The sequence below is a fragment of the Colossoma macropomum genome, unplaced genomic scaffold (genome assembly GCF_904425465.1).
Source record: "Colossoma macropomum unplaced genomic scaffold, Colossoma_macropomum, whole genome shotgun sequence".
NCBI classification, from domain to species: Eukaryota; Metazoa; Chordata; class Actinopteri; order Characiformes; family Serrasalmidae; genus Colossoma; species Colossoma macropomum.
Window position 1 is genome coordinate 3171 of NW_023494829.1, and position 62319 is coordinate 65489.

The 62319-nt window shown below is 38.9% G+C and overlaps 3 protein-coding genes and 1 long non-coding RNA gene across 4 annotated transcripts; all 4 read left to right on the forward strand.

The window, feature by feature from the left end:
• Positions 1 to 2661: 2661 nt before the first annotated feature.
• Positions 2662 to 7123, forward strand: LOC118800259. Its single transcript, XM_036560469.1, has 6 exons — positions 2662 to 2868; positions 3310 to 3627; positions 5134 to 5235; positions 5333 to 5400; positions 6445 to 6510; positions 6976 to 7123. Exons 1-6 carry the CDS (start codon positions 2823 to 2825, stop codon positions 7081 to 7083), a joined length of 708 nt encoding a protein of 235 aa, XP_036416362.1. The 5' UTR covers positions 2662 to 2822; the 3' UTR covers positions 7084 to 7123.
• A 10655-nt stretch (positions 7124 to 17778) lies between these two features.
• LOC118800263 lies at positions 17779 to 19803 on the forward strand. Its single transcript, XR_005006215.1, has 3 exons — positions 17779 to 18094; positions 18459 to 18776; positions 19301 to 19803. It is a non-coding gene; the product is annotated as an uncharacterized LOC118800263 (long non-coding RNA).
• A 3344-nt stretch (positions 19804 to 23147) lies between these two features.
• On the forward strand, positions 23148 to 27053 carry LOC118800261. The gene is made up of 6 exons (XM_036560470.1): positions 23148 to 23416; positions 23591 to 23908; positions 24421 to 24738; positions 25975 to 26067; positions 26493 to 26627; positions 26735 to 27053. Exons 1-6 carry the CDS (start codon positions 23314 to 23316, stop codon positions 26866 to 26868), a joined length of 1101 nt encoding a protein of 366 aa, XP_036416363.1. The 5' UTR covers positions 23148 to 23313; the 3' UTR covers positions 26869 to 27053.
• A 2250-nt stretch (positions 27054 to 29303) lies between these two features.
• On the forward strand, positions 29304 to 56945 carry LOC118800262 (cell surface A33 antigen-like). Its single transcript, XM_036560471.1, has 9 exons — positions 29304 to 29731; positions 38814 to 39131; positions 39645 to 39962; positions 43828 to 43962; positions 50640 to 50747; positions 50827 to 50894; positions 55174 to 55236; positions 55858 to 55923; positions 56838 to 56945. Exons 1-9 carry the CDS (start codon positions 29686 to 29688, stop codon positions 56943 to 56945), a joined length of 1230 nt encoding a protein of 409 aa, XP_036416364.1. The 5' UTR covers positions 29304 to 29685.
• The last annotated feature ends 5374 nt before the right edge of the window (positions 56946 to 62319 follow it).

Genomic DNA, 62319 nt, shown 5'->3' on the forward strand with positions numbered 1-62319 from the left:
AGTGTTGGAGTTTTTATGTTACTTGGCTGACCTTCAGAACATGTGGTGAAACTGTACTGTTCTCTCCTGTAGACACTAAACCCCAAAAGACTAACAAGTCACACAGATTGGTGTGTGCTGGGTAGGACTGTATGAGAAAGAAATTCTATGTGTTTGTAGTTGATTTCTTACTCTTGTGTTTTTGTTTTGTTTTGTTTGTTTTCTGTTTGTTGCTTTAATCTCACCTTATATGAAGTATATAAACATGCATTAGACATGAAACAACTGTGTACCTACTACTGATGTATTTAAGGTAACATATGGATTACTGTAGTTCTGCTTATGTAAATGTATGTGTGTCATCTTCAGTTTCTACTCATGTAATTACACAAATAGATACAGTAACAGTAACTATACTATTGTGTAAAGCCAAAACATCAGATTGGTTTGCATGCTGCAAAACAAGACCATTAATACTGCTAGCTTAATATTAACAAAGTTGGCCTTTCGATTGCAGATGCAGTGTAAGTACCCTCTTAATGTAGGTAATTACACACATTTTATTACAAAAGAAAAACCTTACTGGAAAAACAGCAGTTCATGTGAATGTATTTACCATCATCCTATTAAACGTGTAATTATGTTAGTAATAACTGAAGCTGATACATGTGTATTTAAATAACTGTGCACTGTAATTTGTAACAGCGAGTACATGACCAGGAGTTACACAGTTGTTGGATGTATTGTCAATGTGTAATGACTTAGTTATAAGAGAGATGTAATATATTGTGGGCTTTTTTACAGAAAGTGCTTAAAACATTTTTTTTTTATATTTAATAATTGTATTTTTATATACAGTGAAAAATACAGTTATTAAATATAAAAAGATTATATATATACACACACACACACACCCCCCAATCAGTCATAACATTATGACCACCTCCTTGTTTCTACGCTCATTGTCCATTTTATCAGCTCCACTTACTATATAGGTGCACTTTACAGACTGTAGTCCATCTGTTTCTCTGCATACTTTGTTAGCCCCCTTTCACCTTGTTCATCAGTGGTCAGGACCCCCATGGACCCTTACAGAGCAGGTTCTATTTGGGTGGTGGCTCATTCTCAGCACTGCAGTACCGCTGATGTGGTGGTGGTGTGTTAGTGTGTGTTGCGCTGGTACAAGTGAATCAGATATAGCAGTGCTACCCTTGTTCTGTGAGCGTTTAACATTTCAAGATCAGTGTCATATGTGTGATCAGTGTCAGTGTCACAGCTCAGTGGCCGCCCACAGGTGCTTTCTGATCTTCACCAGTGGCATCTGGTTAGAATTTTCTGTGTGAACAGACAAGCGACTCTGGCAGAAATCACATCCACATTCAATGCAGGAGGCCCCACATGCATATCCCACAGGTCTGTGCAGAGTTCTTTAGCTTCCATGGGATATGGGAGCAGGAAACCCACCAGAGTGCCTCTGTTAACACCACGACACCAGGCAACAGACAGTGCCTCACCTGGGCTTGTGAGGTTGCTAAGTGGACCCTAGAGGACTGGCAACATGTGGCGTGGCCCGATGAGTCATGGTACCAATTGTTTCAGGCTGATGGTGAAGTCATGGACCCCAATTATCAACAAGGCACTGTGCAGGCTGGTGGTGGTTCCATATTGGTGTGGGGTGTGGACTGGTCCGTGCGTTTCACTACTTGATGACCAATTGCACCCCTTCATGGACTTCATGTACCTCCACTATGATGGGATATTCCAGCAGGCCACTCTGCCATCGTACCCAAGTTGTCCGGAATCGGTTTAAGGAACATTCTGGGGATTTCTGATGAATGGTATGGCCTGCACGTTTGCCCCAGTCAAGCATTTATGGGATGTGGTGGGCAGGTCCATTTACACCAGAGATCCTGCCCCTACAAACAACACAGAGCTGTGGGTGGCAATCCAGATGGCATGGCTCCACATCCCTTCAGACATCTTCTGTTTACTTGTGTAATCAATGCCACATCAAGTTTCTGCCCTTTGCCGGTATTACCTAACATTTTGGACTTAAGTTTAAACAAAAAATAATACAATGGTCTTCATAAACAAATACATACATATATACATCATCTAAACCGCTTATCCTTCTGGGTCACGGTGGGGTGCTGGAGCCTATCCCAGCTGTCATTGGGCAGAAGGCAGGATACACCCTGGACAGTCATAAACAAATATGATCTTTTAAAAATGTAAAAAATAATAATAATAATAAAAACATTTCTAAGATTACATTTTCTATTGATTATGTTTTGTTTTCTTAGTCAGTGAAAATAAATATATTCTTTTTAATTTCTACATATCCCTATGCACTGTAAAAAAAGGTTTGTTAGTTGCACCATTGGTCAAAATGATGGCTAACACAAATTGTGCATTTAAAGGTGGGCTAACGTCTCCCAGCAAGGCAGCAGCTTCTAATAAAGAGGATAGTAAGTGTAAAAGTATAGACAGAAGAAGAAAGAGTGGTGTGACTTTCGCAACAAACAACTGCATGTGATGTTTAGGCACAGAGAAGAAAGAGGAAAAGCTCACAGGATGTTGCTACATCACTACATTTGGCGTGGGTGGGTGACAAACAGTGCAAGACAATGTAGTCTGAACACAGTTCCTCTTTGATGTGTTTGAGTGTGGTCCAATGTCCAGTGAAGTCCTGCTTGAGAGAGTCAGAGGAGTTTGTTGTGTGCTGTTTGAATTGTGTAAACTGTAGATTTCTGAAGAAGTACTGAGGTAGTGTAGTACATGTGTAGCTGACACATCAGTAGCTGTCTCTGTATGTGGTGAGGAGGTTCTGTAACTCAGGAAGAATGCAGGTTTGTTTGTATCTGCTGCTTGTGCTCCATGTTGCTGAAGGTAGGTGCACCGTTCTCTCTAGAAACTCCGGCCTATATAACACAGTGCCATTTAAAGCTTATTTCAAACTCATGCTGTAATCTTACTGATGATCTGACAGCAACTGAACTTGAGTCGATTGATTTCCTTCAAACTTTCTTCAAAAGCTACTTCATTCAAGTAATCACTCTGGTGGCTGATTTCTCCACTCAAGCTGACATCAGACAGTAATTACGTGTGTCCTTTTCAATAAGAAACTTCAGAATGCTTTTTAGAAACTGAGCTTAAGGTGCTGAAGCGAGGATTATTCTAATGATGCATTGAAGGTAAAATGTTATTTCTGCTTGAGTAAGTTTTATGCAGGTGAAAACAGAATGATATGAGGAAATCTGAATTGTAAAGCACTTCCACATATTTTGGGGGTTTTGAGAGTGAAGGTCATTATCTAGTCTGTTTCTGCAGGCTGCACACTGAAAGACAATCAGCAGACAAAATTCATTACTGCATACACAGGAGGGTCAGTACTGCTGCCCTGCTACTGCACTGACCCACGCACCAAACCTGGGATTTTCAAATGGAGAAAAGAAAACACAGACAGAAACACATGGGAAGAGATTTCCAATGAGAGTGGTCAGTACGGAAACGGAGTTCAGCTGGTTAATGGTCACTCTCCAGGAAATCTCTCCCTACTCATATCACACCTGACTGAAGAGGATGGGGGAACGTACCTGTGTTATAGTGGATCCAATGGATACATCTACATACTGCTCACTGTTAAAAGTAAGTCTTTAAAGCTTTGTTAGCTGTTGTCCAGAAAAAAGTACATCTACTTTTTATAGGGTTTTATTTTTCATTTGAGCACAGCAACTCTCCTTTACACTGTGTAAAAATTCATGAAAAACAGACCAATAAAAATGCTCCAAAATAAGTTGGAATAAAATATTTTTACATTATCTTGCATTTAAAGTTAAGAATGTATTTGCCTTCTTCTATGAAGTTATTTTGGAGATTGTCTTGTGCCGGAATCAAGTCTAATGATACTAGATTACTTTGTAATGATGAGAAATTGTTGAAATAGTTGTGTTTTGTTGCTTAGTTATGTAAAATGAAAGTCCATGCTTGAAGTCTGAAGCAATTTACTGCTGTAAATTGTAGACTTGCTAAGCTTTTGGTAGTGCCCCTTCAATCATAAGGTAAATGCTTAATAGTTATTTGCTGCCAGTAGCAGTATCTCCTCTATCTCATTTAAACGGCTAATTTCTAATGAGTAATCACCAAAAATGCACCTAAACACAGCAAATTCAAATAAATATGAAAGCCAGTTTCTCAGCTGCATGGTATTCAGGGTGAAGTGTTTACACCTATATGTGTTTCTGCAGGCTGTTCTGTAGTGGTTCTGTAGTGAGGGTGTGTGTATATGGTAGTTTTGTGTATATTACTAGAGTGTATGTGCAGGAACGCTTTAACCTTCTTGTGGGCCCTGGGGCTACAGGTGGTCTTGGGCCCTATGGGTGTAGTTGCACAGCCTCATTAGACTCAAAACATGTGAGTACAGCAATGTGGAAAGTAAGTTGGAATATATAAATGTAAACATATCCTGAACTTGAGCTCATGTGTGTTATACATTAAAACTGCATTAAAACTAAAATTTCTAGTACTGGAAAGGACTAAACGACTCAAATGCCAAGTAGCTTGAAGGACAAGGACAAATGCCACGTAGTTTGCATTTAAATGCAGCGCCATGAGAGAGAAGTCTGACATGACAAACCAATTCCATCCAGTCTGGATGGTGTTTTCAACAAACAGCTCAACACTGGCGTGCTAGCTAGCGTTGTTAGCTAATTATTTAAGGCAAAAACATACATGTGGCAGGCATATAAATGTTTAATGTTTATTCAGGTTTTACAACCACTTATATTAAATGGTCTCTTTTTCAGCTTTGAATAAGTACAAAATGACAAACTCTACTGGACCAACAAAGATCTCAGTTTTAAACATCCAGTTACATCTTTTAACCACAACTACAGCTTCAAAGTCAAACTGAAAGCTTGAGGCAATGGTGGATACCAAGAGTTGCTGTGCAGCGATTGAAGGGCTGAGAAAAGAAAGCAGAGTTTAGCTGAGAGTGTTATAATTTGATTTGCTATAATACATTCACAGTGCTCACAGAAAACAAATCAAATCCTATTATTACTGTTGTAGAGTCCCCACCTTATAATCAAGTGTACAAACCAGTTCCCCACACGGTTACATAAATATTTACCCTCTTTCCTCCTTCAAATACAGCCGGTCCATCAACCATGGATTCTAAATTTTTCATTTATGCCGCTGTGGGGGGCTTACTGCTCTTGCTGGTCCTCTGTGGGGTCATCTACTGGAGATGCAGAGGTATACACACATCCACAAACACTCCATTTATCTTTTCCATACACTCAGTGTTTGGAGCTCTGTGCTGTGTGTAAGTGTCTGTGGTTTGATTGTGCAGCTCAGAGACAAGGACAGATGGAGGGCTGTGAAAGGAAAACAGAATTGAGAAGAGATCAGGAGACACAGGTGAGATCAAGGGTTTGACCTCTCTTGTAGTGCTGATCATCTCTGCTGTAAGAAAGCCTTGATGCATAAAAACTATAGAAGTTATAGGAGCTGGGGAAAAACATTCTTAAAGTAGTGTAATGGTGTGATAAAATAATATATATATATATATATATATATATATATATATATATATATATATATATATATATATAATGTAATTATTTTTTTTTCAGTGATAAATTTTGTATCCAGTGGTTTAGTGTGCAGGGTACGCACTTGCAAACAAGCCCTGTATTAGTGGGCTGTGAATTGCTTCTACTTCTTTTATTCTCATTACATAATTTACTGATTCCAGGCCTCTTAATCCAGTCACTGCTCCCCGACTTTTATTGCCCCAATTAAATCCATCAAGCTTTAAGTTCCAGGGTTTGCTGTGGATATTATTTGTATCGGAAGCTTTATATATGGCCAAAAGACTGGCAAGATTTGGTACTCAATTTTAACTGATAAACCTGGCATGTTGCTGCACAATTCATCAGTACTTCTCTACATCCTCCACCAGTGAACATAGACCAACTTTGGACCACCACTGTGTCATGTGTGAAGCTGGTACAAGTGTACCAGGCACAGAGGTTTTACACACGTCATTGTATGCTAGATACAGGGCTACAGTGAATCTAAACCTTTGGTATACTCTTAAAAAATGGCTATATATAGAACAGTACATTTGAATGTGTGCATCGTTCTTTGTACGGTTAAATGGCTTTTCTTATGATGGAAAAGATGTTTGATATGGTTCTTTATCAAAGCCATAGCGCTTATTTTGTAGAACATTTTTTTGCTAAGAGGTGACCAATGTGTATAGGTCAGGGGTTCCCCTGGGAGACCCCACACTATGCACATTTTTGTTCAGTTAATTAGCTCATGTGCTGAATCAAACAAGTTAAAGTTAGTGCAAAGCCTGGTTACTTTGGGAACCCCCAGTGCAGTTACAAGGTAGGTGTTCCTGTATGTTTTGCTTGTTCATAAACTGTCTAACTTGCCAAATGTGTGATTTTACAGAATGATTGTGAGGTGCTGTACGCTACTGTAAATAAAGAGGACAAATGCAAAAAGGTTCAAGAAACAGTGAGTATCATTGCATTTGTGTGTTTACTTAAGCTACGTTTACACTACATGACTTTACCCCGATTTAAGCCCCCAGTTCTCAGTCTACAGGCAGGGAAATCAGAGTCAACAAGTGTTTTTTGCCTCCCATTCACCTTTCAGGGCAGATGGAGTATATCAAACACATTTGATTCATTTTTATTTATTTATTTTTTTTTACCTGACCTGAGCATAGACTGAGAACCAAGACAAGACTGAGACCTTTACCTTGTGGTAGTTTAACCTGAGTTGAATCTCAAGTACTAAAACAGTATAAATACATGAAAATATATAAAACATTTCTGAAATGCTCATTTAACCCTAAATATTGTTTGCTGTAAATGTAGTAATAAGCAGCTTAATGATTGCTTATAATTATTGATTTATTAATTAATAAGCTTAATAAAGGGTCTTGTAATGTCTCTGCTTAATGTGTTATTTCTGCAGGATGATGTGACGTACTGTACTGTAGTCCACAGCAACACATCAGCACCAGCAAACAAACTAATGGACACTGAAGAAACTGCGGAATATGCCAGCATCAAACTGAACTAACACCCACATACACACACACACACACACCACACAAGCATACTTCCACACACACAAACACACACACACACACACACACACACCACAAGCATACTCCTACACACAAACACACACCACGCACACTCTCTTACATACCACACAAGCATACACAAGCACACACACATGCACACACACACACTCACTACACAAGCATACCCCCGCACACACACACACACACCACACACACTCTCTTACATACCACACAAGCACACACAGATGCACACACACACACACACACTTACACACACACACACACACACACATGCACACACACACAAACTCTCTTACACACTTACGACACAAGCATACACCCACTCACGCATACACACACATCTACCCACACAAGCATACCCCCCCCACCACACACACACACTCACACCTACCCCCCATGGATACAAGGTAGATGTACATAGTAAAGTGTATTTGCCAGTCCTGAAGGCCCACAGTCCTGCTTAGGTCAGTGTTGGCACCACCAAAAGTAGTCCATAGGAGAGCATCTTTCGGTTAATTTGCCACTGACCACTCTCTGCACTACTGATGGGAACCTGAGCTAAGCTAACTTTAGCTAAGTCCCAGTCTAGGCCCTGGGTAGCCCTCAGTGGTCATATGACATTCTCACATGTTTTATTTTTCTAAGGGCTATTCTGACATTTCAGCCATTGGATAGTTGACTGTTGCTTGCAAGTGCATATGCATTCATATTTCCTGTGTGGCCACCTGGGCACTTTGTTTTGCCACTTGTTTCCTCTTACTGGTCTCAGTGTCTTAGCCACATTGTGGGGGGTGGGTGGTGTGGTATTACAGTTTACTACTGTTTATTTTCACATGAAGCAAATAACTTCATCTGCCTCTGTCTGATGAGTAAAATACAATTTATTACCTTTTATTGAGCTATTTATGCACAATAACTACTTTATATGGATTTCTTTATATAGATTTCTATAGATCTGTGTGTGTAGTTTTGCATCTGTGCACTCTGTTCATTGGCTCTTTGGCTTGTTATCTGATTGTAGTAAGAGTTACTGCTTGCATACAGAAAATAAACCTTAAAGGCTTAAAAGATATACTACATAGACCCAATTGTACCATTTTGAGTACCATGTGTGGGCCATACAACAATGACCCCCTGATTTCTTCTGTTTTCATATATTTATCACAGTTAAGTAAACACAAAATGTAGTTTTTAAATGATCATTTCATTTAGTGAAGAAAAAAAAAGTTATTTTATGTAACACCAAGTGGTCCTATGTGAAAATGATATTGCCCCCTTAGTTACACAACCAAAAAGTTAACCAAATTCAGTTGATAATTGGGATAAGTTGAGTTAGACACACCCAGGCTTGATTCCTGCCATCCTGTTGAATCTAAACGAAACTTTCTAGCAAAGTAACTTCAGACTCAACAAACTACACACTATGCCATGATCAAAATAAGTTATTTAAATTTATTAATCTGGAAGAGGTTATCAGGCCATTTCTATGCATCTGGGATTCCAAGAACCACAGTGAGACCCCCAAATGTAGAAAATGTGAAACAGTGATGCATCTTCCCAGAGGTGGCTGGCAAAATTCCTCCCAAAGCATATTGTGAACTCATTCAGGAAATCACAAAAGCACCCAGACAAACACTGGATCTGTAGGCCCCACTCACCTCAGATAAGATCATTCCTCTTTCCACCATTAGAAAGAGACTGGGCATAATGGTAGGCATGAGAGGGCTGTAAGATGAAATCCACTGCTAACCAAAAACATACAAGCTTGTCTCAAGCTTTCCAAAACAACTTGATGACCCACATGGATCCTGTTACATCAGGAATAAAGCAACCACTGTATTCCACAATTATAATGTCATACCAACACTCAAACATGGTGGTGGTAGTGTTATGGTGTGGGGATTTATTGTTGTTTCAGAGCCTGACTTGCCAAGTGTAAAGTTTGGTGGAGGGGGGATTATGGTGTGGGCTTGTGTTTCAGGAGTTGGGCTCGGCCCCTTAGTTCCAGTGAAAGGAACTCTTAACGCTTCAGCAGACCAAGACATTTTGGACAACTTTGTGGAAACAGATTGGGGATGGCCCCTTCCTGTTCCAACATGACTACGCACCAGTGCACAAAGCAAGGTCCATAAAGACATGGATGAGCGAGTTTGGTGTGGAAGAACTTGACTGGCCTGCACAGAGTCCTGACCTCAACCCAATAGAACACGTATAGGATGAATTTAGAGCGGAGACTCTGAGCCAGGCTTTCTCATCCAACATCAGTGTCTGACCTCACAAATGCGCTTCTGGAAGAATGGTCAATAATTCCTATAAACACTCCTAAACCTTGTGGAAAGCCTTCCCAGAAGAGTTGAAGCTGTTATAGCTGCAAAGGGTGGGCCAACATCATATTAAACCCTATGGATTAAGAATGGGATGTCACTCAAGTTCATATGCGTGTGAAGGCAGACGAGCGAATACTTTTGCCAATATAGTGTATATCACACTGAACAGACAAGATACGCAAACAGATTGTTAACAAGTATTTAACTAATGGAAAATTAAAATAAAGATACAATAAATAGAATAAAGAATAAGAATAATAAGGGCATTAGTGAGGGAGGGTTGCACCTGAAGTCCACCACCATCTCTATAGTTGAGTGTTGAGCAGCAGGTGGTTGCTGCTTCACCATGAGACCAGCTTCCTGACTTTCTTTCTGTAGGCACATTGCTGTTGGCTAAGAGGCTCACCACAGTGATGTCATTTCCAACCTTAGGATCTTCACAGCTGATTCCATAGAGACACAATCATTGGTGTAGAGACTACATGTGATGATGTGCATTGTGTGTTGTAAAAGAAAGGCGAACAGCTGACAGGATGCTGCCATATCACTAAATTTAGTGTGGGTGAGTGACAGAGAGAGAGAAATTAGCTCATCTAAACACATTTCCTGTTTGAGGTGCCAGTGTTTAAATGCAGATGTGTTCAGGACTGCTGAACGACTTGCAAGGTTTGCTTGTGTGCTGACTGTTTCAGGTAGACTGTGGATTTGTTCTGTACTGCAGAGTTCTGTACTGTGGTAGTGTAGTACATGTGTAGCTAGGAGATCGATCAGTAAAGTGAGTGTAGGAGTGGTCGAACCTGCAGTTGTGCTGCTGTTGTATGTAGTGAGGAGGTTCTGTAACCCAGGAAGAATGCAGATTTGTTTGTATCTGATGCTTCTGCTCCATGTTGCTGAAGGTGAGTGTACTGTTATCTCTATTGCAGTAGAAACTCTAACATGTAGTACCATTTAAGGTTTATTTTAAAAGCATGCTGTAATGTTATTGATGATGTACAAATGTAAGTGTATACATTGGGCAGCTACTGAAAATCAACATAAACAAGTATTATGTATAATAATTGACATAAACAAGTATTCTGGCAAGAAATGTAGTTCCTTTAGAGTATGGTATCGCTGCCTTGCAACCCTGGACCCCTGAATGAGGAAAATCGCTGTATACTTATGTCATTTCATTATATTTTTTTTTGGAAGTTTTTGCTGTATAAGAATGAACATATGATAACACAGCACTGTTTAATGCAAAAGCTTTCGCTTTATAAGTACTTCTTGGTCACCATATTACCACCATGAGTCTTATTTAGCACCAATCCTGAGTACCTGTATTCTGACCCATGCAAGAGTAATAGATTGTGTTTTCTAGGAAAGCTCAAATAAACATGCTCTCATTTTCTTAAATTATGCTCCTCATTTAAAAGCACATGAGGTTGGCTGAACACTGTATATGACAATTCACAAAGATGCATACCAGGACATTCTACAGAATGTGCTTATTTGATACATTAGCAAGAAATTTCCATTTTTTTCAGAAATAAAGGTATGAAACTTTCACTGTGGTGGTACCCTCAGAGGTATATCGCAGTACCTTTAGTCAGGGAACATAATTGAAAACATGATACCAAAATCCATTGAAAAAATAATTTCTTGGTTATTTTGACTCCACACACCCAATCCTGTACTTTTCTCCTGGAAATTACTTATTTAAGGTAAACAAATGAACTTTAAAAGCACTGTTATACATCTGAGAGAACAATTATATTGGTTTTGATGAAAACAATGTGTGTCTTTATTTCTAACACTGTATGTGATGTTGTGCATGTGTGCTACAAGAGAAGAACGAAGATGAGCTGACAGGATGCTGTCTCATCACTATATTTAGTGTGACTGAGTGGCAGAGAAAGATGAGCTCATCTGAACACAGTTCCTCTTTCAGGTGCCCCTGTTTGAGTGTGGAAGAGTCCAATGAAGTCCTGCTGAGAGAGATACAGGATTTTCTCGTGTGCTGGTCATGTCAGGTAGACTGTAGGTCTCTAAAGAGCTCTGCAGAAGTGCTGAGGTAGTGTAGTTGACAGATCGGTCAGTAGAGCCGGTGTAGGAGTGGTCATATCTGCAGTTGTGCTGTCTCTGTATGTAGTGAGGAGGTTCTGTAACTCAGGAAGAATGCAGGTTTGTTTGTATCTGCTGCTTGTGCTCCATGTTGCTGAAGGTGAGTGAATCATTAAATCTCTTACTGTAGATAGTAGTATAACACAGTTATACACAGCAGTTAAAATTGTTTGAGTTGATTGGTTGCCTTCAAAGCCAGTTCCAACCACTTATTTCAAGTAATTATAACTTTTTCACCACTTAAGCTTGTATGGGTTTCTTAACAGTATAATAAAATAATTAATAGTAAACTGATTTAGGAAAACTGTGCTTAGGCTGGTCAAGCGTGTCTTTTAATGGCAATGCCCTGAAAGTAAAATCCTGTTCGTGGTTGATCAAGTGTTACACAAGTGATGATAGTGAAGGTCATTAACTGGTGTGTTTCTGCAGGCTGCACACTGAAAGGCCATGGGCAGTTAGAAGAAATTACAGCATACACAGGAGGGTCAGTACTGCTGCCCTGCTACTGCACTGACCCACAAGTCACACCTGAGAGTTTCACCTGGAATAAACTCTACTCAAACATAGACATAATGAAAGAGATGTCCAGTGAGAGTGGTCAGTACAGAAACAGAGTTCAGCTGGTTAATGGTCACTCTCCAGGAAATCTCTCTCTACTCATATCAAACCTGACTGAAGGGGATGGAGGATATTACAGATGTACAGTTGAAGGCGTCACATACAGAGACATCAGACTCACTGTTAAAGGTAAAACTCTGTTTTGACTCACATGCATTGTACAGTGATGATCTCATAACTAGACACTTGATAGAATCAACTTAAAAGCTCTATTAGGTAAAAATGACACCTGCATTAGTTCTCCAGCTTTGCAGTAGCACTAGAATGAAGACTAATGCTTCCAGATTCTGTTGTAATGATGATGAATTGTTTAAATAACTGTTACTTTACATAGTTACGTAAATTGATACTCCATGCTTGAAATCAAGAGTAGTAGATTGATTTATATTTCACAGCTATTGTCAAACTTTTTGTAGTGCAGCTTCATTTATGCAGTAAAGGTTTAATAGTGAATGGCTGATTGTAGCAGTAGTCAGGTTTGTGGATCTGAAGAAATTCAGTAATCTGGTATTTTATGATAAACTCTTAGGTTGGTTTCTTACTTATCATTCTTAATTATAAAGTAATATTTAGTGATTCTGGATGAGTTTTCACATGCAGACAATAATTCTCAGTCCTGAATGTGTGTTTCTGCAGGCTGCACTCTGACCAACAAGGAAACATCATATATGATAGCACATACAGGAGGGTCAGTACTGCTGCCCTGCTCCTGCACTGAGCTACGTGCCAAACCTGAGACATTCAGCTGGAATAAATACATCAATCAAAATTGGGAAAGGATACCCATTGAAAGTTATCAGAGCAGAAGAGTTCAGCTGGTTAATGGTCACTCTCCAGGAAACCTCTCTCTACTCATATCACACCTGACTGAAGAGGATGGAGGAGATTACAGGTGTGATGCTATGAAAAGTGGATTCATAGACATCAGAGTCACTGTTGACGGTACAACACTGATTTGTATTCTAAATGCAAAGTGTGTTGAATCAACTGTGTAAGATTTTGTCAGTCTTACATTACAAATGCTCCAAGAACGACTTTAATGAGGGTTCTGTAGTGAGGGTGTGGATGCTGTAGTTTTGTTTACATTATTGTTAGCGTTTATGTATATTTACACTGTCTTATAATGTCTACATTAGGGACAGTTTCACTGTCACCCAATCACCACCTTGGATTTCTGATCTTTCCAACATAACTCCACCCCCTCATCACTCTTCATATTGGTATTTTTAGCCCTCTTAACTTGGGTACCTAGCTCTGTCTGGTCATTATTTTCTGTGCTCCTTGTTATCAATTTAGTCCTGTGTTTGGTCAGTGGGCCCTTAGTTTATAAGTTGTTTGGTGAAGTCACATTTACATGGTTTTTATCTTGCAAATCTGAACTCTGGTTGCGTTAATCTGATTTTTTTTGTGTGTGTATTTCATACATTAGCAGGAAATGATTTGTATCTGATAAATACTTTTACCTTCCAGCTGCTCTGCTGTCTGTCCAGGTCTTATTATCCCTCAAGGCCACATATTGTTACGCTAGGTTCGTATGAAACTGGGGATCATATGCTTTTATACTGTGTAGCCCCAATTTCAACCATGGTACAACCCATCACTGATAGTATAATGAATATAATTTGTGAGTACATTCACATGTGTTTTGTTCCCTTATGATCTATATACTTTCTATATACATACATATTTTGAAAAGTTTTTCATAGAATTGATGTCAAGCAGTCATGCTGTCATAATTTTTTAGGTAACTTCTGGTTCAACATATCATGATTAATGTTGCATTTATTGAGGTGGAAATTCATTTATTGAGATAAACAGCTCCTTTTTTGAAATTCAATCTATGTTTAAGGCACATCAGTATAACTGCAGCACCATTTAAGGTGGAATGTAAATATCGAATAAGAAGGTGGAAAATAAAAAGCTGACTTCAGCTTCATGTATACATGTATATACATATTATTTTAGAGCTTTGGCAGTTTCAGTTGCCAAGTTTTAGCTTGCTTAGCAATTGATGTTACATAATACTATGGTTCAAGGTTAGGTTTAGGTTTAGGAGTAGGTGAATGTTTTGCATTTAACAGATATTTAATTGAGTGTTAGTTAAATAAAGACTGAGAATCTCCCTACAGTTGACCATCAAAGAAAAGTATTATACATTTTTAAATGTTCAGAAAATTGTTCTACTGTCTTGCATTGTTGTTGTTTTTGCTCTGACAATTTTAGGACAGTCACCCCAGAATGATGCTGCTGGTGATGCAGAACCTCCACAGTCTCTGCCCTTTGTACCCTTTGCCTTGGTCACTGTGATCTGTCTCCACATTATAGTAGCTGTGGTTTATCACACCAAGAGAAACAAAGGTACAAACTACACAATCAAGCCACTGTAGTCTTGCTACTGTTCTTGTATTCATAAATGTGTATGATTTGTGCATAAAATTGAAGTTTCTTGTTTATCTGAATGACTTAAGCGCCAGATGCTGCTAGAATTTACTACAACAGTGATGATGAAGATGGAGCAGTGAGTCTACAGCAGAGAACAAAACCCACAGACCCCAACAGACCAGTTACTGACAACACATCTGATCTGCTGACCAGCTACTGACTTTCATACAAGATCAACAGACCAGCTACTGACTTTCACATCAAATTAACAGACCAGCTACTGACAAAAACACCTGAATAAAACATTAGCTGAACTACAAACATGACACGAAGACCAGCCACTGTTCAACACATCTAATCAACAGATCACCTACTGACCGACACACCTGATTAAGAGGGACAGAGTATTGGGGTTTTTAGTTATTTGACTTGGCTGACCCTCAGAACAGGATATGAACATGTGGCAAAAAACATTTTGCCCAATAGATAATAAACCCCAAAATATTTAAACATTATAACATTATTTAACAATATTTAAATATTAAGATAACATAGTCTTTTTTTCATAATTAATCTCACAGCAGCAGTAACGTGTAGCTGGCAGTAATCAGCGGTATTTTCCACACGTCACTGTGTTTAGCCAGTGCTGTGCTATCACAGTGCTGCCTGACCCAGCACACCAGACCAGTTCGTTACATTACTACAGTTTATGTAAATACACATGAATCAGCTTCAGTTTTACTCATTTAATTACACAAATGTATCTTGATATGTACAGGAACTGTAATTATTCTTGTAACGGTGTATATTTGTGTTAGATTAAACTGCTGTTCTTCCAGAAAGGCTTTTCTGATTGGACATGCTGTGGAGTTACCTGTATTATAACAGTACTTACACTGCAGCTGAATGACAATATCATATACCCATTTATCTGTAAAAGATTTCTCTGTATGTAGATACTATGGGAATACAGAATGATATTACTCAATATGATTTGATCAGGTTACCATGTTACAAAACAAATATTTCGCAATAGTTATGTAAAAGTTATACTTTTCGATATGTGAACAGTTCCTGAAGATGCAGTGAAAATATAGAATCCAGGCTTTTTCACACCAAAACTGTATCTCTCTGCTGATGCATTGTCAAGTAACGAGCTGCGTGTTGCTGAGAAAGGACGGGCTTTATGCACACAAACCTTCGTTGTTTTGTATTTGTTCTAATGCAACATAATACATTGATAAAATGGAAGATTTTAATATAACATTTGACCTGCAGCCCATTTGGCCAGACTCTGAATAAGACTGTAACTGCAGACGCACATCAGATTCTGAATCTGCCTTTACCATGAAAACTGTTAGGTCAACTACAGTGATGACTGAAGATGCTGGAATTGGCTAGAAACAGAGTACAATTCAGCAAAGAAGATGGGCTACAAAGCGCTTTACAGACTGGCTGTTACAAAATGACACTCAGGGTAATTTGGCAACAATAGAAAAACATGATATTTGTACAGATCTATGGCTCTATTCATTCCACAAAACGTGAGCCTTATAGTATAAGCAATTATCTTGGACTGCACACAAGGCTCAACAGGCCAGGGCAGGGGTCGCAACCCAAATGTTAAAAAGAGCCATTTTATCCTTTCAACAAAAATTAAACTACCTTAGGAGCCACAAAATTTTATATCCATTTTACCATCGTGGCTGTAAACATGTCTCAGTTTGTGCTGATGTGTTAGTATAGGCTAAAAAATATATATAACGAAAACATAAACTTCCTTTGCTCTGCTTTCGCTCAGCTATAGCTGCTTTTCTCGCATCACCAGCAGGAAATTCCTCCACAAAAGGAATAGTTGTTTGTAAAATGTCTCTCAATGTTTGACTTTTTACGAGGCGGAAGTCAGATTCTTATTCATCAGCTTCTTGTCTGAATTTTCCTGTTCCACCTGAAAGGTAGCAGAATGTAACTGCTGCACCATTTAAGGTGGAAAGGAAAAATTCAAACAATAAACTGACTGAAGCTTCACGACTTTTTAGTGTTTGACAGTTTCTCTTTGCAGATCAAACATATCAGGAAACCAGCTGAGTGATTATAAATGAAAATAAGTCAATTCCTCTCCAAATTATCAATGTTCATCTTAAAATTAGCTACTAGCAGGCCAAGATTGTTGTTTTTGCTATGGTGACCAGCAGTCTGAGTGCCAACCTTCAGGGTTAAAGGGTGAATTAGCAGTTCTACATTAATTCCAGTGTTTTAGACCATTTATTGTTAAAACTTTGTTGAACGATCAGCAGAGCTTTATTTTCCTGTAAAGGAAGATTATTTTATTTTTACCTGCAAATCTAATTCTGCTGTGGAGCTGCAACAGGCAGTAATAGAGCCATGTTGCCACATAGTTGTGGAAGTACTTTTTGGCAGAAAGTATTGTCAGCATTAAAGCATATTCAGTATGAATTTTAGGGCTTCTTTGATTCATCTTCTTTCTTTATTTTGTAAAAACATTTGTACAAAAGCAATAGAACACTCAAGCTTGTGTGTTGTCATGAATAACATCACGGCTTTGATGATCTACAGCACTCGCCTTCGGCTCATGTCCGCGACCAAATCACAGCCGTGATGTTGTTCATGATAATACTCAACCTCGAGGTTTCTATTGCTCACACAAAGCTTTTATATATAGGCTTTGTGTTGTTACCTAACATTTGAACCTTTCTAAGAAACTTTCTAAGAAGGAACAGGTCGATACACAGACATAGACGTTCACACCAAGGGGCTATTTAGTGTGCCCACTTGACCTTTGGACTGTGGGATGAAATGGCTAAATTAATATTAATATTTAATGAATATTAAAAATAAACATTACAATATTAAAAACTAAAAACATTGTTTTTCACTGATTACTTTTTGAGTATTGATTTCAATAATAATAATCTTTTACTTTCACATTCACTGAAAATTTACACTTTTAATATTAATAGTTTAACCACTGATAAAGAGTTTTAGGATGGCTAACACAAATTGGGCATCAAAAGGTGGACTATCATCTGGTGGAGATACAAGGCAGGGGTTTCTATAAAGTCCCCAGTGACTGTATAGAGAGAAAGATAAAGAGGGGCGTGGCTTTAGCAACTTATGACTACGTGTGCACTGTGTGCTGCAAGAGAACGAAGAGGAAGAGCTGACAGGATGCTGTCACATTACTATATTTGGTGTGGGTGAGTGACAGAGAGAGAAAGATGAGCTCATCTGAACACAGTTCCTCTTTCAGGTCCAAACGTTTGAGTGCGGAAGAGTCCAGTGAAGTCCTGCTGAGAGAGATACAGGATTTCCTCGTGTGCTGGTTGTGTCAGGTAGACTGTAGGTCTGTAAAGAGCTCTGCAGAAGTGCTGAGGTAGTGTAGTTTGAGTTGTTGACTGATCGGTCAGTAGAGCGGGTGTAGGAGTGGTCATATCTGCAGTCGTGCTGTCTCTGTATGTAGTGAGGAAGTTCTGTAACTCAGGAAGAATGCAGGTTTGTTTTTATCTGCTGCTTGTGCTCCATGTTGCTGAAGGTGAGTGCACTGTTATATCTCCTACTGTAGATACTAGTATAACACAGTACTGTGTAAAACTTAATGTTGACACTGGAATGCAAGGATTTGCATTGCACAGCAATTAAAATCATTTGAGTTGATTGGTTGCCTTTAAAGCCACTTCCAACCACTTATTTAAAGTAATTCTAACTGTTTCAGCTGTTTCGAGCTGAGGTTTCTCAACAGTATAATAACATAAGTACCAGAATGCTTTAAGGAACTGTGCTTAGCTGGTCAAGCATCTCTTTTTATATCAATGCCTTGAAAGTAAAATCCTGTTCATGGTTGATCGAGTGTTGCACAAGTGGTGATAGTGAAGGTCATTAACTGGTGTGTTTTGCAGGCTGCACACTGAATGACCATGAGGAGGTAGAAAAGATTACTGCATACACAGGAGGGTCAATACTGCTGCCCTGCTACTGCACTGACCCACGTACCACACCTGAGAGACTCATCTGGAAGAAACTCACCTCAAACACACGTGAATGGGAAGCGATGTCCAGTGAGAGTGGTCAGTACAGAGACAGAGTTCAGCTGGTTAATGGTCACTCTCCAGGAAATCTCTCTCTACTCATATCACACCTGACTGAAGAGGATTGAGGATATTACAGATGTACCGTTGAAGGTGTCAGAAGCAAAGATATCAGCCTCACTGTTAAAGGTAAACTCTGTTTTGATCCACACTCATTGTGCAGAGATCATCTCATAACTACACACCTGGTATAATCAATTTGAAAGTGTTGTTAATTAAAAATTACAAACACATTAGTTCTCTGGCTTTGCAGCAGCACTAGAATGAAGACTAAAGCTTCTAGATTATCTTACTATGAAGTTGAATTGTTTAAATAGTTGTTACGTTGTTTAGTTACATAAAATGCAACTCCATGCTTGAAAGTAAGAGTCAGTGTATCAATTTATATTGCAAAGCTATTGCTAAGCTTCTTGTAGTGCACCTTCATTTATGCAGTAAATGTTTAATAGTGAATGGCTGATTGTAGTAGTCATAGTCTGGTGTGTGGAGAAATTAAGCTAAATACAGAAAATTCAACAATCTGGTATCAGTCTGATAAACCATTTGGTCAGTTTCTTACTCATCATTCTTAATTGTAAGGTAACATTTAGTGATTCTGGATGAGTTTTCACATGCAGACAATAATTCTCAGTCCTGAATGTGTGTTTCTGCAGGCTGCACTCTGACCAACCATGCACACACATTATATATCACAGCTTATACAGGAGGGTCAGTACTGCTGCCCTGCTCCTGCACTGAGCTACGTGCCAAACCTGAGACATTCACCTGGAAAAAATACATCAATCAAAATTGGGAAAGGATACCCATTGAAAGTGGTTAGTTCAGAAACAGACTTCAGCTGGTTAATGGTCACTCTCCAGGAAATCTCTCTCTACTCATATCACACCTGACTGTAGAGGATGGAGGAGTGTACATGTGTGATGCTATGAAAAGAGGACTCACATACATCAGCCTCACTGTTGAAGGTAAAACACTGATTTATATTCTGAGTGAAAAATGTGTTGAGTCAACTGAGATTGTATTAGTCTTACATTATAAATGCTCCAATCAGAGCTTTAATGAGGGTTCTATAGTGAGGGTGTGTGCAGTAGCTTTGTTTACTTATTTTTAGAGTATATGGATGTCTGTAACTTCCTATAATTTCTACTTTAGGGACAATTACAATTACTGTTGTCATCCAATCCCCACTTTGGGATTCTGTTTTGGATCTTTCCAACATAACTCCACCCCCTCATCACTGTTCTCCTGGATCTTTTAGCCCTGTTACCTTGGGGTACCTAAGTAGTCTTGCTACTGTTCTTGTATTCATAAATGTGCATGATTTGTGCATAAATTAACATTTCTTTGTCATCTTAACAATTTAAGCGCCAGATGCTGCTAGAATTTACTACAGCAAAGATGATGAAGATGGAGCAGTGAGTCTACAGCAGAGAGTAAAACCAACAGACATCAAGAGACCAGCTACTGACAACACATCTGATCTGCTGACCAGCCACTGACTTTCATACAAGATCAATAGACCAGCTACTGACTTTCACACCAGATCAACAGACCAGCTACTGACTTTCAAATTAGATCAACAGACCAGTTACTGATTTTCACATCAGATCAACAGACCATCTACTGGCTTTCACATCAGATCAACAGACCAACTACTGATTTTCACACCAGATCAACAGACCAACTACTGATTTTCACACCAGATGAACAGACCAGATATTGACTTTCACACCAGATCAACAGACCAGCTACTGATTTTCACACCAGATCAACAGACCAGCTACTGATTTTCACACCAGATCAACAGACCTGCTAATGGCTTTTACATCAGATCAACCGACCAACCACTGACATTCACACCAGATCAACAGACCAGATATTGACTTTCACACCAGATCAACAGACCAGCTACTGACATTCACACCAGATCAGACCAGCTACTGACTTTAACATCAGATCAACAGACCAGTAATTGACACAAACACCTGAATATAACATAGTTTCTGAACTACAAACATGACAAGAAGACCAGCCACTGTTCAACATAGCCAAACAACAGATTAGGTTAGCAGGTGTACTAACCAACACACCTGATTACGAGGGACAGAGTAATGGAGTTTTTAGTTATATCATTTGGCTGACCCTCAGAACAGGATATGAACATATGGCAAAATGCCCTATAGATAATAAACCCCAAAATAGTCACTTTTATTAATTCATATTTTAATTCAATATTTTTAAACTGCACGTTTTAGGTAGTTTTTACTTTTTTGGGTTGTTCTCACTTTATATTGTCTCCAGTAACTTTCAGTTGCACATTAATAACACATGATGTCATTACACAAAACACAAAAATGTTATGAAATGAGAAATAAAAATTAATTTGAATTTCATTGAAGAAAATAAGTATTTGAGCCCCTAGTAAAACATCATTTAATAATTGGTGGCAAAACCCTTTTTGGCAAGCACAGCAGTCAGACGTTTCTTGTAGTTTTTTATAAGGTTTGCACTTCAGGAGTAATTTTGGCCCACTCCTCTCTGCAGATCATCTCCAAATCCTTAAGGTTTTTAGGCATGCATTTGGAAACGCGAAGCTTCAGCTCTCTCCATAGATTTTCTATGGGATTGAGGTCAGGAGACTGGCTAGGCCATTCCATGACCTTGATATGCTTCTTATGGAGCCACTCCTTTGTTTCCTTGGCTGTATGTTTTGGTTCATTGTTGTGCTGGAAGACCCATCCACGACCCATTTTCAGTCAAGGAGGTTGTCACCCAGGATTTTGCGATACATGGCCCCGTTCATCTTCCCGTCGATGCGGTGAAGTTGGCCTGTGCCCTTAGAAGAAAAACACCCCAAAACATAATACTTCCACCACCATGCTTGACGGTGGGGATGGTGTTCTTAGGGTCATATTCTTTATTTTTCTTCCTCCAAACACGTCGAGTTGAGTTGAGGCCAAAGAGCTCAATTTTGGTCTCATCTGACCACAGCACCTTCTCCCAGTCTCTCTCGGAGTCATTAATATGTTCATTGGCAAACTTGAGGTGGGCCTGGACATGAGCCTTCTTGAGCAGAGGAACCTGGCGTGCACTGCAGGATTTTAAACCATTACGTCTCAGTGTATTACCAATGGATTTTTTGGAGACTGTGGTCCCAGCTGCCTTGAGATCATTAACCAGCTCCTCCCGTGTAGTTCTTGGCTGATTTTTAGCCTTTCTCATGATCAGTGAGACTCCACGAGGTGATATCTTGCATGGAGCTCCAGGCCTAGGTCGATTGACAGTAATGTTGTACTTCTTCCACTTCCGAATAATTGCACCAACAGTTGTCACCTTCTCATCCAGCTTCTTACTTATGGCTTTGTAGCCCATTCCAGCCTTGTATAGGTCAACAGTTTTGTCCCTGACATCTTTAGACAGCTCTTTAGTCTTGCCCATGGTGGAGATGTTGGAGTGTCACTGAGTCTGTTGGCAGGTGGCCTTTTATACAGGTGACAATTTGGGACAGGTGTCTGTCATGCAGGTAACGACTTCACTGAGATTAAGGTGTGTCAGTGGTCTGTGGGAGCCAACATTAGTCATGGTTTTTAGGGGATCAAACACTTATTTCCCTCAATGAAACGCAAATTATTTTTTATTTAAATATTAGTTAATTTTCTAGATTTTCTTTTTGATATTCCGTCTCTCACTGTTAAAATGAAGCTACCATAAAAATCATAGACTGTTTAATTATTTGTCAGAGTACAAACTTTTAAAGTCAGTGGGGGATCAAATACTTATTTCTTTCACTGTATATATATATATATATATATATATATATATATCTCAACACAGAACACTGAGCATGTGTTACATTAAAATTACGACAAACATTGATAAACATTTGTCATGTGAGATAAACATTGATAAATGCACTATTCCACACTCATTATGATGACTGCCACAAAGTTAACTCCATATATTCCCAGCTTCAAATGAATTACATTAGTACAGTTTATGTAAATACACATGTATCAGCCTCAGTTTTACTCATTTAATTACACAAATGTATGATAAAGGATACAGTAACAGTAGTTATTCTAGTAACACTGTATCGTTGTATTGTGTTGAACTGCTTTTCTTCCAGAAAGGCTTTTCCGATTGGACCTGCTGTGGAGTTACCTGCATTATAACAGTACTTACACTGCAGCTGAATGACAACAACAACATCTTCATTTATCTTTACATGATTTCTCTGTATTTAGATATTCTGGAAATACACAGTGATATTGATCAATATGATTTGATCAGTTTACCATGTTACAAAACTAATATTCCACAGTAACTATGTAAAAGTTATACTTTAAAAATACAGTTTTACTTTAAAAATCAGACACAGCAGTGCTGCTGGAGTGTTTACTATATTTGTGCCACATCACTATATTTGGTGTGGGTGAGTGACAGGGAGAGAAAGATGAGCTCATCTGAACACAGTTCCTCTTTCAGGTGCAAACTTTTGAGTGCGGAAGAGTCCAGTGAAGTCCTGCTGAGAGAGATACAGGATTTGCTCATGTGCTGGTTGTGTCAGGTAGACTGTAGGTCTGTAAAGAGCTCTGCAGAAGTGCTGAGGTAGTGTAGTTTATGAGTAGCTGACAGATCGGTCAGTAGAGCGAGTGTAGGAGTGGTCATGTCTGCAGTCGTGCTGTCTCTGTATGTAGTGAGGAGGTTCTGTAACTCAGGAAGAATGCAGGTTTGTTTTTATCTGCTGCTTGTGCTCCATGTTGCTGAAGGTGAGTGAACCATTAAATCTCTTACTGTAGATACTAGTATAACACAGTACTTTTTAAAACTTATTTCAGTATGTCTTTTTATAGCAATGCCTTTAAAGTAAAGTCCTCTTTCTGGTAAAGCAAGTGTTACACAAGTGGTGATAGTGAAGGTCATTAACTGGTGTGTTTCTACAGGCTGCACACTGAAAGGCCATGATCAGTTAGAAACGATTACTGCATACTCAGGAGGGTCAGTAATGCTGCCCTGCTACTGCACTGACCCACAAGACACACCTGAGACATTCACCTGGAAGAACCTTACAACAAACATAGACATATTGAAAGAGATATCCAGTGAGAGTGGTCAGTACAGAAACAGAGTTCAGCTGGTTAATGGTCACTCTCCAGGAAATCTCTCTCTACTCATATCACGCCTGACTGAAGAGGACGGAGGAGATTACGGATGTAAAGTTGAAGGTAGCAGGAACAAAGATATCCGACTCTCTATTAAGGGTAAGACTCTGTTGTGATCCACACACAGTACAGATATCATCTCATACCTAAATACCTGATATAATCAACTTTAAATATGTTTTAATTATAATTACACCTACATTAGTTCTCAGGCTTTGCAGGAGCACTAGACTGAAGCCTAATGCTTCTAGATTCTTTTGTAATGATGGTGAATTGTTTCAAAATGTGTTATGTTGCTTAGTTACATTAAATGAAACTCCATGCTTGAGATCAAGAGTAATTTATTGTTGTATTTTGCAAAGATATTGCCCATCTTTATTTAGTGCACCTTAATCCATGCAGTAAAGTTTTAGTGAATTGGTTCCTGTAGCTGTAGTCAGGTGTGTGGAGAAATTTAGCTGGAGACAAAAAATAAAACAATTTGGTACCTTATAAATAATTTGCTCAGTCATTTCCTACTTATTCTTACTTATAAGGCAACATTTACTGCTTCTGGATGCATCTTTCACATTCATACAATAATCCTCAATTCTGAATGTGTGTGTCTGCAGGCTGCACTCTGACCAACAATACAGAACGATTAGATATCACAGCACCTACAGGAGGGTCAGTACTGCTGCCCTGCTCCTGTGCTGAGCTACGTGCCAAACCTAAAACATTAACCTGGAAGAAATACAATCAAAACAGTAAGAAGTGGGACAGCATGCCCATTGAAAGTGGTCAGTCCAGAAACAGAGTTCAGCTGGTTAATGGTCACTCTCCAGGAAATCTCTCTCTACTCATATCACACCTGACTGAAGAGGATGGAGGAGAGTACATGTGTGATGCTATGAAAAGTGGACTCACATACATCAAATTCACTGTTGAAGGTAAAACACTAGTCTGTATTCTAAGTGCAAAGTGTGCTGAATCAACTGTATAAGATTATGTTAGTCTTACATTACAAATGCTCCAAGAAGAGCTTTAATTAGGGTTCTGTAGTGAGGGTGTGTGTGTGTGTGTGTGTGTGTGTGTGTGTGTGTGTGTGTGTGTGTGTGCAGTTTTGTTTACATTATTGTTGGAGTTTATATATATTTACAATGTCATATAATGTCTACATATAATCCAATTGCATTGTCACCCAATCTCCACCTTCAAATTCTGTTTGGGATCTTTCCAGCATAACTCCACCCCCTCATCACTGTTCAGCTGGGTATTTTCAGCCCTGTTACGTTGGGTACCTAGATCTACCTGGTCATTGTGTTTGTGTGCTTCTTGTTAGTCATGTTGTCCTGAGTTTGGTCAAAGGGCTCTTTGTTTGTGAGCTGCTGGTGAAGGCATGTTTACATGTCAAATCTGAGCCCTGTTTGTGCTATTCGTATTTTCTTTGTGTTTAATGTAGCTTCGAGGTTAAATCTACTTAGGCTGTTTCTGCTACAAGAAAGGGTTAATGATTGTGTTTTCTAGAAATGCCCAAATGAAAATGCTTTCATCCTGTCTCACCAAGCCCCTTATTTAAAAGCATATGTTGTGTTTTGCATACTGTGCATGACAATTCATGACGATGCACCTCTGACGATGCAGTTCATGACGAGCATTCTGCAGTGTATGTGTGTTTGATACATTAGCAGGAAATGATTTGTATCTGATAAATACTTTCACATTCCAGCCGCTCAGCTATCTGTTCAGGTCTTAATGTCCCTTTCGGAATCAAGGCCACATATTGTTAGGATGGATAAGCCAAGTTCTTCTGTGGGAATCAGTATAAAAATGGGACTCATTCCTTTTATACTGTGTAGCCTCAAACTCAACCATGATCCCACCAACTGCTGATAGTATAATTACTTGCACAGTGCATTGTAACTAACAAACCTGCCTAGTCATAAAGAGATAATGAGCCATATTATGATTAAACAACTTCTAAATTATTCTAATCTTGAACTGAATAATTAGTCATTACACAGTAACGTATTAAAACATGTCTTTGCATGAGGTGTGGACTTTATATACTTCTTATTAAGAGCTCTAGGTAAAGAGAGTTTTTTAGACTACAATAAAGTTAATTAAAGCCTCTACATTCTAATGTACCAAAGCAGCACTAGAACTGTAATCTGTTCTCTTTCCAGTGGCTCCTCCACCAAAACCTACTCCAACACTTGACAGGACCATTCATCTGAAAACTTCAGCTGAACCTTCCACCACAACTTCTTCTCAGAAAGGTAACAGTAAACTCCATTCACTCCAGACATCAGCTTCACACATTTTCTTTCAAAGCAAAAGTGAACAGTGTAAATTTAACTTACTGACTAACCACCTTGGAGATATGGATCAGGTCCCAGTCTCCTCAGAAGCATCAGACTGTTAAAATAACCTAAAACCTTCTTTTGATGGTCCTTTGAAATTGATCTACAGATACTTACATAGCTAACAAACTTTCTGGTGATGCTTATTTGATTGTTATGGTTAGGTTTAGGTTTAGAAGTAGGTGAAGGTTTTGCATTAATAAATATTCAGTTGAGTGTTAGTTAAAGAAAGACTGAACCCCTCCCTACAGTCGACTATCAAAGACAAGTGTTATCTATTTTTATTGTTCAGATAATTGTTCTACTGTCTTACATTGTTGTTTTTGCTCTGACAATTTTAGGAAAGTCACCCCTGAATGATGCTGCTGGTATTGCAGAACCTCCACAGTCTCTGCCCTTCGTCCCCTTTGCCTTGGTGACTGTGATCTTCCTCCACATTATAGTAGCTGTGGTTTATCTCACCAAGAGAAACAAAGGTACAGACTACACATTCAAGCCACTGCAGTCTTGCTACTTTTCTTGTATTCATAAATGTGCATGATTTGTGCAGAAATGAAAGTTTCTTGTTTATCCACCACTTAAGTGCTGGATGCTGCTAAAATTTTCTACAGCAATTATGATGAAGATGGAGCAGTGAGTCTACAGCAGAGAATAAAACCAATAGAGAGGAGCAGACCAGCTACTGACAACACATCTTACCTGCTGACCAGCTACTGATTTTCATACAAGATCAACAGACCAGCTACTGGTTTTCACATCAGATCAGTAGACCAGCTACTGGTTCACATCAGATCAACAGACCAGCTACTGGCTTTCACATCAGATCAACAGACCAGCTACTGACTTTCACAACAGATCAACAGACCAGCTACTGACTTTCACATCAGATCAACAGACCAGCTACTGACTTTCACATCAGATCAACAGACCAGCTACTGACTTTCACACCAGATCAACAGACCAGCTACTGGCTTTCACATCAGATCAGCAGACCAGCTACTGACTTTCACATCAGATCAGCAGACCAGCTACTGACTTTCACATCAGATCAGCAGACCAGCTACTGACTTTCACATCAGATCAACAGACCAGCTACTGGCTTTCACATCAGATCAACAGACCAGCTACTGGCTTTCACACCCGATTAACAGACCAGCTACTGACTTTCATACCAGATCAACAGACCAGCTACTGGCTTTCACATCACATCAGCAGACCAGCTACTGGCTTTCACACCACGATTAACAGACCAGCTACTGACTTTCATACCAGATCAACAGACGAGCTACTGGCTTTCACATCAGATCAACAGACCAGCTACTGATTTTCACACCAGATCAACAGACCAGCTACTGACAAAAACACCTGAATAAAACATTAGCTTCTGATATAAGAAGAAGATGGGCTCCATAGTGCTTTACAGACTGGCTGTTACAAAATGACACTCAGGGTAATTTGGCAACAATAGAAAAACGTGATATTTGTACAGTTCTTTGGCTCTATTCTATGTGGCACTTTTCCACAAATTGAATAGTTGTTTGTAAAATGTCTCTCAATGTTTGACTTTTTACGAGGCTGAAGTCAGATTTTTATTCATCAGCTTCTTGTCTGAATTTTCCTGTTCCACCTGAAAGGTAGCAGAATGTAACTGCTGCAACATTTAAGGAGGAAAGGAAAAATTCAAATGAGAAACTGACTGAAGCTTCACGACTTTTTAGTGTTTGACAGTTTCTCTTTGCAGATCAAACATATCAGGAAACAGCTGAGTGATTATAAATGAAAATAGTCAAATCGTCTCCAAATTATCGATGTTCATCTTAAAATTAGCTGCTAGCTGGGCCAGATTGTTGCTGCTGCTATGTTGACCAGCAGTTTGAGTGCCAACCTTCAGGGTAAAGGGTGAATTAGCAATTCTGCATTAACTCTAGACAATTTATTGTTAAAACTGTGTTTGAATGATCAGCAGAGCTTCATTTAACTGTAAAGGAAGATTATTTTACTATTTAGTTACATATCTAATTCTGCTGTGGAGCTGCAACAGACAGTAATAGAGCCATGTTGTCACATAGCTGTGGAACTTCTTTTTGGCAGAAAGTATTGTCGGCATTAAAACATATACCGTATGAATGTCAGGGCTTTTTTGATTTATCTTAAAACATTTGTGTAAAAGCAATAAAACACTCAAAGTTATGCATTGTCACGAATAACATCATGGTTTTAATGATCTACAGCACTTGCCTTCAGGTCATGAGAGCAAATCACAGCCGTGATGTTATTCATGAAAACTCACGACCTCAAGTTTTCTATTGCTTACATATATAGCTTTTATATATAGGCTTTTAATGTATAGAAACAGGTTATATAGAAACAGGTCGATTCACAGACATACACATTCACACCAAGGGGCAATTTAATGTCTCCACTTGGCCTTTGGACTGTGGGATGAAATGGCTAAATTAATAATATTTTAATGAATAATGAAAATAAACATTACAATATTTAAAACTAAAAACATTGTTTTTCAATGATTACATTTCTAGTACTGATTTTACTAATAATAATCTTTTACTTTCACACATATATACATACATACATCATCTAAACCACTTATCCTTCTGGTTCACGGTTAGTGGTGGGGTGGTGGAGCCTATCCCAGCTCTCATTGGGTGGAAGAGAGGATACACCCTGGACAGGTCGCCAGTCCATCGCAGGGCAGACAGACACACACAGTCACACACACACTCACACCTAGGGGCAATTCAGCATGTCCAATCAGCCTGACTGCATGTTTTTGGACTGTGGGAGGAAACCGGAGTACCCGGAGGAAACCCACGCAGACACGGGGAGAACAGGCAAACTCCACACAGGAACGACTCTGGTCGCCCGGCCGGGAATCGAACCCAGGCCATTCTTGCTGTGAAGCGACAGCACTACCCACTGCGCCACCGTGCCACCCTACTTTCACATTCAATGAAAATCTAAACTTTTTTAATATGTCCATTTTCATGTACACTGTTAGATTAACCACTGATAAAGAGTTAGCGGATGGCTAACACAAATTGTGCTTCAAAAGATGGGCTTTCGTCCGGTGGAGCTACAAGGCAGGGGTTTCTAATAAAGTGCCCAGTGACTGTAGAGAAAGAGAAAGAGGGGCGTGGCTTTAGCGACTTATGACTATGTGTGCACTGTGTGCTGCAAGAGAACAAAGAGGAAGAGCTGACAGGATGCTGTCACATCACTATATTTAGTCTGGGTGAGTGACAGAGAGAGAAAGATGAGCTCATCTGAACACAGTTCCTCTTTCAGGTGCAAACTTTTGAGTGCAGTGAAGTCCTGCTGAGAGAGATACAGGATTTGCTTGTGTGCTGGTTGTGACAGGTAGACTGTAGGTCTGTGAAGAGCTCTGCAGAAGTACTGAGGTAGTGTAGTTTATGAGTAGTTGACAGATCCGTCAGTAGAGCGGGTGTAGGAGTGGTCATATCTGCAGTCGTGCTGTCTCTGTATGTAGTGAGGAGGTTCTGTAACTCAGGAAGAATGCAGGTTTGTTTGTATCTGCTGCTTGTGCTCCATGTTGCTGAAGGTAAGTGTATCATTAAATCTCTTACTGTAGATACTAGTATAACATAGTACTTTTTAAATCTTATTTTAAAATTATGCTGTAATCCTAATGATGACACTGGAGTATAAGGGTATGCACTGGGCAACAAATAAAATCATTTGAGTTGATTGGTTGCTTTCAAAGCCACTTCAAATCCGCTTATTTCCAGTAATTCTAACTGTTTTAAGATGAATGTGAGTTTCTCAACAGTATAATAACATAAGTAATGATTTAGGAAACTGTTCTTAGGCTGGTCAAGCATGTCTTTTTATAGCAATGCCTTTAAAGTAAAGTCCTCTTTCTGGTAAAGCAAGTGTTACACAAGTGGTGATAGTGAAGGTCATTAACTGGTGTGTTTCTACAGGCTGCACACTGAAAGACCATGATCAGTTAGAAAAGATTACTGCATACTCAGGAGGGTCAGTACTGCTGCCCTGCTACTGCACTGACCTACAGGACACACCTAAGACATTCACCTGGAAGAACCTTACAACAAACATAGACATATTGAAAGAGATGTCCAGTGAGAGTGGTCAGTACAGAAACAGAGTTCAGCTGGTTAATAGTCACTCTCCAGGAAATCTCTCTCTACTCATATCACGCCTGACTGAAGAGGACGGAGTAGACTACAGATGTAAAGTTGAAGGTAGCAGGAACAAAGATATCCGACTCTCTATTAAGGGTAAGACTCTGTTGTGATCCACACACACAGTACAGATATCATCTCATACCTAAATACCTGATATAATCAACTTTAAAAATGTTTTTAATTATAATTACACCTGCATTAGTTCTCTGGCTTTGCAGGAGCGCTAGACTGAAGCCTAATGCTTCTAGATTCTTTTGTAATGATGGTGAATTGTTTGAAAATGTGTTATGTTGCTTAGTTACATTAAATGAAACTCCATGCTTGAGATCAAGAGTAATTTATTGTTGTATTTTGCAAAGATATTGCCCATCTTTATTTAGTGCACCTTAATCCATGCAGTAAATGTTTTAGTGAATTGGTTCCTGTAGCTGTAGTCAGGTGTGTGGAGAAATTTAGCTGGAGACAAAAAATAAAAAAATAATTTGGTGTCTTATAAATAATTTGTTCAGTCATTTCTTACTTATTCTTACTTATAAGGTAACACTTACTGCTTCTGGATGCATCTACACATTCATACAATAATCCTCAATTCTGAATGTGTGTGTCTGCAGGCTGCACTCTGACCAACAATAAAGAACGATTAGATATCACAGCACCTACAGGAGGGTCAGTACTGCTGCCCTGCTCCTGTGCTGAGCTACGTGCCAAACCTAAAACATTAACCTGGAAGAAATACAATCAAAACAGTAAGAAGTGGGACAGCATGCCCATTGAAAGTGGTCAGTCCAGAAACAGAGTTCAGCTGGTTAATGATGACTATCCAGGAAATCTCTCTCTACTCATATCACACCTGACTGAAGAGGATGGAGGAGAGTACACGTGTGATGCTATGAAAAGTGGACTCACATACATCAGACTCACTGTTAAAGGTAAAATACTGATTTGTATTCTGAGTGCAAAATGTGTTGAGTAAACTGTATAGAATTTTGTTAGCCTTAGATTACAAATGCTCCAAGAAGAACTTTAATGAGGGTTCTATAGTGAGGGTGTGTGCAGTAGCTTTGTTTATTTATTTTTAGAGTATATGCATATTTGTATTTTCCTATGATTTATACATTAGGGACAATTATATTGTCACATGATCCCCACCTGGAGATTCTGTTTAGGATCTTTCCAACATAACTCCAACCCCTCATCACTGTTCACTGAGGTCTTTTTTGATCTGGTTCCTCAGGTACCTAGCTTTGCCAAAACATTGTTGTATTCACCTGTTTTTTGCTAGTACTTAAATCCTGTGTTTGTACAATATTTGTTTATATGTTACTATTATCTCACAATTCTGAGGCCTATTACTGGTTATGTTATTCGGGTGTTCCTTGTGCTGAATATCGTTTCTGGTTTAAATCTATTTAGCCTGTTTTCTAGCTATTTGTATACAGATTCTGTCTGCCTGTTGTTGTTTTTTTTTTCCCCTTTGGTAAAACTTTTCTTTTTAAAGATATTAACCAATGAACTCCAGCGGATTGTTTTGATTTCATTTGATTTGTTGTAGAAGTGCACTCATTATTATTATTGTATTAGATAAAGCACAGAAGTATGAGGTTTGGGATGAAGCACTAGATCAGCCAATGAGATAAGTTTAGCACTCTAGCAGCTCTACTGACTGATTATAGCTGTTGTGCAGCACATTAAAGATTTCCAAGCAAAGGTTTATGGTATTTCTTGTTTTACGATGCATTTATTGATGAAAATTAATGACTTTTCATTAATATTTATTAAATTAATTGAAGTTTTTTCAGCTTCTTTTTCTAAATTTATTCTATGTCTAAAGTAGCTGTAATTGCAGCAACATTTAAGGTGGAGCAGAAAAACTGAATAAGAAGCTGGCAAGCAAGGGAGCTAACTTTAGCTTAGTTTATGTGTTATTTTGTTATTTTAAAGTTTTGCCAGTTTTGGTACCATTTTAATTAATTTTCAAAAAATCACTTGGGAGATCCACCAATCTAGCTAATCTTCTCCCTGTAGCATTTTCTGAAGACTTGGTCTAAAGTGTCCACATATCTTTTTTATCTTTTTCTTGGTTTTGCTTGGTCTTCATCCACCTGTAGTGTTGTAGCTGCAGAGAGGGTGATGAGATGTGATCTATCAGAGCACAGTCAGAGTCAACCAGTGTATCAATCAAAATAGTACTAAAACTAAAACTATTACATTTCACATCACAGCAACCCAACCATCTGCCAAAGCCTCTCCCCACAAGACCCCCTCTGAGTACAATATTACCATTGAGCAAAGGCAATCAAGTGCAATAACCTCTGCAACAATACCACAAACATACAACCAGTTCTCATAATAGGGTTATAATAATATATGTCCATTTATAATAAAAAGGGCCATAATAGTATATGTCCATTCATGTGTAACATGTTATGAACACGACTTTTAAATCATTATATTAAATATTCTATAACGCATAATAAACATGGCCACGTTTAACCTAGTTTCTGTGTTTACAGTCATGCTTATAATGTCTTATTAATGCATACCAACATGTTATGTGTTCATAGACTCTTATAGACATTGTATTCATAGAAAGTGTTTTTGTATGTATAAAGCCCACTCCCATGAATGTACATGAATGAACAAAAACAATGAAAGTGGTCTGTAATGCATTTTAGAATGAATTATTATGTTCAGCTCATCAGATCTATCTCTTGCAGCAGCCACAGCTAAACTTATGACTACTCCATTGTGCAAGACCTATCAAACAATGAGGGCTGAAACAACAACAGACACTTGATGACAGTAGACAATGACAGGCAATAAAAATGACTTGGAAACCAACCCCTTTGTGGGAACACTCACCACATTAGCATGTGGAGTGTTCTCCACTTGCTTTCCAGGGGTCGGCGCAGAATTTTTGGGTGGCCTGGTCCTGCAGTCCTGTATTAAATGACCGGCACCACCACAGTACAAACAGAGACCTTCTCTCATCCGCCGGAGCCTCTCCTTCTTGGATAGACAGGAGGAGTCCTTCACTTTCTTCATGAGTCAGGTGTTTAGGGGTAATTTGGGTTTTCACAATGTTTTTTCCAAGCTTGGTTAACATTTCACCACTGACTTGTCCTTCATGGGGGTGATCAAATACAATTTTAAGTTTATTTAGGAATTAGCTGAAAGACAGGTTGTGAATATGTGACCAACTTGCGGTGGCCCATTCTAAAGCTTTATCTGATAAAAGAGATACCAAAAATGAGATCTTGGCCTGGTCAGAGCTAGCGGGTGAATTGTTAAAAAAGATGGAACATTGAAGCAAAAAACCGCGACACTTGTCAGGGTTGCCATCAAATTTATCCAGTTTACTGACTGGAAAAACAGCACTTGAGTTCACAGTTGAACTTGAAGGACTCACAGGACTCACCACCGGTTCTGCTGGGTTGAGGCTCTGAAGTTGGGTGGTGAGATCCTTCACGCTGTTAACGAGGAGCGCTAGCTGGGTTTGTTGTTCGGACTGTTGGTGAGCTAAGGACTCCAGGGAATGAGTTACCCCTGCTAGCACGTGTTGATGTCGGCTGAGCAGATGTCCTTGCTCATTCAAAGCTTTCTGTAAAGCCTCTGGATCCGCCATCTGCATGGCTGGCGAAGTATTCTTTAACACGACAGAATGACACAGACGCTCGCAGATAAAAAGTGACTGAGAGGCTTTACTAGTGCAAACAGAATCCACAATCGTAGTCAAGTCACAGGCAATGGTCAAATCCAGAAAAGACAATACACAAAAACACAAACATAACCAGGCGAATAGTCCAAAAGGGATCAGGCAAAAACAAGGCAAAACAGGTCAGAACAGGAATAAGCAATCAGAAATAACGCTCAGTAGCTCTGTGGAAAGAAGCGATACCTCGCAAAGAGTCAATCTAGGCTTTTAACTAAACTAATCAAAGAAGAACACGTGTTACTGAACAGTACTCTGGGGAACTGGACCATCTACTGTCTTTCACACCAGATCAACCATCTACTGTCTTTCACACCAGATCAACAAACCAGAGCCAAAGGGAGTCGTGACAGTGAGTGTTTTAGACTACAATGAAGTTAATTAAAGCCACTACATTCTAATGTACTAAAGCAGTACTAGAACTGTAACAAACTAGTACTAAAACTTAAACTTTTTAGTTTTACATCACTGCAACCCAACTACCCGCCAAGTATTGATGGGGCAAATAGTCTATACAGCACTCATCATGGATACTGTCCTAATCTTTTCTCTTTCCAGAGGCTCCTCCACCAAAACCTACTCCAACACTTGACAGGACCATTCATCTGAAAACTTCAGCTGAACCTTCCACCACAACTTCTTCTCAGAAAGGTAACAGTAAACTCCATTCACTCCAGACATCAGCTTCACAAATTTCCTCTCGAAGCAAAAGTAAACAGTGTAAATTTAACTTACTGACTAACCACCTTGGAGATATGGATCAGGTCCCAGTCTCCTCAGAAGCATCAGACTGTTAAGATAACCTAAAATCTTGTTTTGATGGTCCTTTGAAATTGATCTACAGATACTTACATAGCTAACAAACTTTCTGGTGATGCTTATTTGATGTTCGTGGTTAGGTTTAGGTTTAGACGTAGGTGAAGGTTTTGCATTTAATAAATATTCAGTTGAGTGTTAGTTAAAGAAAGACTGAGCATCTCCGTAGCATCAGTGGGCCATCAAAGGTAAATGTTATCAATTTTTAATGTTCAGATAATTATTCTACTGTCTTACATTGTTGTTTTTGCTGTGACATTTTTAGGAACTTCACCCCTGAATGATGCTGCTGGTATTGCAGAACCTCCACACCCTCTGCCCTTTGTCCCCTTTGCCTTGGTGACTGTGATCTTCCTCCACATTATAGTAGCTGTGGTTTATCACACCAAGAGAAACAAAGGTACAAACACATTCAAGCCACTGCAGTCTTGCTACTGTTCTTGTATTCATAAATGTGCATGATTTGTGCATGAAATAAAAGTTTCTTGTTTATCTTAACCACTTAAGTGTCGGATGCTGCTAGAATATTCTACAGCAATCATGATGAAGATGGAGCAGTGAGTCTACAGCAGAGAATAAAACCAACGGAGATCAACAGACCAGCTACTGACAAAACATCTGATCTGCTGACCAGCTACTGACTTTCATACAAGATTGACAGACCATCTACTGTCTTTCACACCAGATCAATAAACCAGCTACTGGCTTTCACACCAGATCAACAGACCAGCTACTGGCTTTCACATCAGATCAGCAGACCAGCTACTGACTTTCACATCAGATCAGCAGACCAGCTACTGACTTTCACATTAGATCAACAGACCAGCTACTGACTTTCACATCAGATCAGCAGACCAGCTACTGACTTTCACACCAGATCAACAGACCAGCTACTGGCTTTCACATCAGATCAGCAGACCAGCTACTGACTTTCACATCAGATCAGCAGACCAGCTACTGACTTTCACATTAGATCAACAGACCAGCTACTGACTTTCACATCAGATCAACAGACCAGCTACTGGCTTTCACATCAGATCAACAGACCAGCTACTGGCTTTCACACCCGATTAACAGACCAGCTACTGACTTTCATACCAGATCAACAGACCAGCTACTGGCTTTCACATCACATCAGCAGACCAGCTACTGGCTTTCACACCCGATTAACAGACCAGCTACTGACTTTCATACCAGATCAACAGACCAGCTACTGGCTTTCACATCAGATCAACAGACCAGCTACTGACTTTCACACCAGATCAGCAGACCAGCTACTGATTTTCACACCAGATCAACAGACCAGCTACTGACAAAAACACCTGAATAAAACATTAGCTTCTGATATAAGAAGAAGATGGGCTCCATAGTGCTTTACAGACTGGCTGTTACAAAATGACACTCAGGGTAATTTGGCAACAATAGAAAAACGTGATATTTGTACAGTTCTTTGGCTCTATTCTATGTGGCACTTTTCCACAAATTGAATAGTTGTTTGTAAAATGTCTCTCAATGTTTGACTTTTTACGAGGCTGAAGTCAGATTTTTATTCATCAGCTTCTTGTCTGAATTTTCCTGTTCCACTTGAAAGGTAGCAGAATGTAACTGCTGCAACATTTAAGGAGGAAAGGAAAAATTCAAATGAGAAACTGACTGAAGCTTCACGACTTTTTAGTGTTTGACAGTTTCTCTTTGCAGATCAAACATATCAGGAAACAGCTGAGTGATTATAAATGAAATTAAGTCAAATCGTCTCCAAATTATCGTTGTTCATCTTAAAATTAGCTGCTAGCTGGGCCAGATTGTTGCTGCTGCTATGTTGACCAGCAGTTTGAGTGCCAACCTTCAGGGTAAAGGGTGAATTAGCAATTCTGCATTAACTCCAGACCATTTATTGTTAAAACTGTGTTTGAATGATCAGCAGAGCTTTATTTTACTGTAAAGGAAGATTATTTTACTATTTACTTACATATCTAATTCTGCTGTGGAGCTGCAACAGACAGTAATAGAGCCATGTTGTCACATAGCTGTGGAACTTCTTTTTGGCAGAAAGTATTGTCGGCATTAAAACATATACCGTATGAATGTCAGGGCTTTTTTGATTTATCTTAAAACATTTGTGTAAAAGCAATAAAACACTCAAAGTTATGCATTGTCACGAATAACATCATGGTTTTGATGATCTACAGCACTAGCCTTCAGGTCATGTCCACGAGCAAATCACAGCCGTGATGTTATTCATGAAAACTCACAACCTCAAGTTTTCTATTGCTTACATATATAGCTTTTATATATAGGCTTTTTATATATAGAAACAGGTTATATAGAAACAGGTTGATTCACAGACATACACATTCACACCAAGGGGCAATTTAGTGTCTCCACTTGGCCTTTGGACTGTGGGATGAAATGGCTAAATTAATAATATTTTAATGAATAATGAAAATAAACATTACAATATTTAAAACTAAAAACATTGTTTTTCAATGATTACATTTCTAGTACTGATTTTACTAATAATAATCTTTTACTTTCATACATACATACATCATCTAAACCACTTATCCTTCTGGTTCACGGTTAGTGGTGGGGTGCTGGAGCCTATCCCAGCTCTCATTGGGTGGAAGACAGGATACACCCTGGACAGGTCTCCAGTCCATCGCAGGGCAGACAGACATACACAGTCACACACACACCTAGGGGCAATTCAGCATGTCCAATCAGCCTGACTGCATGTTTTTGGACTGTGGGAGGAAACCGGAGTACCCGGAGGAAACCCACGCAGACACGGGGAGAACAGGCAAACTCCACACAGAAACGACTCTGGTCACCCGGCCGGGAATCGAACCCAGGCCATTCTTGCTGTGAGGCGACAGCACTACCCACTGCGCCACCGTGCCGCCCTACTTTCACATTCAATGAAAATCTAAACTTTTTAATATGTCCATTTTCATGTACACTGTTAGATTAACCACTGATAAAGAGTTAGCGGATGGCTAACACAAATTGTGCTTCAAAAGATGGGCTTTCGTCCGGTGGAGCTACAAGGCAGGGGTTTCTAATAAAGTCCCCAGTGACTGTAGAGAAAGAGGGGCGTGGCTTTAGCGACTTATGACTATGTGTGCACTGTGTGCTACAAGAGAACAAAGTGGAAGAGCTGACAGGATGCTGTCACATCACTATATTTAGTGTGGGTGAGTGACAGAGAGAGAAAGATGAGCTCATCTGAACACAGTTCCTCTTTCAGGTGCAAACGTTTGAGTGCGGAAGAGTCCAGTGAAGTCCTGCTGAGAGAGATACAGGATTTGCTTGTGTGCTGGTTGTGACAGGTAGACTGTAGGTCTGTGAAGAGCTCTGCAGAAGTACTGAGGTAGTGTAGTTTATGAGTAGTTGACAGATCGGTCAGTAGAGCGAGTGTAGGAGTGGTCATATCTGCAGTCGTGCTGTCTCTGTATGTAGTGAGGAGGTTCTGTAACTCAGGCAGAATGCAGGTTTGTTTGTATCTGCTGCTTGTGCTCCATGTTGCTGAAGGTAAATGTATCATTAAATCTCTTACTGTAGATACTAGTATAACATAGTACTTTTTAAATTATATTATACTTATATAATTTTAATAATATTATACTTATTTTAAAATTATGCTGTAATCCTAATGATGACACTGGAGTATAAGGGTATGCACTGGGCAACAAATAAAATCATTTGAGTTGATTGGTTGCTTTCAAAGCCACTTCAAATCCGCTTATTTCCAGTAATTCTAACTGTTTTAAGATGAATGTGAGTTTCTCAACAGTATAATAACATAAGTAATGATTTAGGAAACTGTTCTTAGGCTGGTCAAGCATGTCTTTTTATAGCAATGCCTTTAAAGTAAAGTCCTCTTTCTGGTAAAGCAAGTGTTACACAAGTGGTGATAGTGAAGGTCATTAACTGGTGTGTTTCTACAGGCTGCACACTGAAAGACCATGAGGAGGTAGAAAAGATTACTGCATACTCAGGAGGGTCAGTACTGCTGCCCTGCTACTGCACTGACCTACAAGACACACCTAAGACATTCACCTGGAAGAACCTTACAACAAACATAGCCATATTGAAAGAGATGTCCAGTGAGAGTGGTCAGTACAGAAACAGAGTTCAGCTGGCTAACGGTCACTCTCCAGGAAATCTCTCTCTACTCATATCACACCTGACTGAAGAGGACGGAGGAGATTACAGATGTGAAGTTGAAGGTAGCAGGAACAAAAATATCCGACTCTCTATTAAGGGTAAGACTCTGTTGTGATCCACACACACAGTACAGATATCATCTCATACCTAAATACCTGATATAATCAACTTTAAAAATGTTTTTAATTATAATTACACCTGAATTAGTTCTCTGGCTTTGCAGGAGCACTAGACTGAAGCCTAATGCTTCTAGATTCTTTTGTAATGATGGTGAATTGTTTGAAAATGTGTTATGTTGCTTAGTTACATTAAATGAAACTCCATGCTTGAGATCAAGAGTAATTTATTGTTGTATTTTGCAAAGATATTGCCCATCTTTATTTAGTGCACCTTAATTCATGCAGTAAATGTTTTAGTGAATTGGTTCCTGTAGCTGTAGTCAGGTGTGTGGAGAAATTTAGCTGCAGACAAAAAATAAAACAATTTGGTACCTTATAAATAATTTGCTCAGTCATTTCTTACTTATTCTTACTTATAAGGCAACACTTACTGCTTCTGGATGCATCTTCACATTCATACAATAATCCTCAATTCTGAATGTGTGTCTGCAGGCTGCACTCTGACCAACAATACAGAACGATTAGATATCACAGCAGCTACAGGAGGGTCAGTACTGCTGCCCTGCTCCTGTGCTGAGCTACGTGCCAAACCTAAAACATTAACCTGGAAGAAATACAATCAAAACAGTAAGAAGTGGGACAGCATGCCCATTGAAAGTGGTCAGTCTAGAAACAGAGTTCAGCTGGTCGATGATGACTATCCAGGAAATCTCTCTCTACTCATATCACACCTGACTGAAGAGGATGGAGGAGATTACATGTGTGATGCTATGAAAAGTGGACTCACATACATCAGACTCACTGTTAAAGGTAAAACACTGATTTGTATTCTGAGTGCAAAATGTGTTGAGTAAACTGTATAGGATTTTGTTAGCCTTACATTACAAACACTCCAAGAAGAACTTTAATGAGGGTTCTATAGTGAGGGTGTGTGCAGTAGCTTTGTTTATTTATTTTTAGAGTATATGCATATTTGTATTTTCCTATGATTTATACATTAGGGACAATTATATTGTCACATGATCCCCACCTGGAGATTCTGTTTAGGATCTTTCCAACATAACTCCAACCCCTCATCACTGTTCACTGAGGTCTTTTTTGATCTGGTTCCTCAGGTACCTAGCTCTGCCAAAACATTGTTGTATTCACCTGTTTTTTGCTAGTACTTAAATCCTGTGTTTGGACAATATTTGTTTATATGTTACTATTATCTCACAATTCTGAGGCCTATTACTGGTTATGTTATTCGGGTGTTCCTTGTGCTGAATATCGTTTCTGGTTTAAATCTATTTAGCCTGTTTTCTAGCTATTTGTGTACAGATTCTGTCTGCCTGTTTTTTGTTTTTTTTTTTCCCCTTTGGTAAAACTTTTCTTTTTAAAGATATTAACCAATGAACTCCAGCGGATTGTTTTGATTTCATTTGATTTGTTGTAGAAGTGCACTCATTATTGTATTAGATAAAGCACAGAAGTATGAGGTTTGGGATGAAGCACTAGATCAGCCAATGAGATAAGTTTAGCACTCTAGCAGCTCTACTGACTGATTATAGCTGTTGTGCAGCACATTAAAGATTTCCAAGCAAAGGTTTATGGTATTTCTTGTTTTACGATGCATTTATTGATGAAAATTAATGACTTTTCATTAATATTTATTAAATTAATTGAAGTTTTTTCAGCTTCTTTTTCTAAATTTATTCTATGTCTAAAGTAGCTGTAATTGCAGCAACATTTAAGGTGGAGCAGAAAAACTGAATAAGAAGCTGGCAAGCAAGGGAGCTAACTTTAGCTTAGTTTATGTGTTATTTTGTTATTTTAAAGTTTTGCCAGTTTTGGTACCATTTTAATTAATTTTCAAAAAATCACTTGGGAGATCCACCAATCTAGCTAATCTTCTCCCTGTAGCATTTTCTGAAGACTTGGTCTAAAGTGTCCACATATCTTTTTTATCTTTTTCTTGGTTTTGCTTGGTCTTCATCCACCTGTAGTGTTGTAGCTGCAGAGAAGGTGATGAGATGTGATCTATCAGAGCACAGTCAGAGTCAACCAGTGTATCAATCAACCAGAGTACCCACACAAAATAGTACTAAAACTAAAACTATTACATTTCACATCACAGCAACCCAACCATCTGCCAAAGCCTCTCCCCACAAGACCCCCTCTGAGTACAATATTACCATTGAGCAAAGACAATCAAGTGCAATAACCTCTGCAACAATACCACAAACATACAACCAGTTCTCATAATAGGGTTATAATAATATATGTCCATTTATAATAAAAAGGGCCATAATAGTATATGTCCATTCACGTGTAACATGTTATGAACACGACTTTTAAATCATTATATTAAATATTCTATAACGCATAATAAACATGGCCACGTTTAACCTAGTTTCTGTGTTTACAGTCATGCTTATAATGTCTTATTAATGCATACCAACATGTTATGTGTTCATAGACTCTTATAGACATTGTATTCATAGAAAGTGTTTTTGTATGTATAAAGCCCACTCCCATGAATGTACATGAATGAACAAAAACAATGAAAGTGGTCTGTAATGCATTTTAGAATGAATTATTATGTTCAGCTCATCAGATCTATCTCTTGCAGCAGCCACAGCTAAACTTATGACTACTCCATTGTGCAAGACCTATCAAACAATGAGGGCTGAAACAACAACAGACACTTGATGACAGTAGACAATGACAGGCAATAAAAATGACTTGGAAACCAACCCCTTTGTGGGAACACTCACCACATTAGCATGTGGAGTGTTCTCCACTTGCTTTCCAGGGGTCGGCGCAGAATTTTTGGGTGGCCTGGTCCTGCAGTCCTGTATTAAATGACCGGCACCACCACAGTACAAACAGAGACCTTCTCTCATCCGCCGGAGCCTCTCCTTCTTGGATAGACAGGAGGAGTCCTTCACTTTCTTCATGAGTCAGGTGTTTAGGGGTAATTTGGGTTTTCACAATGTTTTTTCCAAGCTTGGTTAACATTTCACCACTGACTTGTCCTTCATGGGGGTGATCAAACACAATTTTAAGTTTATTTAGGACTTAGCTGAAAGACAGATTGTGAATATGTGACCAACTTGCGGTGGCCCATTCTAAAGCTTTATCTGATAAAAGAGATACCAAAAATGAGATCTTGGCCTGGTCAGAGCTAGCGGGTGAATTGTTAAAAAAGATGGAACATTGAAGCAAAAAACCGCGACACTTGTCAGGGTTGCCATCAAATTTATCCAGTTTACTGACTGGAAAAACAGCACTTGAGTTCACAGTTGAACTTGAAGGGCTCTGCTGGGTTGAGGCTCTGAAGTTGGGTGGTGAGATCCTTCACGCTGTTAACGAGGAGCGCTAGCTGGGTTTGTTGTTCGGACTGTTGGTGAGCTAAGGACTCCAGGGAATGACTTACCCCTGCTAGCACGTGTTGATGTCGGCTGAGCAGATGTCCTTGCTCATTCAAAGCTTTCTGTAAAGCCTCTGGATCCGCCATCTGCATGGCTGGCGAAGTATTCTTTAACACGACAGAATGACACAGACGCTCGCAGATAAAAAGTGACTGAGAGGCTTTACTAGTGCAAACAGAATCCACAATCGTAGTCAAGTCACAGGCAATGGTCAAATCCAGAAAAGACAATACACAAAAACACAAACATAACCAGGCGAATAGTCCAAAAGGGATCAGGCAAAAACAAGGCAAAACAGGTCAGAACAGGAATAAGCAATCAGAAATAACGCTCAGTAGCTCTGTGGAAAGAAGCGATACCTCGCAAAGAGTCAATCTACAAGCCCGGGCTTTTAACTAAACTAATCAAAGAAGAACACGTGTTACTGAACAGTACTCTGGGGAACTGGACCATCTACTGTCTTTCACACCAGATCAACCATCTACTGTCTTTCACACCAGATCAACAAACCAGAGCCAAAGGGAGTCGGGACAGTGAGTGTTTTAGACTACAATGAAGTTAATTAAAGCCACTACATTCTAATGTACTAAAGCAGTACTAGAACTGTAACAAACTAGTACTAAAACTTAAACTTTTTAGTTTTACATCACTGCAACCCAACTACCCGCCAAGTATTGATGGGGCAAATAGTCTATACAGCACTCATCATGGATACTGTCCTAATCTTTTCTCTTTCCAGAGGCTCCTCCACCAAAACCTACTCCAACACTTGACAGGACCATTCATCTGAAAACTTCAGCTGAACCTTCCACCACAACTTCTTCTCAGAAAGGTAACAGTAAACTCCATTCACTCCAGACATCAGCTTCACAAATTTCCTCTCGAAGCAAAAGTAAACAGTGTAAATTTAACTTACTGACTAACCACCTTGGAGATATGGATCAGGTCCCAGTCTCCTCAGAAGCATCAGACTGTTAAGATAACCTAAAATCTTGTTTTGATGGTCCTTTGAAATTGATCTACAGATACTTACATAGCTAACAAACTTTCTGGTGATGCTTATTTGATGTTCGTGGTTAGGTTTAGGTTTAGACGTAGGTGAAGGTTTTGCATTTAATAAATATTCAGTTGAGTGTTAGTTAAAGAAAGACTGAGCATCTCCGTAGCATCAGTGGGCCATCAAAGGTAAATGTTATCAATTTTTAATGTTCAGATAATTATTCTACTGTCTTACATTGTTGTTTTTGCTGTGACATTTTTAGGAACTTCACCCCTGAATGATGCTGCTGGTATTGCAGAACCTCCACACCCTCTGCCCTTTGTCCCCTTTGCCTTGGTGACTGTGATCTTCCTCCACATTATAGTAGCTGTGGTTTATCACACCAAGAGAAACAAAGGTACAAACACATTCAAGCCACTGTAGTCTTGCTACTGTTCTTGTATTCATAAATGTGCATGATTTGTGCATGAAATAAAAGTTTCTTGTTTATCTTAACCACTTAAGTGTCGGATGCTGCTAGAATATTCTACAGCAATCATGATGAAGATGGAGCAGTGAGTCTACAGCAGAGAATAAAACCAACGGAGATCAACAGACCAGCTACTGACAAAACATCTGATCTGCTGACCAGCTACTGACTTTCATACAAGATTGACAGACCATCTACTGTCTTTCACACCAGATCAATAAACCAGCTACTGGCTTTCACACCAGATCAACAGACCAGCTACTGGCTTTCACATCAGATCAGCAGACCAGCTACTGACTTTCACATCAGATCAGCAGACCAGCTACTGACTTTCACATCAGATCAACAGACCAGCTACTGACTTTCACATCAGATCAACAGACCAGCTACTGACTTTCACACCAGATCAACAGACCAGCTACTGGCTTTCACATCAGATCAGCAGACCAGCTACTGACTTTCACATCAGATCAGCAGACCAGCTACTGACTTTCACATTAGATCAACAGACCAGCTACTGACTTTCACATCAGATCAGCAGACCAGCTACTGACTTTCACATCAGATCAACAGACCAGCTACTGGCTTTCACATCAGATCAACAGACCAGCTACTGGCTTTCACATCAGATCAGCAGACCAGCTACTGGCCTTCACACCCGATTAACAGACCAGCTACTGACTTTCATACCAGATCAACAGACCAGCTACTGACTTTCACACCAGATCAGCAGACCAGCTACTGATTTTCACACCAGATCAGCAGACCAGCTACTGATTTTCACACCAGATCAACAGACCAGCTACTGACAAAAACACCTGAATAAAACATTAGCTTCTGATATAAGAAGAAGATGGGCTCCATAGTGCTTTACAGACTGGCTGTTACAAAATGACACTCAGGGTAATTTGGCAACAATAGAAAAATGTGATATTTGTACAGTTCTTTGGCTCTATTCTATGTGGCACTTTTCCACAAATTGAATAGTTGTTTGTAAAATGTCTCTCAATGTTTGACTTTTTACGAGGCTGAAGTCAGATTCTCATTCATCAGCTTCTTGTCTGAATTTTCCTGTTCCACTTGAAAGGTAGCAGAATGTAACTGCTGCAACATTTAAGGAGGAAAGGAAAAATTCAAATGAGAAACTGACTGAAGCTTCACGACTTTTTAGTGTTTGACAGTTTCTCTTTGCAGATCAAACGTATCAGGAAACAGCTGAGTGATTATAAATGAAATTAAGTCAAATCGTCTCCAAATTATCGTTGTTCATCTTAAAATTAGCTGCTAGCTGGGCCAGATTGTTGCTGCTGCTATGTTGACCAGCAGTTTGAGTGCCAACCTTCAGGGTAAAGGGTGAATTAGCAATTCTGCATTAACTCCAGACCATTTATTGTTAAAACTGTGTTTGAATGATCAGCAGAGCTTTATTTTACTGTAAAGGAAGATTATTTTACTATTTACTCACATATCTAATTCTGCTGTGGAGCTGCAACAGACAGTAATAGAGCCATGTTGTCACATAGCTGTGGAACTTCTTTTTGGCAGAAAGTATTGTCAGCATTAAAACATATACCGTATGAATGTCAGGGCTTTTTTGATTTATCTTAAAACATTTGTGTAAAAGCAATAAAACACTCAAAGTTATGCATTGTCACGAATAACATCATGGTTTTGATGATCTACAGCACTAGCCTTCAGGTCATGTCCACGAGCAAATCACAGCCGTGATGTTATTCATGAAAACTCACAACCTCAAGTTTTCTATTGCTTACATATATAGCTTTTATATATAGGCTTTTTATATATAGAAACAGGTTATATAGAAACAGGTTGATTCACAGACATACACATTCACACCAAGGGGCAATTTAGTGTCTCCACTTGGCCTTCGGACTGTGGGATGAAATGGCTGAATTAATAATATTTTAATGAATAATGAAAATAAACATTACAATATTTAAAACTAAAAACATTGTTTTTCAATGATTACATTTCTAGTACTGATTTTACTAATAATAATCTTTTACTTTCATACATACATACATCATCTAAACCACTTATCCTTCTGGTTCACGGTTAGTGGTGGGGTGCTGGAGCCTATCCCAGCTCTCATTGGGTGGAAGACAGGATACACCCTGGACAGGTCTCCAGTCCATCGCAGGGCAGACAGACATACACAGTCACACACACACCTAGGGGCAATTCAGCATGTCCAATCAGCCTGACTGCATGTTTTTGGACTGTGGGAGGAAACCGGAGTACCCGGAGGAAACCCACGCAGACACGGGGAGAACAGGCAAACTCCACACAGAAACGACTCTGGTCACCCGGCCGGGAATCGAACCCAGGCCATTCTTGCTGTGAGGCGACAGCACTACCCACTGCGCCACCGTGCCGCCCTACTTTCACATTCAATGAAAATCTAAACTTTTTAATATGTCCATTTTCATGTACACTGTTAGATTAACCACTGATAAAGAGTTAGCGGATGGCTAACACAAATTGTGCTTCAAAAGATGGGCTTTCGTCCGGTGGAGCTACAAGGCAGGGGTTTCTAATAAAGTCCCCAGTGACTGTAGAGAAAGAGGGGCGTGGCTTTAGCGACTTATGACTATGTGTGCACTGTGTGCTACAAGAGAACAAAGTGGAAGAGCTGACAGGATGCTGTCACATTACTATATTTAGTGTGGGTGAGTGACAGAGAGAGAAAGATGAGCTCATCTGAACACAGTTCCTCTTTCAGGTGCAAACGTTTGAGTGCGGAAGAGTCCAGTGAAGTCCTGCTGAGAGAGATACAGGATTTGCTTGTGTGCTGGTTGTGACAGGTAGACTGTAGGTCTGTGAAGAGCTCTGCAGAAGTACTGAGGTAGTGTAGTTTATGAGTAGCTGACAGATCGGTCAGTAGAGCGAGTGTAGGAGTGGTCATATCTGCAGTCGTGCTGTCTCTGTATGTAGTGAGGAGGTTCTGTAACTCAGGCAGAACGCAGGTTTGTTTATATCTGCTGCTTGTGCTCCATGTTGCTGAAGGTAAATGTATCATTAAATCTCTTACTGTAGATACTAGTATAACATAGTACTTTTTAAATTATATTATACTTATATAATTTTAATAATATTATACTTATTTTAAAATTATGCTGTAATCCTAATGATGACACTGGAGTATAAGGGTATGCACTGGGCAACAAATAAAATCATTTGAGTTGATTGGTTGCTTTCAAAGCCACTTCAAATCCGCTTATTTCCAGTAATTCTAACTGTTTTAAGATGAATGTGAGTTTCTCAACAGTATAATAACATAAGTAATGATTTAGGAAACTGTTCTTAGGCTGGTCAAGCATGTCTTTTTATAGCAATGCCTTTAAAGTAAAGTCCTCTTTCTGGTAAAGCAAGTGTTACACAAGTGGTGATAGTGAAGGTCATTAACTGGTGTGTTTCTACAGGCTGCACACTGAAAGGCCATGATCAGTTAGAAAAGATTACTGCATACTCAGGAGGGTCAGTACTGCTGCCCTGCTACTGCACTGACCTACAAGACACACCTAAGACATTCACCTGGAAGAACCTTACAAACAAACATAGACATATTGAAAGAGATGTCCAGTGAGAGTGGTCAGTACAGAAACAGAGTTCAGCTGGTTAATAGTCACTCTCCAGGAAATCTCTCTCTACTCATATCACGCCTGACTGAAGGGGACGGAGGAGACTACAGATGTGAAATTGAAGGTAGCAGGAACAAAGATATCCGACTCTCTATTAAGGGTAAGACTCTGTTGTGATCCACACACACAGTACAGATATCATCTCATACCTAAATACCTGATATAATCAACTTTAAAAATGTTTTTAATTATAATTACACCTGCATTAGTTCTCTGGCTTTGCAGGAGCACTAGACTGAAGCCTAATGCTTCTAGATTCTTTTGTAATGATGGTGAATTGTTTGAAAATGTGTTATGTTGCTTAGTTACATTAAATGAAACTCCATGCTTGAGATCAAGAGTAATTTATTGTTGTATTTTGCAAAGATATTGCCCATCTTTATTTAGTGCACCTTAATCCATGCAGTAAATGTTTTAGTGAATTGGTTCCTGTAGCTGTAGTCAGGTGTGTGGAGAAATTTAGCTGGAGACAAAAAATAAAACAATTTGGTACCTTATAAATAATTTGCTCAGTCATTTCTTACTTATTCTTACTTATAAGGCAACACTTACTGCTTCTGGATGCATCTTCACATTCATACAATAATCCTCAATTCTGAATGTGTGTGTCTGCAGGCTGCACTCTGACCAACAATACAGGACAATTAGATATCACAGCAGCTACAGGAGGGTCAGTACTGCTGTCCTGCTCCTGTGCTGAGCTATGTGCCAAACCTAAAACATTAACCTGGAAGAAATACAATCAAAACAGTAAGAAGTGGGACAGCATGCCCATTGAAAGTGGTCAGTCCAGAAACAGAGTTCAGCTGGTTAATGATGACTATCCAGGAAATCTCTCTCTACTCATATCACACCTGACTGAAGAGGATGGAGGAGAGTACATGTGTGATGCTATGACAAGTGGATACACATACATCAGACTCACTGTTAAAGGTAAAATACTGATTTGTATTCTGAGTGCAAAATGTGTTGAGTAAACTGTATAGAATTTTGTTAGCCTTAGATTACAAATGCTCCAAGAAGAACTTTAATGAGGGTTCTATAGTGAGGGTGTGTGCAGTAGCTTTGTTTATTTATTTTTAGAGTATATGCATATTTGTATTTTCCTATGATTTATACATTAGGGACAATTATATTGTCACATGATCCCCACCTGGAGATTCTGTTTAGGATCTTTCCAACATAACTCCAACCCCTCATCACTGTTCACTGAGGTCTTTTTTGATCTGGTTCCTCAGGTACCTAGCTCTGCCAAAACATTGTTGTATTCACCTGTTTTTTGCTAGTACATAAATCCTGTGTTTGTACAATATTTGTTTATATGTTACTATTATCTCACAATTCTGAGGCCTATTACTGGTTATGTTATTCGGGTGTTCCTTGTGCTGAATATTGTTTCTGGTTTAAATCTATTTAGCCTGTTTTCTAGCTATTTGTATACAGATTCTGTCTGCCTGTTTTCCCCTTTGGTAAAACTTTTCTTTTTAAAGATATTAACCAATGAACTCCAGCGGATTGTTTTGATTTCATTTGATTTGTTGTAGAAGTGCACTCATTATTATTATTGTATTAGATAAAGCACAGAAGTATGAGGTTTAGGATGAAGCACTAGATCAGCCAATGAGATAAGTTTAGCACTCTAGCAGCTCTACTGACTGATTATAGCTGTTGTGCAGCACATTAAAGATTTCCAAGCAAAGGTTTAGGGTATTTCTTGTTTTACGATGCATTTATTGATGAAAATTAATGACTTTTCATTAATATTTATTCAATTAATTGAAGTTAGCTCCTTTTAGTTTCATATTTTTCATCTTCTTTTTCTAAATTTATTATATGTCTAAAGTAGCTGTAATTGCAGCAACGTTTAAGGTGGAGCAGAAAAACTGAATAAGAAGCTGGCAAGCAAGGGAGCTAACTTTAGCTTAGTTTATGTGTATATGCTTGTTATTTTAAAGTTTTGCCAGTTTTGGTACCATTTTAATTAATTTTCAAAAAATCACTTGGGAGATCCACCAATCTAGCTAATCTTCTCCCTGTAGCATTTTCTGAAGACTTTTTTATCTTTTTCGTGGTTGTTCTAGCCCGTTTTGCTTGGTCTTCATCCACCTGTAGTGTTGTAGCTGCAGAGAGGGTGATGAGATGTGATCTATCAGAGCACAGTCAGAGTCAACCAGTGTATCAATCAAAATAGTACTAAAACTAAAACTATTACATTTCACATCACAGCAACCCAACCATCTGCCAAAGCCTCTCCCCACAAGACCCCCTCTGAGTACAATATTACCATTGAGCAAAGGCAATCAAGTGCAATAACCTCTGCAACAATACCACAAACATACAACCAGTTCTCATAATAGGGTTATAATAATATATGTCCATTTATAATAAAAAGGGCCATAATAGTATATGTCCATTCATGTGTAACATGTTATGAACACAACTTTTAAATCATTATATTAAATATTCTATAACGCATAATAAACATGGCCACGTTTAACCTAGTTTCTGTGTTTACAGTCATGCTTATAATGTCTTATTAATGCATACCAACATGTTATGTGTTCATAGACTCTTATAGACATTGCATTCATAGAAAGTGTTTTTGTATGTATAAAGCCCACTCCCATGAATGTACATGAATGAACAAAAAAATGAAAGTGGTCTATAATGCATTTTAGAATGAATTATTATGTTCAGCTCATCAGATCTATCTCTTGCAGCAGCCACAGCTAAACCTATGACTACTCCATTGCGCAAGACCTATCAAACAACTTCAATTATGAAGTCTGAAGGAACCAATATTGTCACTTCAACCCAATCTTCTTCACAACATGATTATTATGCATTCATTTCATTAACTCGATAAAGCATATAATCAAGTGTGCAAACCAATTCCACACACAGTTACATAAATGTTTACCTCCTTTATTCTTTCAAATACAGATGTATCCAGTCCATCAACCATAGAGTTGGAGTTAATCATTTCTTCTACTGTTGGGGGCTTACTGCTGTTAATGGTACTGATTAGGGTCATCTACTGGAGATACAGAGGTACACACACGTCCACAAACACTGTATTTAAATTTAAGTTTGGAGTTCTCTGTAGTTTGACTCTTGTTTGACTCTGCAGCTCAAAGACAAGGACAGATGGAGGGCTGTGATAGAAAAACAGAATGGGGAAGAGATCAGGAGACACAGGTAAGATCAGAAGTATGACTTCTCTTTTAGTGTTAATATGTCATCTCTGTTATACAACAGCTTTGAAACTTAGAAACTGTAGTTTTATAGAAGTTTGGAGAAAACATAATAAAATAAAAGGTGTTTTTTTCTGTAATGTAATTACATTGTTTTCAGTGACAAAGCATACATCCAGAGGTGTAGTGTCTGAAAATGCAGGGCTTGCAAACACCTCTACTTCTTATACTATCAATGCATAATTAACTGATTCAAAAGCCCCACCCTCCAATCACTGCTTAGCAACTTTTGCTATTTGCCATTAAGTTGGCCAAGGTTTAAGTTTTTTAGTAGCCTGCAAGGGTTTCCAGAATTTCCCAAAACTTCTCTTATGTTGCTCAAAGATGAGTTATTTCATTATTTCTTTCATTTTAGTGAAGGTGCACCATCAGGCTATTCATATTATATTTCGCTATTGTGGTTAACAGGCTGCAAGTTATTAACATTTTGACATTTCTGTTATTCACTTGAATTTGACAGCTGGATGGAAACCTAACTAGTAAGTGAGTCGTTAAGGGGCCTATAATGTAGGAACTTCTCAAAGACTAAAAAAATTGAAAAATGTTAAGAAATACTATTTAGTCTATACTAGACTGAACATTGAAAATACTATGACGGAAGCACTGGTTGGAAACATGCATCAGATTAGTACGTGCCTTTCATTTCTAATTGTTTACATATGCAATAGCAATTCCTAACATTGCTTTCAGGCTTGGTAAATTGCTCTGTGGGTGCTTAACTCATTTATTTGCGTTGACACTGTACTGTATTTTGCACTTTTAGGAAGAAACACTTACAATTGCATATTCATTAAGACAAACACATAAAACAGACAGCATGTGGTATTTTGATATTTGACACAAACCTCTGGTAAATCCAGGCTTGAGCTGGCAGTTTATTACACTCTTAAAAGTGAGTACCACTCTTGGTTCCCCAAAGAACCTTTCGATTAATGGTTCTTTAAAGAGCCATTTTTGAATTTGAAAGAACCTCCACATAATGTAAATGGTCTAAAAAGAACCCTGAAATTTTCAAGAAAAATAATATTTTAAAAAGTTTTTTAAGACTTTAAAAGGTTCTTCACCCCATCACACATCTCTTTTTCAAATATGGTTCTTTAGGTAATCAGAAGTGGATCTTCTATTGCACCACCTATACATTCACTAACATTCAAAGGCAATTATACAGATGCACTTTTGTAGGTTTACAATTACTTACTGCAGCCAATCTGTTGCTGTACAATTTATAAGCCCCTCTCTAGCTCATTCAGTGCAAAAAGACCACCACTGCATGACCACTGTACCGTGCCTGGAGCTGGTATGAGTGTATTTGGCTAGGTTAGTAGTGTATTACTGCTAGGTTGAGGAATAGCCTACTATCCTAGGAATAGCCTACTATATCAAGCCAACAGTGGCCTCGTGATCAGAAACTGACCATTGATAAGGGGCTAGAGGATAGCCAAAAAAAAATGTGCATGTAAAAAAGACAAGTTGTAGCCTAACTGTGCACATTCAAAGCTTTCCAGCAAGATATGTATGTCTAATAAAGTGTTCAAACGCCTCAGCAGTGCTGCTGCAGCTGATACACTTCTACCAGCATCACACATAGTAGCAAGCAAGCAAAGTTTATTTATATAGCACTTTTTACAACAGGTGTTGTCACAAAGTAGCTTTACAAGGGAATCAGCATTACAGAAAGAAATCCAGCCCCCATGAGCGTCGCCAGTGGCAACAGTGGCAAGGAGAAACTCCCTAAGAGAAACAGGAAGGAACCAAGACTCAGAAGGGGAACCCATCCTCCTCTGGTCGACACTGGATAGTAAACATTGTTAGTATTAGTATTATAGTACAAAAACAGGTGGAGCAAATGAATAATTTGATTAGTTTAGTTCATGCAGCAGCAGCATCAGTGGAGTCAGGTTGTGAGGTTTGCACGGCGTTGTACAGCATGAAGCTCAATGGTGGTCAAGCCGTTCCAGAGGGCTGGCGAGTAGTGGCACCCGATCAAGGCAGAAGAGGCAACAGCATCAGACCCACAGGATGGGCAGCTGTTCAACTCGGCAAAGAAAAGAAAGAAAGGAAAACACACAGAGAGTCAGTTCTGTAATGGGTGACTGATCCCAGATTACAGTGTTAGCAGAGCAGCAGAGACTCTGGCAGGTATAGAACCGACAGGGAAAACTGATTACAAAAGGCTTGACTATACAAGTAAGTTTTTAGCTTAGACTTAAACACTGAGGCTGTGTCTGAGTCCCGAACATTAACAGGAAGATTATTCCAAAGCTGGGGGGCTTTGTATGAGAAGGCTCTCCCCCCTAATGTAACTTTATTAATTCTAGGTACTAATAGTAAGCCAGCACCTTGTGATCCAAGTAGGCATCCAATGGGGCAAGTCCATTTAGAGCTTCATAAGTCAGTAATAGAATTTTATAATCAATGCGAAATTTAACTGGTAACCAGTGTAAGGTTGATAAACCTGGGCTGATATGGTCAAACTTTCTGGTTCTAGTAAGAACTCTGGATGCAGCGTTCTGGGCTAGCTGAAGCCTGTTAAGGTATTTGCTGGGACATCCAGCCAGCAGGGCATTACAGTAATCTAGCCTTGAAGTAATAAATGCATGAACTAATTTTTCTGCATCTTGTAGAGAGAATGCATTTCTTAATTGAGCAATATTGCAGAGATTCAGGAAGGCTGTTCTAGTAATATTAGTTATATGTGCGTCGAAGGACAGATCAGGGTCTATAATGACTCCAAGGATTTTTAAAGATGAGCTTGATGCAACTGAGAAGTTGGTAAGTTTAAGTGTAAAATTAGACAGTTTGTTTCTAGCTGCTTTTGGACCAAGAAGCAGAACCTCTGTTTTATCCAAGTTAAGTAGGAGAAAGTTACTCAACATCCAGTCTTTTACATCTTTTATACAGTCCTCAATCTTGCCAAGTTTAATTTTATCATCCGGTTCGCTTGCAAAATATAACTGTCATCGGCATAGCAGTGGAAATTTATGCCACGTTTACTGATAATGGTGCCTGTAAGGATTCGTCAAAAACCAGATGCTCACGGATTAAAAAGAAAAAAGGTGTTTTAATGGGGCTAGGCAGATGCGGGGTCAAAAGGCAGGCGTGGGTCAAATCCAAAAGACAAACCAGAAACAAAGCAGTGATCATATCACCGAGCAGACAAAGTCCAAAAAGGGGCGAGGCAAAAACAAAGTCAACAAACAGGCAAAGGTCCAAAAACACTGATCAGCAAAGACAGGCAACAGTACAAAAGGTCAAAGAATGAAATAATGGTCATAAATGTACAGCAAATAACACTTTGGGAAAAACGGTCAGTATGTTCATGGAGAAGCAATACCTCGCAAACAGCTAAACTAAAGCCCGGGCTTAAAAGCTAATCTGACTAAGTCATATGATTCAAAACACAGGTGAAAACATTTAGTATTCAGGTGAGCACAACCTCTGATAGGAGCGTGTGATCTCCTCAGAGGTCATGTGATTCCACATAGTATTGTGGGTAATGTAGTTTGTTGAGTCGGAGAGAAGTTGTGTCGTCACGTGATCCTCCTGAGGGTTCTGGGAAATGAAGTCCAAGTCATCTTGCGACACGGGTTGATGTGTGACAGTGCCCAGTGGTAGCATATATAATGTGAATAATATAGGTCCTAAAACAGAGCCTTGTGGAACACCATACTTTACTTTTGCGATGGCAGATGATTCACCGTTTATATTAACAAACTGATAGCGATCAGTGAGGTAGGACTTGAACCAGGAAAGAGCTTTTCCTGTTACCCCTTCAAGGTTTTCTAGTCTATCTAGTAAGATAGCGTGGTCTATTGGTCTATTGTGTCAAGTGCCACACTTTACAATTTTTACTATTTACTATTATTTCTCTGTACTGTGATGTGGCCTAAAACATAGTAGCATGTTTCTACTGTGTTAGTGCCGCTGCTGTGTGGGAAATTCTCCACCTAATAATACCTGCTGGTCCAATGATGGTTTCTTTCCAACGGTGATAAAGTCGCATTTCATTGGTGGTATCTCTTCAGAGGTGGTCTTTTTCTATTGGTAGTTTTCTATTGGTAATACAAAAAGGACTACTCTTAAAAATGGTTATCGACACAAATTTGAATGTTTATATGGTTGATTGCATGGAAAAGATGTGCAAAGCATGGAGTCCTGATTTGGTGTTCCTGTATTTTAATGTGTTTATAACCTGTGTAAATTCCCAAATTTGTGTTTTACAGAACGATTCTGAAGTGCTGTTTGCCACTGTAAATGAAGACAAATGCAACAAAGGTCAAGAAATGGTGAATACCGTTGCAATCGTGTTTACTTCCATGTGTATGATAACATTTCGTAATGCTTCAGTATAGGAGAATATTATAATGGCCAATAGCCAATAGTTGGTAATTAAGCTGCCTATTACTACATTATTAAGCAATAACTAGGTTCAAATAAACATTTTCCAGAGCACTTCTCTCTGTGCATTGTAGGTCATAAACTCCCTTAATATTTGGTATCCAGTATGCCCTTATTAAACCTTATCAAGCCAATAACTGTAAGATAGGATAAAATACAGGAGGTCTTGCCCTTGACTGGTCTTCAGAAAACAGGCTACACTCAGTGAATTTAAACCTGTAAAGTGCACCTGTATGGTGTACTCTTAAAAATGGTTACATATAGAACCACCCATTTCAATGCATGCAGAGTTCTATTCATGGTTAAATGGTTATTCTCCATGGTGGAAAACCTGTTATATATGGTTCTACGTGTAAGGGGCAGGAAAACACAATAATCTGCAAAGCATGGGGTCCCAAGGACTGACTTTGGGAGTCATTAATGTAGTTACAAGGGAGGTATTACTGTATTCTATTCATATTCGTTGTAGTTCATAATCTGTATAATTTACCAAATTTGTGTTCTTGCAGGACAATTGTGAGGTGCTGTACGCTGCTGTGGATAAAAAAGACAAATGTAAAACATTTGAAGAAAACGTGAGTAATATTGCAATAGTATGTTTGCTCTTTCTTACATAACAGTTCAGTATATGGGGACATTCTAATGCTCAACAAGCCAGTAGTTCGTAATTAAGAAGCTGCTTATGAAACTTGCATTTTTTTAAAGCATCTTTATTTGTATGTTGTACATCATAAACTTTTGCATATATTTGGTGTCCATTATGCCCTTATTAAGCCTTATCAAGACAACAACAGTTAAGCAACTGTTAATCAAGCCAATTTCTAAATGGCTGCTAATTATCAAGCAGCAACCAGACTGAATTAAACAGTTTCCACAGCATTTTTATTCATATATTATATACTGTAAAGTGTAAATGCACTCTAGTTTACTCAGTAATTTTATAGAAAAAATGAACATACAATGAAAATGAAATTAAAATAAAGGAGATCTTGTACTCAACTGGTCTCGAGTAAACAAGTAAAATCAGAGACTGAAAACAAGACTGACCTTTAACGTATGATGCATATTACTTCAATAGTATATTGCTGATGTCAGAAAAAAACCTCATATCTCCATTTTTGTCGTTTCTCAGTTTTTAACATAATTTGAAAATGTCTGATGTTCTTTACATTGCGTGTAAATTTTATGAAGAATGGACCTCTGGTTCCATTGACTTACATTAAAAATAAAGTGTTTTTTTTTTCCTTCTCCTGTAAAGTTACCATTTTGGAGATACAAGGTTTTGTTCCAAGAACAGCGATATACACAAATTAAAGGGCTTTGAAAGATACTCATTTCACCCTAATTATTGCTTAATAATGTAGTAATAAGCAGCTTGTTAGTTCTTGACTAATGGCTTGTTAAGGCTTATTAAGCCTATTAAATAGTATTAAATAGTATTATAATGTTGAAGTGTTAGCTGAAATGTGTTAATGTGTTATTTCTGCAGGATGATGTGACGTATTCTACTGTAGTCTACTTCGAAAGATCAACATCAGCAACTGTACTGTTAGACACTGAAGAAACTACTGAATACACCAGCATCAAACTGAATTAACTCACACACACACACACACACACAAACACACACACACACACACACCCATGCACATACAAAAACACACACACACACACACACACACACAAACACACACATACACATACATGCACACACACCCATGCACATACAAACACACACACACACACAAACACACACATACACATACATGCACACACCCATGCACATACAAACACACACACACACACACACACACAATCCCAACACACACACATACCCATATTCACACATACCTACCTAACCCCACACACAGATTTGATGATTATAATGAACATTTACTGTGTTAATGGTTGTTGTGGTCAGTCAAATTACCTTCTTTCTCACTGTATTACATCTGCATATGTCTCCATTTTGCAATATTTTTGTTCCAAGTTTGTAAATTTGCAGAAAACATTTTTTAGACCTCCTTTTTATATTTACATATTTAGCTTCTAAAAGGTTCTTAATTTTGTTTTTATTACATTGAGAATTACTTTAAATTTGACAAAAAAGGTAAAGGATTTCATTTACAGTCATGTACAAAAGATTGGCACCCAAATCACATTGTGTTTTTTTTGGGAATGGTTTTGTTTTGCAGTGATTAGCATGAATTTTGATCTCAGGCTTAATTTCTGGCTGTAGATAATACTTTTATTCTATGACTCATATTTTTCGGTTGTTTCATAAATAAATAGCAACAACAGAGCAGCATCTTGTGGTTTCTGTTTATATCTGCTGAAAATGACACAGGCTAATGTGATGTGGTCTCAGAGTGTCTTTTATAAAAAGGAGATAACATAAAATATTAATTTTATCATTTATTATTATTATTATTATTATTATTATTATTATTATTATTAATACTACTATTATATATTCTTTTTTTTTATTATTATTATTATTATTATTATTTAACTTTCATTTAACCAGAAAGTCACTTAAGATTAAAGTATTTTTCAAGGGAGACCTGGCCAAGGCAGCAAACAGTTTCCAGTTACATGAAAAATGAAATTAAGCATAACAATGAAGACATTGGCACTTTAAATAAAACATGTTCATAATACAAAACAGCGTTTCTTCCGACAACAGCAATGTACAGGGTGATTCAAAAATGTTCATCCAATTTCAAAGCGCCATATTTTTACAACTGTGAGTCGCCTAAGAACCAATCAAAATCCAATTGAAAGAGGGAGTCATAGAGTTTCTGACTGTCACTGGAAGATGGCTCCCTTCAGTCTGAGAGGAGATGGAGACCCATGAGCAGAAAGCGTTTTGCATTCTCCACTGAATCCGTCATAACTGTGCAGCGTGATTTCCGTTGGCAGTGAACCTCCAACAGCTCAGAGCATTCGTCATTGGTTCCACAACACTGGATGATCTCTGAAATCGCACTGAAAGAACCGTGAGTACAGTGACACCCGACATGCTCAGTGGAGTATGGGATGAATTTGACTATGGTTTTGATGTTGTCTGTACAGCTGGAGGAGGTTCATATTGAGCACTTATAAAATTACATAATAAACTTTATGCTCAATTAAACCATTTACAGTTTACTGCATAGTTCTGTAATGATTTATCAAAAGTTAGGCTTAATGAAGGCCAGGAAACCTGATCATAAAGTACACAGTGATGTGTGCGGGACAATGAGTTGGCTAGGAAACACAGAGAACAGATTCCAAGCAGTGGAGTACAGAGGAATCAATATCCATCTAAATAATATCCCCATGTTGTAAAACATTTAAAATCATAGCTTGTTCAAGTGTTTCTGGGCTTTTTTGGACAGTGGGTTGTAATTGTAGAACCTCAAAGCACCTACATGGTAGATGCACCTGATAAAACAGCCAGTGAGTGTAGAGAAAAGGTAGATGTATCTAATAAAGTGTACTTGCCAGTCCTGAAGGGCCACAGTCTTGCTTAGGTCATTGTTTGAAGGGGAGGCTATCTTTCTGTTGATTTGTCATTGACCACTCTCTGCACTACTGACGGGAGCTTTAGCTAAGATAAGTCTTGATGGAAGCTCTGGGCAGCCCACTGTGGTCATACAACATGCACACATGATTTACACATGATAAGAACTATTCTGTTGCTGAGTAGTTGGTGTATCTGACTGCACCTCTGTTGCTTGCAAGTGCGCATGCACACACATTTCCTGTCTTGTAACTTGCTTCCTCTTCTTGGACACAATAAGACATGTTGGTGGGGGTTGGGTGTTGTGGTATTACAGCTTGTTTTTGTTATCATATGAAGCAAAGAACTTCATGTGCCTCTGTCTGATGAGTGAATTATTATTCATTATAATTTATTAAGATATTTAAATATAATACATTATATACACAGATGTATTCATGATTCCACCAATAGAAAGAGACTAGCCAAGAATGGTATCCATGAGAGTCACTAGACAAAATCTACCGCTAACCAAGAGGAACATAAAGGCTTGTCTCAAATTTTACAAAAACACTTTGATGACCCAGAAGCCTTTTGGAATAATGTTTTGTAGACCGATTAGTTGAAAGGGAACTGTTTGGAATACAGGGGTCCTGTTACATCTGGTATAATTCTTACATTATATTCCACAATAAGAGCATCATACCAACAGCGAAACATGGTGGTGGTAGTGTGATTTGTTGCTTCAGAGTCTTGCTGTAGACATAAGTGTCATAATTGTGATTCCAGTCTTCAGTTAATGATCTGAAGTGCAGCTGGATAATACAACAAGACAACAATCTGTGGCACAAGAGCAAGTCCACCTCTGAATGGCTTAGAAGAAACAAAGTTAAGGTTTGGGAATGGAATAAGTGGCAGAACCTTAAATGGGTACTCTGTGCTCAAGAACCCCTTCAGTGCTACTGAGTAAAAGCAATTCTGCAAAGAAGAGAGGGCCAAAATTACACCATATCACAGACTGATCTCTTGCTACAGGAAGCATGTGGTCGCAGTTGTTGCTGCTGGAGGTGGCACAAACAGTTATTAAGTGTACTGGGCAATTACATTTTTCACATTGTGATGTTGCAAATCTTTTTTTCTTTCAATAAATGATCATTAAAACAGTGTTTTGTTTTTCCTCCTGTTCTTACGGTAATATTTTACATTTTTTAGGAAAATCTACAACCATTTAGTTTGACAAACATTCAAAAACAGAGGAAATCAGTCCCGGCACTCTATTAATTCTATGCTATTCTGAAGAAATATCTGTAACATGGATGAAGCATGCTTTCTTCATCAGACTTTTAAGTTTGATGCTATTACAGGACACTATGTGCCAATTCCCAGCATGCATTTGTTCTTTCTCACTTCTGCGATACTAATTTTGGTGCAGTGTGGTTGGTTTATTTCTGTCTGGTTGGCCTTCTTCTCAGCAATGGCCTCTGTTTCCTCCCTGTTATCATGGCTATGAGCTATTTGCAGGATAATGTGAGTGGACAGAAGAGTTAAAGTTCAAGTAGCTAAATTGGTGTCACTGGTACTTTAACTATGCTTATTTAGTCACATCCATATTGCCTTTCTGCTCTCCTAGTCCTTTAAAAGGGAACCATAGTCACCAAAAAAGTTTGCTTTTAAATTATATTTAACATAACAATAACACTATGTTTGAAGGTTACCTACATAGGATGTCATTAGACATGTATAATCGCCAAATAGCATATTTTAAAAGCAATACTTAAAGTAAAAGGGAACACTTTATTTGAACGTTGCCTATAACATAACAAACACATACACATTGAATAACACAAAACCAGGATAAAGCAGTAATTGAGCTTATCCCAATAATCACAACATAACATTAGAAAATAAATGACATTGTACTGGCATTAGGGTCCTTAAACTAAAACAATGGACGGGTGCTTAATGATCATGACCGGTGGCGTCTGGCTCGAATTGTCAACGTGAACAGACAACAGACTCTGGCAGAAATCACATCCACATTCAATGCAGGAGGCCCCACATGCATATCCCACAGGTCAGTGCAGAGTTCTTTAGCTTGCATGGGATATGGGAGCAGAAGACCCACCAGAGTGCGTCTGTTAACACCACGACACCAAACACAGTGCCTCCCCTGGGCTTGTGAGTTTGCTAAGTGGACCCTAGAGGACTGGCACCATGTGCCATGGTCCGATGAGTCATGGTACCAATTGTTTCAGGCTGATGGTAGGGTTTGTGTGCGGCGCAGACCCCAATCAGCCATGGACCACAGTTGTCAACGAGGCACTGTGCAGGCTGGTGTGGTGTGTGTTCTCATAGCATAGGTTGGGTCCATTGTTCCACCTAAAAACATCATTGATAAGTGACCGCTACATTTCACTGCTCAGTGACCATTTGCAACCCTTTAAGGACTTCATGTCCCCCCGGTAATGATGGGATATTACAGCAGCATAATGTTCCAGGCCATCAGGCCCAAGTTGTCCAGAATTGGTTTGAGAAGCATTCTAGGGAGTTCTGGCAAATGATGAGGCCTGTACATTTGCCCCAGTCGAGTATTTATGGGATGTGGTAGAGAGGTCCCTTCACATCAGAGATCCTGCACCTACAAATGCCACTGAGCTGTGGGTTGCTATCCAGACATGGCTCAAAATCCCTCCAGATGTCTTGTGTCCATCAAGTTGCTGCACTTTGCCAGGTTAGAGGGGATCCTCCATGATACTAGTTCCTGTCCCATGACTTTTGGCATATGTGTGTTATATATTTTTACTTTGGTTAAAGTGCAGAAGTACATTTTGTATTAAGGAGAAATGGAAGCTTTAGCGAAAGTTCTGCCAGGAGGACTCTAATGCTGCATCATTCATTCATTGGTCCTGACCAATCGTGGGCCTACACCTGTTTTTAAAATGACTTGATCTATGTACCAATTCTGCTGCTTTCAGATGCCTATGTTTTGATGTTCCCCTTCTTCCTCCCCACCACCACCAGTTGGGTCACTGTCTGGTTGTCCGGGGGTAGGTTCCGCCCCTGCCATCTCCATCCGGCAGGATCAGCGAGGGTCTCGTTGCTCCCAGACCTAGACTGAGGATGGGGCGTACTCTTCAATTTCTACTGAATTGTTATCTTTCAACTTGTAAAAAATTCCACCATTGTTGAAATTGTTCATTGAAATGATTTAACATAACTGTTATTCACTTTTTAGTACATTTAAATGCAATATGTTTGTTCTTAATTAGAACTATTAGGTGTCTATGTTGGTAACCTCTAAATTGAAGTGATGGGCATAAAACCCCCATATTCTGTATATATTTCTGTGAAAGATGCCCTCAAACCAAAGTTATGTAGGAAAAAATACAGGGAAATACTTGTGAGTATCTTCTGTAGAACTGATATGTGGTGTTTTTAATTAGGCCTCTGTCGTTTCACTTTAATTACATGGGAATGATCCTTCATA

Bases quoted from the DNA above. Each gene is read 5' to 3' on its own strand.
- LOC118800259 (XM_036560469.1), top strand. From the start codon at position 2,823: ATGCAGGTTTGTTTGTATCTGCTGCTTGTGCTCCATGTTGCTGAAG. The intron at 2,869-3,309 runs GTAGGTGCACCG...CTGTTTCTGCAG, and splicing joins TGTGCTCCATGTTGCTGAAG to GCTGCACACTGAAAGACAAT. The intron at 5,401-6,444 runs GTGAGATCAAGG...GTGATTTTACAG, and splicing joins GAAGAGATCAGGAGACACAG to AATGATTGTGAGGTGCTGTA.
- LOC118800261 (XM_036560470.1), top strand. From the start codon at position 23,314: ATGTCTGCAGTCGTGCTGTCTCTGTATGTAGTGAGGAGGTTCTGTAAC. The intron at 23,417-23,590 runs GTGAGTGAACCA...GTGTTTCTACAG, and splicing joins TGTGCTCCATGTTGCTGAAG to GCTGCACACTGAAAGGCCAT. The intron at 26,068-26,492 runs GTAACAGTAAAC...TGACAATTTTAG, and splicing joins CACAACTTCTTCTCAGAAAG to GAAAGTCACCCCTGAATGAT.
- LOC118800262 (XM_036560471.1), top strand. From the start codon at position 29,686: ATGCAGGTTTGTTTGTATCTGCTGCTTGTGCTCCATGTTGCTGAAG. The intron at 29,732-38,813 runs GTAAGTGTATCA...GTGTTTCTACAG, and splicing joins TGTGCTCCATGTTGCTGAAG to GCTGCACACTGAAAGACCAT. The intron at 50,895-55,173 runs GTAAGATCAGAA...TGTGTTTTACAG, and splicing joins GAAGAGATCAGGAGACACAG to AACGATTCTGAAGTGCTGTT.